At 42.4% G+C, this 72,089-nt stretch overlaps 2 protein-coding genes across 4 annotated transcripts; both read right to left on the bottom strand.

The window, feature by feature from the left end:
- Positions 1 to 8,251: 8,251 nt before the first annotated feature.
- ADGRF4 (adhesion G protein-coupled receptor F4) lies at positions 8,252 to 26,237 on the bottom strand. The gene is made up of 9 exons (XM_027525334.1): positions 26,135 to 26,237; positions 24,859 to 24,913; positions 21,898 to 22,049; positions 20,698 to 20,949; positions 17,844 to 19,223; positions 15,417 to 15,458; positions 14,920 to 14,979; positions 13,415 to 13,471; positions 8,252 to 9,083 (listed from the first exon to the last, which is right to left on the bottom strand). The coding sequence occupies exons 1-8, from the start codon at positions 26,219 to 26,221 to the stop codon at positions 13,424 to 13,426; spliced, it is 2,076 nt and encodes a 691-aa protein (XP_027381135.1). The 5' UTR covers positions 26,222 to 26,237; the 3' UTR covers positions 8,252 to 9,083; positions 13,415 to 13,423.
- A 9,769-nt stretch (positions 26,238 to 36,006) lies between these two features.
- On the bottom strand, positions 36,007 to 71,448 carry ADGRF2 (adhesion G protein-coupled receptor F2). 3 transcript variants are annotated; one of them, XM_027525034.1, is made up of 10 exons: positions 71,193 to 71,448; positions 62,751 to 62,857; positions 59,905 to 59,947; positions 58,319 to 58,470; positions 56,292 to 56,522; positions 53,152 to 54,510; positions 46,854 to 46,895; positions 45,151 to 45,210; positions 40,605 to 40,681; positions 36,007 to 39,424 (listed from the first exon to the last, which is right to left on the bottom strand). In XM_027525034.1, exons 2-9 carry the CDS (start codon positions 62,829 to 62,831, stop codon positions 40,634 to 40,636), a joined length of 2,016 nt encoding a protein of 671 aa, XP_027380835.1. In that variant the 5' UTR covers positions 62,832 to 62,857; positions 71,193 to 71,448; the 3' UTR covers positions 36,007 to 39,424; positions 40,605 to 40,633. The 3 variants fall into 3 exon arrangements, with proteins under 3 accessions (XP_027380835.1, XP_027380836.1, XP_027380837.1); XM_027525035.1 differs by lacking the exon at positions 62,751 to 62,857; XM_027525036.1 differs by lacking the exons at positions 58,319 to 58,470; positions 62,751 to 62,857.
- Between the last annotated feature and the right edge of the window lie 641 nt (positions 71,449 to 72,089).

Raw genomic sequence — 72,089 nt, 5'->3', positions numbered from 1 at the left:
AGTCTGGCAGGTACCAATGGTGCCACTTACTCCCTTCCACAGAGAAGCAGATGCCTGGGCACCCTCCCACCACGGCTTCTGTCCTGCGCTGATATTGCTGACATGAAAATAGACTACTTTTACAACAGTAATGATGTTATAGAATTGACAATTAACTTTTTAAAGCCAGAAACTTGCTATACATTTTGGTATTGATATGGTTAGAGTTTTTTCACCTTTGCTAAGATATAACTGATCCATAATATTGTGTAATTTTAAGGTGTATCACATGATGATTTGATACATATGTCCTTAGTTTTTTTAACTGAAGATAATATAACCAAAAATAAATAAATAAATGAAAAGGTAACGCTGATCTTATAGCAAAAGTAGTTCTAAGAGAAAAGTTTAAAGTGATAAATTTCTACACTAAATATAAAGGAAGATCTCAAATAAACAACATAACTTTGCTAATGAAATGAAAGGAATCAAGGAAAAATAATCTGCACATTAGGAATTGCAACATATTTTTTAAATATAGTGATATCTAATCAGGAGGAAAGATATATTTCACATATAATGTAATGTTTGTGAGTAACTGAAACCGTTCATTTTATATCCTCGTTATTTCAGGGATCTTCAATTTTTTATGGTAGAAATTTGTGGATCATGTATTATATATTTCTACCCATCATTAGATTTGAAGTCAATGGGGATGATTTGTAAGATAATAGACGTTAGGCACATCACTTGAGTCTTTAGTATTTCTGATCCTTACCTATAAACGGGAAATAAAGTTTTATCCTCTGGCTGCACACAAGGAGTTTGTGAGTGTCAAACGAGATAAATATATGATAAAGCATCTTCAGAATTTCAAAGTACTAAACAAAAGTAAGAAATGTTAGCTATGGGGCTTTCTTGATGGCTCAGTGGTAAAGAACCTCCTGCCAATGCAGGAGAAATGTGTTTGATCCCTGATCTGGGAAGATCCCACATGCTGCAGAGCAGCCAAGCCCATGTGCCACAACTGTCAAGCCTGTGCTCTAAACTCCATGTGCTGTGGCTACTGGAGCCCTCATACCCACAGCCTGCGCTTGGCAGGAGAAGCCACCGCAATGAGAAGCCAGCACACCGCAGCTAGAGACAGCCCCCAATCGCCACAACTAGAGAAAGGCCCGTGCAACACTAAAGATCCATAACACCCAAAAATAAATAAATCACTGGTTTTTAAAAAATGTTAGCTATGATATTCTAGATGATTCAGGGCTATTGTTATAAACGTCAATCTTTGTCGTATGCTGGAATAAGTGATATCTTGTGAATTGCCTAGCTCCTCAGCGCTCCATGTTCCTCACTTTGTAGGCCAATATTCAGTGTTTTTGTAAATTCTGAAGTCTTCTTTTTAGAATCTAGGCTGTGATTATTAAATAAATATGAAAGGGGCAAAACACACACACATAGATATACACACACATTCTCTGTTTTTGTTTATTATTAACACTTTAATAATATTAAAAAGGCAGCCACTCTCCTTTTAAAGAATCGGCACTTTTTTTTTGTACAATTAAAACGTAATCATAAACTGTAAAATTGCCTACGCTGTATCCTCTTGTCAGGGAAACTATGTAGGCTCTGATTTATCATCCTGTGAGACTTTTCTTCTTCCCACCCAAATTCAACTCTCTAGTACCTGTGTTTCTTCTATACTTAGGGACTCAGTTCTGAGAAGACAACCTAGGAGAGAACTAAAACGAACATTTTATTTGCACCTCCTGAGTCATTTTGATTCACACAGGTAAGAGTCAGGGTTTAAATTAGGCAATTTCTGGCTGGGCAAGTTATGCTGTTCCTAAAATGGAACAGAGAGGCTGGAGGTGTGACAGTAGTGTAAAACGACTCACCGCCAGCCACAATTAGACTTTCTCAATCACCTGCCAAGTGTTGGACAGGCCTGGACACCGGGCTGCCCAGCCCCTGCTAAAGACTTCCTTGACTTCTGGTAATCTTCCTCAGCTACTGAAAACTATTGATCTCGTTTCCACACATCTCAATGGTAATCGGCTTGTCTTCAAGCGTCCCCATGGATACCACAGACCAACCCGACCTCTTAAATAAGCAGAGTTGATTCCTATTAATATTTTCTCTCCTCTGAGTTAAAGAGTCAGACACCACCAACTGTGGCAACTTTTAATTTGTTCTTAAAATAGGACAGACATTTCCAGATGATCCACTCATATGAGGCCCTATTTCTGAGAGTGATTCAGCAGTATAATTGGTACCCAGAGAGATGGTGATACAGGTTTCATCTAGGTAGTACCTAAATGGAAAAAAAAAAAAAAATCACAGAATAAACTAAATAAGCTGTGTGTGTGTGTGTGTGTGTGTGTGTGTGTGTGTGTGTTAGTTGCTTAGTCGTGTCTGACTCTTTGCAACCCCATAGACTGTAACCCACCAGGCCTCTCTGTCCATGGGATTCTCCAGGCAAGAACAGTGGAGTGGATTGCCATTTCCTTCTCCAAAAGAAACTATAGAAAGAAAGAAAGTGAAGTCGCTCAGTCATGTCCGACTCTTTGTGACCCCATGGACTGTAGCCTACCAGGCTCCTCCATCCATGGAATTTTCCAGGCAGGAGTACTAGAGTGGGTTGCCATTTCCTTCTCCATAAATAAGCCATAGGGGTTTTGAAATCAATTTAAATCCTTAATCTGTCACTTTTTAGCTATTTGTGATTATCTATAAAAATGTTGCTCAGTTGCTCAGTCATGTCTGACTCTTTTCGACCCCATGGACTGCAGCACACCAGGCTTCCATGTCCTTCACAGTCTCCCGGAGTTTGCGCAAATTCATGTCTGTTGAATCAGTGATGCCATCCAATCATTTCATCTTCTGTCGTCCCTTTCTCCTCCTGTTCAGTTCAGCTCAGTTACTCAGTCGTGTCCGACTCTTTGCAACCCCATGGACTGCAGCAAGCCAGGTTTCCCTGTCCATCACCAACTCCCCAAGCTTACTCAAACTCATGCCCATCGAGTCAGTGATGCCATCCAACCATCTCATCTTCTGTCGGCCCCTTCTCCTCCTGCGTTCAATCTTTCCCAGCATCAGGGTCTTTTCCAATGAGTCGGCTCTTCGTATCAGGTGGCCAAAGTGTTGGAGCTTCAGCTTCAGCATCAGTCCTTCCAAAGAATATTCGGGCTTGATTTCCTTTAAGATTGACTGGTTTGATTTTGCCATCCAAGGGATTCTCAAGAATCTTTTCCAGCACCACAGTTCAAAAGCATCGCTTCTTCAATGCTCAGTCTTCTTTATATATATTTATTTTTTTATACATATAAATATTTGTTGTTTAATTGCTAAATCTGACTCTTTCGGGACCCCATGGACTGTAAGCTACCAAGCTCCTCCGTCCATAGAATTTCCCAGGCAAGAATACTGGAGTGAGTTGCCATTTCCTTCTCCAGGGATCTTCCCAACCCAGCATCAAATCTTTATCTCCCGAATTACCACTGAGCCACCAGGAAAGCCTACATATATATGCACACTTTGGTTGTTTCCATGTCTTGGCTATTGTAAAGAGTGCTGCAATGAGCATTAGGGGGCATGTATATTTTTGAATCATGTTTTTCTCCAGATATATGCCCAGGAGAGGGATTATGGAATCATATGATAGCTTTATTTTTAGCTTTTTAAGGAACTTCGTATTGTTCTCCATAATAGCTCTACCAGTTTACATTCCCACCAATAGTGTGTAGTACACCATACCCTCTTCAGCATTTATTATCTTTTGGTGATAATAATAGATAACAAAATATAGATTTTGTGATAAATGGCCATTCTAACCAGTATGAGGTTATACCTCACTGTAGTTTTGATTTGCATTTGTCTGATAATTAGTAATGTTGAGCATCTTTTCATGTGGTGACATTCAGTTGAGAACTCTGACCTCCAGAACTATAATATATAAAATTCTGAGGGGTTTTTTGCTGTTGCTGTTTTATTTCTTTTTGGTTATGTGGGATCTTTTTGCCATGTGGGCTTTTCTCTAGTTGCAGGGAGTGGTGGCTACTCCTTAGCTGAGGTGCTCAGGCTTCTCATTGCTGCGGCTTCCTTGTTATGGAGCACAGTTCTAGGCACACAGGCTTCTGTAGTTGCAGCTCCCTGGGCTCCAGAGCACAGGCTCAGTAGTTACCATGCACCGGCTTAGCTGCCCTGGAGCATGTGGGTTCTTTCCAGATCAGGGATAGAACCCACGTCTCCTGCATTGGCAGACAGATTCTTTACCACTGAGCCACAAGACCAATTCTGTTGTTTTAAGACACTAAATTTGTGGCAACTTGTTATAATAGCTACAGATAACTGGCATTCATGCCTATCAAGTCCAGCCCATCTCTCATCCCTACCCTGGCCTGCTGTTACCCATTATCTCCTGCTTTCTGCTTCTTGTGTACATATATTGTTACAAAAAATACATATATATTTTTCCAAAATTTTCTTTCTTTCTTATACAGAATTTCCATACTATATACAAACTCTTTGCACCTAGGCTGTTGTTTTTTGTTTTTTTTTTTTTACTAAACAACATACATTTATGTTCTTTGTTAGCACCTGCACAGGACTCCATAGTGAGGATGATCTGTAACTCATTCAACCAGTCCTTAAATGATCAACATTTAGGTGGATTCCGATCTCTGCTAATAAAAATGGAACTTTATTAAGAATGACTTTATGAACATGATCTCTAATAATCAGGGAGCTGTGTTCTCACACTAGATTTCTAGACATGTTTCCCTACAGTAAAAGTATATTTTCGTGTGTGTGTGCTTGCTGAAACGCGTCAGTTCTGTTGGATTCTTTGTGACCCCATCGACTCCTCTGTCCATGGATTTCCCAGGCAAGAATACTGGAGTGGGTTGCCATGCCCCCCTCCAGGGGATCTTCCTGACCCAAGGATCGAACCCGGGCCTCCTGCACTGTCAGGCAGGTTCTTTGCCACGAGCACCACTTGGAAAGTCCATGTTCTTTTGTAAATATTGTCAAGTCCCCTCCATAGAAGTCATACTGCAACAAGTTTTCACTGCAACAAGCAATACATGAGAATCCCTACATCTTCACAATCTCTCCAAAAGCACGAGCTGTCAAACATTTGTGTTTTTGCCAATCTGATGGTTGGAAATCGTTTTTAGCGTAGTTTTTAATTTTCATTGTCCTTATGTGTGACAGTAAGACACTCAAATAGGCCATATATGTCCAGGCAGGTTCAGATTTTCTGTACAGAAAAGATCTAAGGGTGCTTTCTAGTTAAACAAGGTTGAGAAGTGTTGATTGTGCATAACTAGTATCGGGAGAGTAGCGGTCTGATAAATTTGATGGCGTTAGTAAGGCTTGAATGGAATGAGAGCTCCCCCAGGCACTGGCCACCACCGTCACTGGCTAATGGTTCGTAGGCAGGTCTTACAAGCTGCCTGTGTTCTATCACGGGTCCTTGTAATAAAATGCTGTATCCTTGAATGCGTGTAAGTTGAGTTTCTTTTCCCACTGTATCGTTAGGTAATCCATCTGAACCATTTCAACCTTATTTCATCATCTGATCACAATTAGCCTCCTGGCCTGCTTGGGGGATAGTATGCCTGCTCTTTGTGGGGAAAAGCTATGGGCAGATGACATTTCAGGTCCTTCACTGTAGGATTTCAGCCACCAGGTGGCACTAAAGTGTTTATGCTATGCTATGCTAAGTCACTTCAGTCGTGTCCGACTCTGTGCGACCCCATAGACGGCAGCCCACCAGGCTCCCCCGTCCCTGGGATTCTCCAGGCAAGAACACTGGAGTGGGTTGCCATTTCCTTCTCCAATGCATGAAAGTGAAGAGTGAAAGTGAAGTCGCTCAGTCGCGTCCGACTCTTAGCGACCCCATGGATTGCAGCCTAACAGGCTCCTCCATCCATGGGATTTTCCAGGCAAGTGTACTGGAGTGGGGTGCCATTGCCAGCCACCAGGTGGCACTAAAGTGTTTAATGTATTCAAATCAATCATTTGCACTGTCCGTTTGTCAAGACTGCGGCTAATTTGCCTGTGAATTATTTATGACAATGTAGTTACAGCTACTCTATTAGCTTCCTATCACTGCTGTAACAAACTGCTACAACGTATTGGCTTAAAACAATACAACGTATTATCTTACAGTTCTGCTGGTCAGAAGTCCAAAGCGGGTCTTGCTGCCTTAAAAGCAAGGTATTGACAGAACTGCGTTCCTTCTAGAAGCTCTAGGAAAGAACTCTATTTTTGGCCTTCCCCAGCTTTTAGAGGCTGCCTGTATCTTTTTACCAGTAATGTCACTTCCCCCATGGAATGCTTTGTACCATCTCAGTTTCACCAGACAGAGGGCCCTGACCACTAGTCCTCCATGAAATGTACATTGGATTGTGGGATTAAGTGACTAAAGTAGTTCAAGAACGGAACTTGTCAAAAAAAAAAAAAGAACGGAACTTATCTTCTGCATACATCATTACTCTGAAAACTCATGTTATCCAGGTAGAGTTCTTTGCTCTCTGGCATCACCTTCCAGATCCAGTTTTAACTTCTATTCCTTGCTCTGAAACCTTGTCCCTTTTCCTATCTTGGGACCTGGCCAATCCACTAGAAGCACACACTGACTCTTGCTCTTGAGTCTAATGAAAATGCTAGGTCCTCAATTTCACTTCTTTATTAGTTAGTCCACACCACCACCCCGCTTGCTGCAGAGTCAAAAGCTCTGCCACAGGAAAAGCAAAGCACACACGCCCCATCCGCAGACAGGTGGAAGGATGGGGAAGGGAACTAACATTTCTCAGGCATCTCCCATGGGTGCAGGGACATTCACAGACATCCTCTTCTTTGCTCTTCACTATACGATAAAGCATGTTTCATAGGACCATTTTATAGATGACCAAAGTAGGAAACTCCTAAGGACTAAATAATAGCCTCCCCAAGTCACTCATTAGAAGATGGAAAGAATGGACTCCCCTGGTGGCTCAGTGGTTAAGAACCCACCTGCCAATGCAGGAGGAATGGGTTCAATCCCTGATCGGAGGAAGATCTCACGTGCTGTGAAGCAACTAAGCCCGTGCACCACAGCTACTGAGCCTGTGCTCTAGAGCCCGTGCTCTGCAACAGGAGAAGCCACTGCAATGAGAAGCCCGTGGGCCACAACCAGCAGAGCAGCCCCCACTCACCACAGCTACAGAGAAGCCCTTGCAGAAGTGAAGACCCAGCACAGCCAAAAGTAAATAAAGAAAATTACAGATTTAAATCTTCTACAATTAAAAAAAAAGAAGGAGGTGGTAAGGTAAAAATTGAAACACATATCTGTCTTCAAACCCTGTTTTCTGGCCCACACAGCTTTATGTATAGAGGGCATCACTGACCCACGTCTGAATCCATGCCGCCCCCTCCCCAAATTCCCCAGGCCCAAAGGCTGAGGTGTTTGTGGTCTTCACCTCCTGAGTTTCACAGCCCATTCTTGTGTCTGAACAAAGATTCTACCCACTGTCTTAAGATGTCTTCTGTCTACACTTGATTGTTTCCTGTTGAATGAGTTTCAGCATTCTTCATTTGTTTTATCAGCTGAGAGCTTCTCTTTGCTGCCTCATCATATCCTGTGCTGAGGGCTCTTAAATCTTAGCAGAAGATTGAAGAGGAAATTGTGGGAAAGCAGGATATGCTTCCTTCTCTGTTGCCTCTTTAAGTGATGTTGCTTTCTCACGGACTGCTTCCCAGAGATCTTGTAACTCTTTGAAAGCCAATTCCCCTCTCCCTGAGCAGTTGTTGGCTCTTGAAGACTTGGGTTGGGAAACCAAACACTAAGTGAAAGCCATGCCTGCTGTTTGCAATGCAAACTTTTAGCCACACCTCTTTAAGCAAGGAATGGGATGTGGGAAGGTGGAAAGAGATGATAAAGCATCACCAAACCACCTAACAAGGGTGAAAAATCTATTTCTCAATGGAGGCATTGAGTTATGCCCAAAGATGAGAATTACCAGGAGGGGAAAAATTCCAAGGAGAAAATTAGTCTTCAAACTGAGTCGCTCAGGTCTAAGATATCTCTGCCTAAGGTCACTCTTGGATGCTGGAGTCAGAAAACAAGATATTAATATTTTCAAGAAGGTGAGTATTTCACTTCTGAAAGCATAGGATTATGCAGGAGATATTGTATGTTCTATTTTGTAATATAATTATCTTAAATAAAGAGACAAAAAAGAAAATAAAAATTTTCATTTTTATTTCTAAAATAACACCCAAAATCATTTTACATATGTACAGTGGTTTAAACAGACACACACACACACACATGCACACACAAATAATAATAACTACAAGAATTTTTTTTTCTGCTTCACAAATGAAGAAAGTAAGGTCCCAGGGGCAAAATTATTTTACTCAAGGTCTAAAACAGAGCAAAATAGCAAGCACATTGAAAAGTCCTCTTGAGAATTGCCTGGTGGTCCTGTGGTTAGGATTCCACAGTTTCACTGCTGAGGGCCCAGGTTCGAATCCTGGTCGGGGAACTAAGATCCCACAAGCTGCACAACCAGCTCCCCAAAAAAGTCCTCTTTATTATTATTATTATTGTCCCCTATCTTTAGGAAACCTAGCATGCTTTAACTGTCTCCAAAGTAAATAAAGTGTGTTTCCTGCCACCTCATTGCCCCCCCCACCCCCATGCCTATCCCAACCTGCCCCAAACCTGGATCCAGATCCTGACCTCCCAAAGGGCCAGGATCCATGCAGAGACATGGGAGGTTGAGCCAAGGAACCGCAGAGCAAGTCCTCGGGGGTGAAAGGGGATTAAGTCTTAATCTTGCCAACGCTGACCAAGAAGCTAGGCTTTTGCAGGTCACGGGTAGATCAAAGAGCTCATAAATCCATGTCCTTAAAGCCTAGTCACCAAATGCTCTCCTCAATTTTTCCTCGGCAAACCTTCTTACTGAGAGTTCAGGCGTCGTTTCTGGCAAGAAGAGAAAGTCTTCCAAAGAAACATGACTGTCCCTCTACATTCCAGCCTGCCTTCCAGCCTCCCGCAGGAGTTCAATTCTCCAGCCAGGACCCAGGACTTCCATGAAGCATGGGGCAGCCTAGGCAAAATGATTGACATGCTGGTTAAGTCAGAATAATAGCTGGCATGTATGGACAACTTGCCTCCCAGGTGGCTCAGTGGTGAAAAAAAAACTCTGCCTGCCAAGTCAGGAAACACAGGTTCGATCCCTGGGTCAGAAAGATTCCCCTGGACAATGAAATGCCACCCACTCCAGTATTCTTGCCTGGGAAATCCCATGGACAGAGGAGCCTGGCAGGCTATTCCATGGGGTCGCAAAAGAGGCGGATACAACAACTAAACAAAAAACAACAAAACCCGATAACTTAATTCGAACCAGGTATTAGTCTATGAATCTTGAGTATTTTGGCTCATTGAGTCCCGAAACCTGAGAGGTATGTACTATTATTAGCTTCATTTTACAGATGAGGAAGTGGAGACACTGAAACATTGAGCAATTTCTTCAAGGTCACACAGTAGGAAGGCTAAACTCCCAGCTTTATTTTTCTGTGCCTTTTGCCTTCTCCATGCCACTCCCACATGCCTAAATTTTCAAGGTCCCCCTCTCGTCCTTCTGCTAAGTAAGCTTGATCTCTAGAATGACTCAGTCCTCTGAATTTGCAACTTCCTAGGAAAACCTTGGTGCTTCTCTCCAGGTATCCTTCTATCCGTCCCGTTTCTCACTTGGAATAAAAAGTTTTTTTAAGTGAAATTTAACCATGAATACGTGGAAGAGATTTCAGAAGAACGGAGGAGCCATCCTAGTGACTCTGAAATCACACTAGGTTAATAACAAGCTCTACTGGGTCTACTGGAGAAGGAAATGGCAACCCACTCCAGTGTTCTTGCCTGGAGAACCCCAGGAACCGGGGAACCTTGTGGGCTGCCGTCTATGGGGTCGCTAGGAGTCGGACACGACTGAGCGACTTCACTTTCACCTTTCACTTTCATGCATTGGAGAAGGAAATGGCAACCCACTCCACTGTTCTTGCCTGGAGAATCCCAGGAACGGGGGAGCCTGGTGGGCTGCCGTCTATGGGGTCGCACAGAGTCAGACACGACTGAAGCGACTTAGCAGCAGCAGCAGCAGTCCGTATGAACAGCAGAGGGCGCTGTGCAGCGTTGGCCGCGTGTTAAAAATGCCCTTCCTTTTCCTCCCCTCAGAGAAGGCAATGGCACCCCACTCCAGTACTCTTGCCAGGAAAATCCCATGGACGGAGGAGCCTGGTGGGCTGCAGTCCATGGGGTCGCTAAGAGTCGGACACGACTGAGCGACTTCACTTTCACGTTCCTCCCCTGCTTCCCAGGACGGGTCCCCCAGTTGGGATGTGGGGAAAACATCCCGGTTTTCACACTGCTGCTGCCCTTCCGCAGTCCCCGGGCCTCTCCGAACACGTGTCCAGACCTTGTTCCTAATAACAGTCCCACCTGAGGTCCCTGGGGTATGTGGTGTTTCCAACAATGGAGGGCCCCGTACCTCACCTCCGGCCGCTTTTCTGACCCAAAACCCCTTTAGTCTAAGATTTTGTGTCCTGGTTTAAGATCTGAAAAACTGCCTTTGCGTTGTGATTAACCCCAGCCTCGACCACGATCCAGCCTTGTGCTCCCCAATTGCCTGTGTCTTGAGCTGTAATTCTGTTCTCAGCCCCCTGACGGGGGACCTGCTTTCTTCTGCTGAAAGACCTTCCCATGGCTGCCAGCCCTCCATTCTAGACTTGGGAGGATCCCTGGTCATGAACTTCCCATCCTATCCTCTGAGCCTGTTTTGGCTCCAGCGTGGTGCCAGCTGCTGCTTCTGAGCGCTTCTAATTCTTCCTGGGTCCAGATGTAAAAAGCAAAGAGACTGCAATTACCGGGAGAATTCAATAGGCCCAGGGTCACCCACAGAAGATGTGCTGAAAAAATGCAATCCTCATCCATCCCCCACTTCACAAGTTTAGAAATAGAGGTTGAAAGCTGAAGAATGAGGTGGTGAGCATTTCTCTGGGGCAAGTTGTTGGTGTGTTTCCACCTCCTTCCTCCATTTCCTCCTGATACTGGCCAAACACTGAGCACCTCTGATTCTCCTAAGTGGTACAGTCCCTGACTTTGTCTTCTACTGGTTGTCTCAGCTATTGATACAGTCAGCCAGATATGCTGAACTAGCTAAAGTGGAGACTTCATCTACACCTCTCTTCTCTAGAATGGTTAGAGATCGTATCCCCAGGTGGCCCAGCCTCCTCCACCCAAGATAGTCTAATACAGGGGTCCTCAACCTCTGACATCTAATGTCTGATGATCTAGGTGGAGCTGATATAATAACAATAGGGTTAGGGTTGAATCATCCTGAAACTATCACCACCCTCTGGTCCATAGAAAAAATGTCTTCCACAAAACCAGCCCCTGGTGCCAAAAAGACTGGGGACTGCTAGTCTAAGAAACTTCCCCAAACAAATCAAATTAGAACCTTGATGGAAAGATTGGGCTTCCCTGGTGGCTCGGTGGTAAAGAATCTGCTGCTAATGCAGGAGACGTGAGTTCAATCCCTGGTCCAGGAAGATTCCCCTGGAGAAGGACATGGCAACCCACCCCAGTATTCTTGCCTGGGACATCCCATGGACAGAGGACCCTGGTGGGCTACAGTCCTTGGGGTTGCAAAAGAGTCAGAAATGACTTACGACAACAATGGAAAGATTGGCTTTACTTGGTCATCTGAACTGCCTCTCCTTACTGACTAATCAAGAAATTCTAAAGCAATGTCCTACCAGGGAAGATTCCTATGGACTAGGAAAAGGACAGAAGTTGGGGGCATTAGCTCTTCAAAGTTCTACTGAATCCTCCCCTTTAAAGTTCTAAAATTAAAATTCAAACATGAAGGCGATTAACTAAGGGTAATACACCAGTGTTTTCCCCTTTGTTTTATAGCACCCGGTACATGCCAGTCAATGTATATGAAAGAGCCCCTTCCCTCTTCTGGGGACCACGTGCCAATGTCCACAGCAGCATGACAGCAGGTTTGCATAATCTCTAATCCAGGAGGGCCCTTAAAGTTTCTTCCAACTCAGAGAGTCTTTCATTCCATGAGATTGTTTCAACCCCTTCCTTTGCCCCATTGCTCAATAGATGGGTCATGATTCAGAAAGGAAAGGAATGTAAAAGAGGTTGTGCCTGCTGCTGGGTGATGTTTAAAAAAAAGTCTGAGACTCCTCGGTATCCATGCAGAAAGGCAAGACACCTCTCCAAGACAAAAGCACAGCAAGTTCCATAACCCTGCCCACATTCCGCTTTTACCTCTCTGGCTTCAGGCTGCCACTGTGTGACTTATCCTCCCCTGCACGACTGACTAATATTTGTTTCCCCCTGATCTCACCTGTGTAGAAATAAGTCTCAGAAAGTGCCTGTGAGTAGGCAGCTGATTTGTGCAACTCCACCCTCATCCCTTTAGGAATGATTCTGAACACCAGCTTCTTTAGGGAGAGACGTGCTTGTAGCTTTGTGATTCCAATCAATTAAGACTTCCTTCTCAACAATGGGGCTACTGCAAGTGTCAACACTCACTGAACAATGAAATTAAGGTGTGTGTAGTCACTGCAGAGGGCAACTGCAGCCAGGAAATTAAAAGACGCTTACCCCTTGGAAGGAAAGTTATGACCAACCTAGACAGCATATTAAAAAGCAGAGACATTACTTTGTCAACAAAAGTCCATCTAGCCAAGGCTATGGTTTTTCCAGTAGTCAAGTATGGATGTGAGACTTGAACTATAAAGAAAGCTGAGCACCAAAGAATTGATGCTTTTGAACTGTGGTGTTGGAGAAGACTCTTAAGAGTCCCTTGGACTGCAAGGAGGTCCAACCAGTCCATCCTAAAGGAGATCAGTCCTGGGTGTTCATTGGAAGGACTGATGTTGAAGCTGAAACTCCAATACTTTGGCCACCTGATGCAAAGAGCTGACTCATTTGAAAAGACCCTGATGCTGGGAAAGATTGAGGGCAGGAGGAGAAGGGGACGACAGAGGATGAGATGGATGGATGGCATCACCGACTCAATGGACATGGGTTTGGGTGGACTCCAGCAGTTGGTGGTGGACAGGAAGGCCTGGTGTGCTGCAGTTCATGGGGTCACAGAGAGTCGGACACAACTGAGCGACTGAACTGAACTGAAACATCAAGATGTATCCTGTATCAGAATGTGGATGATGACTGCATCCTCTCACTGAGGACAGAAAAAAAAAAAGATGTATTCTTAACATTTGATCAAGTAAACTGAGCTGACGTGGGTTTTAAAGATGTGTGTATTTTCATTTATGTGCTCGGCAATAAAGACATTTCCATTCTCTGAAAGATATCCCCAGTTCCCTTCCCGAAGCTTCTCCTTGATTTTTTAATACTCACGTCTTATCTTCAACGATTCATTAATTTAGATCCATAGGTTGGGCTTAACGATGCATTCTAAATAGGGGAAAAAATAACACTAATGTCAGTGAAGAATGGCATTGACTGGAATGCACATAGATTTATGTCTATACCTGACTGAAGATAAACATGTAACAATGGAAGCATGAAGTACCAGAGTTGACACAGCTACCCTGAATTAAATGATCATATTTCACTGAATCTCACATTGTAAGCAACATCATTATATTTTATGTCTGTGGAGGAAGGACATGAAAAAATAACTTGCCAATTAAGTCATGACATGTTGCTGATTGCCCAATGTGTTCCAATTTCAGAAATATTCAAAGGTGGATAAAAAATGCCTATCTTGGAATTGATGGTCTTTGGCACTAAAAGTCACTCTAAGTACTGCTGCTGCTGCTAAGTCACTTCAGTCATGTCCGACTCTGTGTGACCCCATAGACGGCAGCCCACCAGACTTCCCCGTCCCTGGGATTCTCCAGGCAAGAACACTGGAGTGGGTTGCCATTTACTTCTCCAATGCATGAAAATGAAAAGTGAAAGTGAAGTCGCTCAGTCGTGTCCGACTCCTAGCGACCTCGTGGACTACAGCCTACCAGGCTCCTCCATCCATGGGATTTTCCAGGCAAGAGTATTGGAGTGGGGTGCCATTGCCTTCTCTGCACTCTAAGTACTAGCTGATTGTAAATTCTGATTCTGTGTGTCTCCAGAGAGTTTTTTATTTGTTTGTTTTAAAAGCAGCTCTTATTGAGAAACTGTTGATTGAGTAAATGACTTCTTTCTCATTAATATAACAATGGTGGCAATTTCAGCTGGTAGTTGATGAGACAGATAACTAGGTCAAAAGTCATCTTCAAGATCTTTAGATACACAGACACTGCAGTTCAAGGGAGTGTGGTTCACTGCAGAAGCCTGTGGCAGGAAGAATGCTAATTCTCATAAATTACTGGGTTGCTCTGGTCAAATCTCATAAGTACTCTGGGCCTTGGTTTCCTTACCTATGAAATGAAAAGAGGGTCTAGTATCTCATTTCTAACTCATGTCTTATTTCCAGCTGTGGCATTTTATGAATCTATGGTCTACGCGTTCACATCGTCTCTCTCTCAATGGTCCAAATGTATGTAATTGAAATACAACCAGTATGGAAACTTTGCTTTTTATCTTTTCTCGCCATGCCGCAGGGCTTGCAAGATCTTAATTCCCCAACCAGGGATCAAACCCAGGCCCGAGTGTGAAAGCATGGAGTCCCAACTACTGGGCCATCAGGGAATTCCCTGGAAACTTTTCTTGAGGGGTATGTTCCAGTGACCCTAAGCTCTAGCAGGATACTCCAAATTTGTTGATTGAAGAAATGAATGAATAAAGGTATGCCCTCATGATTCTGTTTGCTAACAAATCCCCAATATTGAGTATTTGTCTCTGCATGACTCTGCATGAGAACACCGACCTTCCAGTATTGAGACTGAAAGGGAGAGGCTTACCTCTGCTACCCTCGACTGCCCCTTCAGTGAAGACATCCTCATCCTCAAAGCATCTCGTATCTACAGAAGCAATGAGAGTGAAGAAATGACAACATCCTCAAGGTCTAGACCTGGGTCCTGAAACTTTGAGGCCAGCAACTCTGGCAGAAGCATCATCAGATGGTTCAACACCGTGCTTGGAAAATAATGAAACTTGGATAAAACTTGAGGTGTAATCATAACTAGATTTAGGATTAAGATTAAAATTCTGGTCATGGTTTCTATTTTTTTTCACCAGCTATGTTCAAATATAACCTCCAGTTGACTTGAGAAGGAGCAGGACAAAACAGAGTATGGTTCTTCCCTTTCCACCCCCCACCCCCTGCAGCTGATGCCTTGAATCACCCCACAAACTCAACTTTTCTCCACATTCTCTCTGATCAAGGCTGCTTCATCCTCCTGCTCCCCCCAACCACATGGAAAAAACATTTACAGTGAGTGACACAAATTCAAGTTACCTTGTGGTCCATAATGGTTCCAAACAGCAAGATGAAGAACCCCTGTGACAGAATTCAACAAAAGTATGAGGGACAGTTCTGCAGACCATAACCCAGAAGTTATTTTAACACTACTCTTCTAGATTCCTTCAAAGATAGTTATCATATATTAGAAACCTCAGTGTCTACGGATTCTCTTGCACTAATGAGTGTTTTCTTTGAATGGACCTCAAAAACAGAGGACAACCTTCAAGCTTGTGCATGAGAGTGATTGATATTTCTTGAATGGCTTCAAATGTAGGATAGTTTTCAAACTTATTAAATCTGTTTACATTTCTTCCCAGGTATTAAGGTGGTTGTTCTTACTCATGATGATAGTAACACATACATAAAATTTTGTCATTCAAAGTCACAATCAAGGAAGGTGTCATGGGAAAATGAAATGTATTCTAGTCTACTTTCAATGGAAAAGTCAAGAAACAGGCAGCTAGAGTCTCTAAAACTGGTGAAAGAAGTTACTGCAAAAAAAAAAAAGAGAGAGAGAAGTCTAAAGAAACCCATAAGACCAGGGTCTCTAAGTTTAAATTATCTGGTCACCTACAAAGTCAGAATAATTGCCAGTCAATCCTTTTAAGGAATGGGAGTTAGGAGTCTTGCAAGGAAAATCTGAATCCTGCCACAAGAGTGAAGGGAAGCCTGGTTTCTAAGGACAGTTTCATGGAGAAGAAACACTGATCAGAAAACTGAAAATGCTGAATTGTGAGTCACAGAGAACGCTTGTTTTAGAAAAATGGAATGTGTGTAACTAAAGGGAGTCTAGAAATTGTCTTTCCATCAAGAAAATAGAAAGAGAAATGATCTGAAAGAGAAATGCAGAACAAAATTTTCTGGGGTTTAATTAAATTGCAAAGTAAAAGTAGGATGAGATCAGTGGTAATGAGTATAACTTCAAGAGCAGGGGAGATTTATGTGAGTCCAAGAGCTTTTGATCCCCACTCCCAAAGAAAACCTTAAAAGGTTTCTCTTTAAAGCAATACAGAGGAAAGAATGAAATAAATGTTCTCCATAGTTATTAAGAAATTATGAGTAAGATGTATAATTGTACTGAGTTGGCATTACTTTGAAGTTGGCTTTATTATTTCACATTAGGTTTAGAAATAGACTAATAGTGATATGGAATACTTTGTTGCTTTGTTAAACAGTTATATTTAATTTAAAGCATTGGTCAAAATTTTTTTGAAGATATTTTTCTGAAAAGAAGCAGATAATAAATATTTCAGGCTTGCAGGCTTTACAGCCTCTGTTCCGACTATCTCACCTTTGCCCTGTAGCACTAAAGCCACCATAGGCAAAATGTGTGTGTGTGAGGTGTATTTCAATAAAACTTTTTCAATAAAAAGATGTGTATATAAGCCCATGTGTAAGGTGTATTTCAATAAAACTATTTACAAACACAGGCAGCAGGCCACAGTTTGCCAGCTCCTGATTTAAAATATATTAAAAATATAAACCTTCTGAGATTTCCCTGGTGGCCCAGTGGCTAAGACTCCATACCATTAATGCAAGGGATCTGGGTTTGATCCCTGGTCTGGGAACTAGATCCTACTCGCTGCGAGTAAGACCCAGAACTGCCAAATAAATAGATATATTTAAATAAATAAATAAATAAATATATATATATATATATATATAAACTTCCTAAATTTTCTATTACTCATGGGTGCAGAAAGCAGCCTAATGACAGCTTCCTAAAAGTGGCTTAGTAGCCAAGATGAAGTGGAACGACTTTTAGATGGATAATCTTATCAAAGCAAGCATGTTAAGCAAGAAAAGACGTTAGAGATCATTTTAGATCCATCTTTATTTTACAGAGGAGAAGTCTGAGGACCAGAGAAAGTGACATTGCTGGGATCCATTTCTGTGAATAACAAATGACATTTATTTTACAGAGAATAGCAGGGAAGGAGTATGAGAATCCCTGACCGATTAACATCCAAAGTGAGTGGCATGGACCATCTCTGCATGCTGTGAAAAATGACTATTATTTCATAGATTGCCTAGACTACTTGAGAAAGCATAAAAATTGTGCTTGTTTTGAGGCATAATATGTGCCTCACACATCCCTAACCAAAGACTAGTCCTCCATAAGTGAAGGTCAATGTCTTTTCACATTGAAACTTTAGAAAAGACAAAAGGAGATGCCTACCCAATCAGCCTGATCATCGAAATCCAACTGGACAATCAATAGACAGAGAGATGTCACAGATAAATGTCTCTAAGATATGAAAGGAAATGGAAGGAATATGTGGTGTTCTGTATTTTTAAACCATAGCCATATTTTGTTGTATAGCCAGAATACCAAATTATAAGGTAATAATATTTTGTAAATAAAAAGTAGCTAATAGTATCAATAGTATCAGTAAAATAAGTGTCTCTCCCAGAACTTACCTGGAAAGCATTGAGCAAGGCAAAGATTATGTGGAATATCAAGGAAGTGCCTTCTATGAGCGTAGCTATTCCAAAACCCCAGGTCAGTCCCAACAGTGGGGTGAGGATGGCGACATTTTTGCTGATCCTCAGGATTATGGCCACATCTTGAGACTTGGAACTGCCAATAGAGGGCCTCTGAGTGTTGATAGCCACAACCAATACCACAATAAGATTCACAGCCACAATGACCAAGGCTGGGACGGCAAAGGCTAAAAGGGCTTTGGTGTCATCCCAGTTAAGCCAACAGGCACCACGTCTCACATAGCCTTTCCCTGGCACTGTGATAGCCACAGTGGTGGCAGCAATAACTAATGGGCACCCATAGCCAATGGCAAAGCCAATGGCCATCATGCGGGACTTCATCATCCTCCGGAAAACAACCAGCAGTCCATAGATGATGAGCAGGGCTTTGAAGAGCATCCAGAAAAACAGACAGAGGTAGAAAAAGTGGCTAAAAAATGTCACCGCAACACACCAGTTGTAGTCCTGGGCCTTTTTGTTGAAGTTGGAGCCTAAGATGAACCACACATTGGCAGTCAAGAGCGACACAGCTATATTGACAATGCATACATGCCGCATGTATGATATGTCCGTCATGACCACCCGGGACCAGACGGTGGCTTCAATCATCAGGCAAAGAATCAAGCTAAGGATGGAGACGCTGAGCCCAATGCAGGTGATGTAGTCCAGGACTTTGTTGTCCACAGATATGGGGGACATGAGGATGGAAAAAGACACCATCACGTTGGTGTAGTTACACCGGCATTGCACTCTATTCTTGGTGTCCAACTTTGTTTCACAGACATTCTCATCCCACCTCCTTTTCCTGGAGTGCCAGCCAACACACTTGGCTCTGGCATTCTGGGATTTGTTGATCTTCTCAAAGGTGAATAAGATTTGCTCCAATTTTTCTGGTAAAATCACTGAAAGGACCAGTCCATTTACCAGCCTGGGAAGACGGGTGTTTTCCAAGTGGGCTTCTTTCAGGACAGCCCCCAAGGTGGGAAAAGCTATGCCAACAGCTTGGGATGCATCTGGGGGCAGCTTCCACAGCTCTTGCCTGGGGATTTCTATGATTCCTAGGATACCCTCCACTGTGTTGTTCAAGCTCATGGAGAAACGGAGACTTCTCTCTGAGGTATTGTTGTTGATGGGGAACCCTTTCGTCTGAATGAAGAATTCATCCACAATGTGCTCAGGTTCATTTTGGATGTGGAGTTGCCTCGCAAACCAATTCACTGACTGCAACAAATCGGAGCTGACATTTTTGTCTGGAATGAAAGCCCAGTTTGGAATGACCGCTGGGTCGAGGATGTGGTTGGCCACCTTGCTGTAGCTCTGCAGTGGAGAAAAGTGGATACAATACTGGGGATGTACACGCTGTGGTACAAAGTTGATTTCTAAAACCTCAAGTTTCTAAAGATCAGACGATTTGATATTATTTGACATGTTTCTCTTCAAATTCACTGTTTATTAGAATCTCATACTAGTAGGACTTCGGAGAGAGGAAAAAAATTAGAAATGCTAAAAACGAAATATGGTAAAAAGCAATGAAATAAAATAAGATTGAGGGTTGACATATATACACTAATATGGATAAAATAGATAACTGATGATATTGATAACCTGCTGTATAGCACGAGAAACTCTACTTAATGTTCTGTGGTGACCTAAATAGGAAGGAAATCCAAAACAGAGGGGATATATGTATACTTGAAGCTGGTTCACTTTGCTGTACAGCAGAAATTAACACAGCACTGTCAAGCAACTATACCCCAATTTTTAAAAATCAATAAATATAAACTAAAAAAAATATATAAGATAAAATAAAATGAAATAAGCAAATAAGATGAAATGAAATGAGATGAACTACAGAGAAGGGTTGCCTGCTTTATTATACACCCCAGGCAGCATTTCCAACTTCAATTTGTATAACCCAGGTTTTCCATGAGATATTAATGACTGTTTAAGGAGGAAACAGTCCTATGGAAATCCAAGTACAGCACACCATATCCTTATCCTCCACCCCACCCTTGTGAAGAATGCCAAAGTTTATTAACACATTTAAAGCTCTAGAAAGTCCTGCTATAAGACCTACTTGGCTTCATTTACCCCAGAATTCCTGTATCTGCTGTACTACAGATCTCTCTTTTAAGAAATGAAACCTCTGCTAACATTTCTCAGTACAATTACATTTTACAAAAATAAAATTTGGGAAACTTTACAGTAGTCAAAGTCTTCCTCACAGGATCATTATGTGATAAGTTCCTTGAAAATATTCAGTCTGTACAAAAACCTGTATTAAAAATGTTCTTATTTCTTGAAAGCGGTTTCCCTGATAGCTCAGTTGATAAAGAATCTACCTGCAATGCTGGGGACCTCGGTTCGATTCCTGGGTCAAGAAGATCTGCTGGAGAAGGGATAGGCTCCCCACTCCAATATTCTTGGGCTTCCTTTGTGGCTCAACTGGTAAAGAATCCGCTTGCAATGTGGGAGACCTGGGTTTGATCCCTGGGTTGGGAAGATCCCCTGGAGAAGGGAAAGGCTATACCCACTCCAGTATTCTGGCCTAGAGAATTCCATGGACTGTATAGTCTATCGGGGTCACAAAGAGTTGGATGCGACTGAGTGACTTTCTTTCACTATTTCTTGAAAATGTCCATAAACTAGGATGAATCCACTCCCAAAACTGAAATGAGTTGTTATTCTGGTTATGATAGTTTTTACCCTGAAAACTATTTTGAAACTATTAAAGTACAAGATTTTGAAACAAAAAATTGTCAGATTTTTGAATGAAATTAACACAGAATACCTTCATTTTCTCTCGGGTGACATTATCAGACAAATCTGTTGAAATGTTTTTTAGTAACTCCACTATAAATGCAATGTTTCCGGATGTTGCTTCTGATGATTTCACAGCATTAATTATGCAGGCATAATCCAATGGGCAATTCTTTTGGATTCCTTGAGCTACACTCCTGATGGGCTCTGGGGTTTGGTAGTCAAGAATGTGCAGAGTTATAGACGGTGCTGCCACAGAGAGGCGTGATGCACTGTTTGAGTCCTGTTTGTAAAAAGATGGTTATTTCACTCAAAAATGATTAAGCACCCAACATGTCAAGGAGATCCAACCAGCCCATCCTAAAGGAAATCAGTCCTGAATATTCATTGGAAGGATTGATGCTGAAGCTGAAACTCCAATACTTTGGGCCACCTGATGTGAAGAACTGACTCATTTGAAAAGACCCTGATGCTAGGAAAGATTGAAGGCAGAAGAAGGAGATAACAGAGGATAAAGTTGTTGGATGGCATCACTGGCTCAATGAGCATGAGTTTGAGTGAACTCCAGGAGTTGGTGATGGACAGGGAGGCCTGGAGTGCTCCAGTCCTTGGGGTCGCAAAGAGTCAGACATGATTGAGCAACTGAACTGAACTGAAGTGACAGAGACTGTATTGATACTCCTATTCTAAAAACACTTGACATTTTAGGAGATGCAGAGATAAATGTGCTTCTACAGGGATGAAGGAGAGGCAGAAGGAAACAGTGGCTAAGTGAAAGGACACAACATAAAATATTTTAATTGAGAATTGTTTTATTCATTAGATTTTTATTCTTTCTGGGACACACACCTTGTCTTCCTTTGGTCAAGTGATTGAAAGTATGAGAAAAAGATATCAAAATGAATTTAACTGTAGACAAATTCAGTTGCTTAATTGATTAGCATAAGAGGTATGAAAATCCATTTTTAAAGCTAAAACTTTAATCTCTAAGTGTTTATCACTGTCTGAATGAATCTCAGATCTTTTTTTTTTTTTTGAGTAAAGATTTTGAGAAGGCAAAATAAAGTGGTTGAGAGTTTGGGTGAGGAAGGGATGATAAGAAACAAATTTGAACCCACTCTGCAGAATTCCTCAAGTCCAGATCTGAGACTTACTGTCATGCTGAACAGAAAACATTTAAAATGTTTCTTGTAGAATATGCAAATAAGATGCAAATATGCAAATACATCACCATAAAGAGTGTTTCCACAGAAAGGCTTGTACATGTTTCAGTTGATTTCTGCCACTTGTTTCCATTACAAATAAATCCTATTTCTCCATGAAAGTGCTGAGCACAGGGCTGGCTGCAGTTAGAAGAAGTGCTGCAAGGTCCATGGCATTTTTCTTAGAAGAGAGAGAGAGGCCTGATTAGCATTTCCACACTTTGACAAGGACACCTAACTCCTTCCTGGGGCTTGGGGGTTGCTTCCCAGAGGAGGCGACGGGTTCTCAGCCACCAACCACTAAGACCTGCCAGGCAGACTGTGATATCCAGCTGATATCCAAACAGAGTGAAGAACATGTGAAAAGGAGGGTCATTCATAAAAACTGATTCAGAGTGTTTGAGGGGAGAGTGGCAAGAGATGAGGGTGGGGAGGAAAGCAGGGTCAAGTCCTGAAAGACCCTGGATTCTGTGTTTATATGAGGGTTACCAGGAAACATGATTAGATTTGTGAAAGATAATTAATGATACATGGAGCAGGAGTTAGTAAACTTTTCTGTAAAGGACCAGGTAAATAGAGTTGCCAGATAAAATACAGGTTAAATGCCAGTTAAATGTTGGTTTTGTTTTCAGATACACTCAATTCTCATTATTTGCAGCAGTTACAATCTATAAAGTCACTGCCACAAACACTGAATTAGTGAATACGTAACCATCACTTCTAGGAGAAATACAAGATTAGGTTCCTATAAGCTTCTGCTCACAACATTTTCACCAACCAATCAATATATCACTATATAAGCTTGTTTTGTGTGTTTCCATTTAAAGACATCTTATTTAATATATGCTTTTGATTCACTGACATTGAACTCACAGCCAAGGGCACTGTAACTTGTGACAACACATTAACAAAGCTTATCTAGCACATATATTTTCCCCATCAGGCACATCACAACCCTCTTAGGCACACCATACATCACTTCGGAACTATATTTGGGAGCAATTTTAAACAGCAAAATCACCAACTAAAAACAAAACCACAAAACACGTGACACTACATAGACCACAAAAAACACTTGTTTATAGTAGGAAGGTCAAGTGCCACCTCGTTCAACTGAGAACATGCACCTTGGCTGGCCATTTTTCTGTTATTCTGTGCATGTCTGTTAATAATTCAGAGAGCACTGTGAGTGCTGATTTGGAGAAGATGCAAACACAGAATCCACGAATAAAGAGAACTGACTAAAAATGTTCAGTAAAACAGTGGATAATTTTTCATTTATGTATAACCCATGAAATATCACTCATGGCTTATCTGAAATTTAAATTTCACCAGACATTCTATGTTTTTGCTAAATACAACAAAGCTGGCCAGAGAGTAAACATTTCAGCTTTGAGGGCCATATGGTCTCTGTCACAAATACTCAGCTCTGCTTAGTAGCATAAAAGCAATCAAAGACCATGTGTGAATGAGTGAGCATGGCTGGGTTTCAATAAAACTTTATTCAAAAAAACTGGCAGCAGCCTAATTTGGCCCATGAGGAGAGTGGATTGACTTGATAAAGCTGCTGAAGTATTCCCAGGAAGAATTGCCTTCAGATAGCAGCAGGGCAGTAGGAAGAAGTAGATGATACTGAGAACTCTCAAGGTATTGAAATAAATACAAACTGAAGTGCCCTATTGGCTGTGAGCCAAAGAATATTGATGACAAATATTTATTACTCAGACAGGAGAATAGAAGCAGGTTGTTTTGCATCTTTCTTTGACATCCACCCAAGTGTATCTATTGTTGCAATTTATTTAAGCCAAGTGCATTTCAATTCCCTCATTCATATAGTTTGGAGGTAATGCCATATCCTTGTTACAAACATTGAATGAGACAGCATCTTGTACAGCACTTGGATCAGTGTTGTCGTAAATGTTCAATGCATATTAGATACATTTCTCTCCTCTTTCCTTTCTTAGCTCCAAATCTGTATAGATTTGTATTTGCCCCCAGAAATATACTTGGCCATGACGGTGCAGATCCCAGTAATCTATGTGGATGAGAACCACAGGATTTCACTATCTTACTTCTCATGATGATTCCACAGTTTGTCTCTCACTTCTCCAGAGTAACCAGTCTTGCCAGTTCCATTCAGTTCAGTCACTCAGTCATGTCCAACTCTTTGCAACCCCATGGACTGCAGCACGCCAGGCTTCCCTGTCCATCACCAACCCCTGGAGCTTGCTCAAATTCATGTCCATTGAGTTGATGATGCCATCCAACCATCTCATCCTCTGTCAATCTCACCAACATGATACCTATTACATCACTGAATAGATCGCTCAGCCTCAGAGTGCTACATGCTTTTAAGAACCTTGAAAGTATCTCTGAATGAAGGAATGAATGATCCTGTCCTCTTCACTCTTCTGCCTCTTGTTAGCTCATTAGTTCAGATTTCCCTTTTGAGTTTTAAAAGGGATTCTCGTCTACTATTCTTGGAAAAGGTAATGGCACCCCACTCCAGTACTCTTGCCTGGAAAATCCCATGGATGGAGGAGCCTTGTAGTCTGCAGTCCATGGGGTCGCTAAGAGTCGGACATGACTGAGCGACTTCACTTTCACTTTTCACTTTCATGCATTGGAGAAGGTAATGGCAACCGACTCCAGTGTTCTTGCCTGGAGAATCCCAGGGACGGGAAGCCTGGTGGGCTGCCGTCTACGGGGTCACACAGAGTCAGACACGACTGAAGCAGTTTAGCAGCAGCAGCAGCTCATCTACTATTCTAGAACATGTATGAATATCTGCCAACTTGCTTCATTGATTATGCCGTGGGTAATAGTATAATTGCAAGAAAATCTACTGATGGTGTTTAACATTTAGAACTTATTTGAGATTGTTATTCTGTGTGAAAACTTGTGGTCTGGGGATTGATCCGCAATATCCATGCCCTTCCTTTATTCTGCCCAGTCTTCAAATGGAAGAAGACTGTTCTGTAGCTACATACCTTGAGTTCTTCCAGTCTTGGGTTTTCTTTCAGGACCCTGAAGTTTATCTCCATCCTGTAAAACATAAATTCTCAAAGGTTTTCTTTACAGTGGGACTCTTCTCTCTCATCTCAACTTAGAGACTCCATGTGAATATGAAGAGAAAATGTGTTCAGGACTAGAAAGAAAATGGCATCTGATATTGCAGGAATTTGCTGAAGGGATGTGAGCCCTGGCAGAGAACATGCTGCCCCGAGTGAAGGCTAGAAACTGGGTGTGGTCACATAGGCTCTGAAGGTCAGGGGATTGGGTACATCTGTTGGAAAGCTTAAGGACCCATGGAGAGCACAGTGGCGACAATTAGAGCACTAAACTGTTCTCTGCTTATATTAACTGTAGCTATGATAGGGAACTAATATGGTCCACACGATACACAGATAAAGAAGTGAGAAGATACTAGGAATGAGTGCTAGGTTGCAATAATAGAATCTTTTTGTAGCTATGTTGCTGTTGTTAGTTGCTAAGGGTATCCGACTCCTTTGCAACCCCATGAACTGTAACCTGCCAGGCTCCTCTGTCCATGGGATCTCCTAGGCAAGAATACTGGAATGGGTTGCTGTTTCTTTCTCCAAGGGGACCTTCTTGACCCAGGGATCAAACCCGTAGTTCAGTGGTTAAGAATCCACCTGCCAATGCAGAAGATATGGGTTCAATCCCTGGGTTGAGAAGATACCCTGGAGAAGGAAATGGCAACCCACTCTAGTATTCTTGCCTTGGAAATCCCACGAACAGAGGAGCCTGGGGGGTTACAACCCATGGGGTCACAAAAGGGTCAGACACAACTTCCTGACTAAGCATCTTGTAGCTATAAAGGACTGTAAAAATCTAAAAGAGGAAAAGACACTCTTCGTGTTATGGTAAGGAAATTAAGACCCAGAGAACTGAAGCAACTTGTGCGGCTAACAGATAAACTTAAGGTTTGAACCTAAATGGCTTGACTGCCAAGTTAGTGCTTCTGCCTCTCAAGAGTTGCCTGTCTACATACTCCATGGCTTGCAAAGTGGTTTTTCTACTAGACTGTCGCACCCTGTGACAACAATACTGTACTGTCACAAGCTCCAGCCAACTCTCAACTTTTCATTGTCCCTTCCTTTCTTTAGAAAGTTGCCATCAGAAAGGGTAACATTGTAATCATTTGAAAATTTCTTTGAAATGACATGTTATTTATTATAAATTAATCGTCTCAGAGACCTGATTGATTTCTCTTGGGACCACATAAGAATTAATCAAACTTACTTTTGCACGGATATGGAATCTACTCTGAGAATATTCTGTGGCCAAAATTAATATTAAACAGCAAATCGTGGTTGCCTGGGACTTCATTTTCACACACGAAGATCTTCACCTGCAATAGACAAGGGTGGATCAAGCTGAAGATGACAATACCACATAACTAAACTAATATTTAGTCAGCTAACCAACCACTGAGTTCGCAGCAAATGTAAATTTCCTTATGCTCCAATGGAGATACACTCACTCTGATCCATTTAGGCTCCCGAGGCAAACTGTGACCAGGAAGCAGACAAAACTCAAGGATCTTGGATCAAAGCCTTCCTAGTTGGAGTCAAGACTAAGAGGGACTTTCATGACGCCACTGTGCCCTCTGCCGAGATGACGATCCACAGGCACTTACAGGAAGGCTTCCAAGTTGTCTTCTAGTTTAAAATTGTCTTTGAGCTCCTAACCAATGAACACAGGGAAAGTATGTTTTGACTTATACCATCATCTTGTAGAACAAGTCTGAGCAGGGGAAAGGGAACGTGGCAGAATGACAGGCAAAGTCAGTAATGGATTTGCATAGGTGTTGAAACAGAACTGTGGAATTCACAGTCTTATAGTGTGGGCAGAAAGAAGTTTTCACGTATGCAACCAATCGGTGGATGGGCACAGAAGGCAGTTTTCAGTATCAATATTGTTTAGGATAGATTTTTAACTGATCCTCACAAAGAGAAGTAACAGAAGTACCAGTATGAGTTGTCTTAAAATAACTGTTTTACATATAATTCTCCTGTAGCTTTCAAGATGATGCTTTTGAACTGTGGTGCTGGAGAAGACTCTTAAGAGTCCCTTGGACTGCAAGGAGATCAAGCAGTCAATCCTAAAGGAAATCAGTCCTGAATATTCGTTGGAAGGACTAATGTTGAAGCTGAAACTCCAATACTTTGGCCACCTGATGCGAAGAACTGACTCATTAGAAAAGACTCCAATGCTGGGAAAGATTGAAGGCAGGAGGCGAAGGGGGACAACAGAGATGGTTGGATGACATCACCAACTTGATGGACATGAATTTGAGCAAACTCTGTGAGTTGGTGATGGACAGGGAAGCCTGGTGTGCTGCAGTCCACGGGGTCACAAAGAGTCTGACATGACTGAGCGACTGAACTGAACTGAACTGAACTGAGCTTTCAAGAATTTTTTACCATAACGCAATAATAAACAGATCTCACATTGTGACTCAGTGTGTACTGACAAAAATATGTGTGTATAAAGCTATCTCTATATAAACATTTGAAAATAAATGATTTTTAGATTTTAAAAACTTTTATGTTAAAATACAATTCTTCCTATCTGCAAGCAAGACATTCTGATAGTCACAATTTTTGTCTTGTATCCCACTTTATTCTATCTGACATTCTCTCAAAAATTGGTTGCTACCCACTTAATTGAATTCACAAACCTCTAATGGATGGAAACTGCAATCTGCAAAACAGAAATATAGACTATAAGATTCATTTTCCTTGTCAAGTCAGATTGGTCATGTTGATCCTTTCTCTTTGCTATTCCTCACAATCTGATCACAATCTCCTTCCCCAGGTACACTTCTCAGGGAGAAAAGATATCTACATTCAGAACCAAAGAATAGGACTGATGGGTGAGTGTGATTTTCCTCTATCTGGAGAGCATTGTTTGAAATGCACAGTTAAATGATCAAAGTCAAGCCAAAGGGAGGCATTTATAAATAGTAATGCCTGCTATCTAAGGCTTCAGGTGAGAGGCCACTCTTATTCTTCATTATTTTCATTATAGGAATCCTGCTTAAAGTTAATCTTGCTGGAAGAAAGTCAAGGGTTTGGCATAGTGATGTGATGTGATTTATGGAACCCAAAAATATTCCCCAACCAATGCTAGGGCCTCCAAGGCCACAGTTCCAAAAAATGTTCAAGGAATAGACAGCCCAAAAGCCATGGCATTTTCTGTAGATCATTATGCTCTTTGTGGAAGACTATGAAATGATACATTTTATGTATTCATATAAACTAAGAAAAATTTTACTGGCATAAATATTTATGCAATATGAAATCATAAGCATACACATAAGGAGCACAAATTTTGAACTAAGCATTCTTGGTTAGTTTGAGGTTAATTTACTACATAATCATTCATGTTATCATTGTCTGGTATGTGCAACCCAGATACCACTTGGTAGGATAATTATATGGTAAATTTCCTTCAGTTACTACACATGCTAGGAGATACTGTTTAATGATATTACTCAAGAGAAGTCCTAGCATTCTCACTTGTGTCCAGTTTGACAATGGGGATGAGTCAGATGGATAGATGTTTTTAGGTTAGTTCCAACTGGGTTGTTTCTCTTCTCACCAGAAGGAGTTAGATGGAATCCCTCCCATCAGAATTCAGATGTTGGCTGACGCCAAAAGCCAGAGTGCTCTGCAGAGCAGTGGGGAAAGCTTAAGACCCCTGAGAATGAGGAATTAAAAAATAATAAGCACTGCCAGCATAATCCATAATCAGAGGTTGATATTGTACAGAAAAGAATGGAAGAAACACGTTCTCTTAATCGTTGGTAAAGACTTGATGGGGGCGTCTCTGCTGGCTCAGACAGTGAATAATCTGCCTGCAACACAGGAGACCTGGGTTTGATCCCTGGGTTGGGAAGATCCCCTGGAGAAGGGACTAGCAACCCACTGCAGTACTCTTGCCTGGAGAATTCCATGGACAGAGGAAGCAGGCGGGCTACATTTGTCCATGGGGTTGCAAAAAGTCAGATATGACTGAGCGACTAACACACGCAAAACCTTGATAACTAGAACAAACTTTGAGTTTGTGTAATACCAAGCTGAAAAATTTCTGGAAGTACAAATAAAATGCCTCTCCAAGGCCTAGCTCAATGTCTACATATAGTAAGATTCTCTTTGAGGTTTTAACACTCATATCTTATCCTCAGTGATTCATTAATTTAAATCCATTGGTTGGGCTTAATGATGCCTTCTAAAAGGGAAAAAAAAACAGTGAAGACAATATGAGAAATGACATGGACCAAAATGCACATATATTTATATTCATGTCCATGCCTGACTAGAGATAAACATGTAAAGATGGAAACAAGAAAGTACCCAAATTGACATTGCTACACTGAATTAAATTATCGTGTTTCATTGACTCCAACATTGTAAGCAACATCATTATTTTCATGTCCACTAAGACAGGAAAAGAAAAAAAGCTTGCCTATTAAACTATGACATGCCACTGACTGTACAATATATTCCAACTTCAGAAATGTTGAAAGGTTAGAAAAAAAATGCCTATCTTAGAACTGATGAATTATGGCACTATAAGAGGGGCTTCCCAGATGGTTCAGGGGCAAAAAAAAAAAAAAAAAAAATGCCTGCAGGAGCTGCAGGAGACTTGGGTTCAACTCTTGCGTCAGGAAGATTCCCTGAAGTAGGAAACAGTAACCCACTCAGATATTCTTGTCAATATAATCCCATGGACAGAGGAGCCTGGCGGGCTACAGTCCATGAGGTCTCAAAGAGTCAGATATGACTGAGCTCTCACATACGCAGCAATAAAAGTCTCACTCAGTACTAGCTGACCATAAATTCTGATGCTGTGTGTGTCCAGAAAGCTTTTTATTTGTTTCTAAGGAAGCAGCTCTTCTTGAGAAACTTGGTTGAGTAAATGATTTCTTTCTAATGAATATAATAATGATGGCAATTTCAGTTTTTACTTAAAAAGATAGACAGCTAGGTCAAAACTCATCCTCAAGCTCTGTAAATACCCAGACACTTCAATTCAAGGGAGTGTGATTTTCACTGAAAAAGCCCGAAGCTAGGAGACTCCTAATTCTCATGAATTGCTGGATGGCTTTGGGCAAATCTCACAAATGTTCCATGCCTTGGTTTCCTTACCTTTGAAACGACACGGTTGGACTAGAATCTCATTTCTAACTCATGTCTTATTAGAAAAATCTAGCATTTTTTTTTTAATTTAAGGTTCTTGGGTTCACGTTTTTTCATCTCAATGGTCCAAATCTCAAGTTGAAATGCAACCAATATGGAAAATTCTTTTGAGGGGTATATTTATATAATTTAATTCCTGAAAACATAACAGTCAACTCTCTTGAGGCAGCACAAGCCAGCTCCAGCCCAGTAGTAGACTGGCACTGCAATCATGTATATTTATCATGGGATGGATGCATATTATCCACCATCAGTTGGGCAACAATTTGTCCCAGGCATCAAAAGGTAAAGAGAAAAAGGATGGAAGAAAAACAACACTGAGGACTTTTATATACGTAAGCTGATGCTAAGTCACTTCAGTCGTGTCTGACTCTGTGCGACCCCATAGACAGCAGCCCACCAGGCTCCCCTGTCCCTGGGATTCTCCAGGCAAGAACACTGGAGTGGGGTGCCATTTCCTTCTCCAATGCATGAAAGTGAAAAGTGAAAGGGAAGTCGCTCAGTCGTGTCCGACTCTTAGCGACCCCAAGGACTGCAGCCTACCAGCCTCCTCTGCCCATGAGATTTTCCAGGCAAGAATACTTAAATGTTCTACAAATTCAGGAAATCTCTCTGCTTTGCTCTTAGTAGGCAAACAATACAGAATTTGGTGTCTAATGGATTTTGCCAAAGCATTCTGGTCTCATAGAAGAGCAGGGGGGTCCATGGTCAAGTCCATTTGGGAAACACTGCATTCCACCACCACCACCACCCACCCCACACACACACAGGCTTTCATATAGCAAAGTCCCAAGAGTTCTTGAAGTGATAAGACTGTCACCCAGCTTTTACCAAATTTACTCCATCATCAAAAGTGCCTTGGGTGCATGGAAAGCTGCTATCCAAAGACAGTATGCTATTTGGGAACACATTAATCTCCCCAGATTTGGGCTTCCCATGCCTTTGTCAGACCCCTACCCCATGCTACCCCCAGGGACTTCCCTGGTGGCTCAGATGTTAAGGGGGCTGCCTGTAACGCGGGAGACCCTGGTTCAATCCCTGGGTCAGGAAGATCCCGTGGAGAAGGAAATGGCAACCCACTCCAGTATTCTTGCCTGGAAAATCCAATGGATGGAGGAGCGTGGCAAGCTACAGTCTGTGGGGTCACAAAGAATCTGACAGGACTGAATTACTTCACTTCACCCCATGCTAGTCCTGTGCTAATTCCTTTAATTCACTCAAATTGTGATGCAGAGTAGCCCAGCAGAGGGTGATAGTCCTGGTGTTAGCACATCCTGAAAGAAGGAGGCAGTGTAGTGGTCATCTTTAGTCCATGAAATAAGCCAGAATTATCCTGAAACTAGAGATGATGCTTGGCGTAGAGAGGGAAGGGAGGCAGGCACACATACATGGCGGTCAGAAGTTTGGGATGACCACAAGGGAGGGCAAGAGAGCCTCAGAAATGGAGAATAAAAAAGAGGAAAAGAAAGATGCAAAAGAACTCTCACCAGAGGCCATCTGCGGTAATTAGGTAAATAAATAGCTATCTGATTTACAAAGAAACTCCCTCCAGCTTCTATACTAGTCACCCAATAAAGGCAACTCCACACTTTGTCCCAAAGTATCCAGAAGGAGATTTATCTCAGAGATAAAAGCAACGATCAGGGGACCCTGGTGGGCCAGTGTTAGAACCTCACCTTCCAGGGCAGGGTGTGCTGGTTTGATCCCTAACCGGGGATCTAAAATCCCACAAGCCTCTCAGGCAAAAAAACAAACAAAAAACGGAAACGGCATTGTAACAAATTCAGTAAAGACTTTAAAAATGGTCCACATCAAAAAAACTCTTGAAAAAATAAAATTAAAAAAAATAAAAGCAACAAGCAATCTGGAATGGCAGCTTCTCAGGAACTAGAAAATTTCCAATTACTCCTCCTTATTCCCGCAACCCAACTCTCTGTGCATCCTCATAGAGGTGTGAATCACCTCCTTTTGCTTTTCACTTAATAAGAAGCAGCAGTTCTAGGCGGCTGAATGGAAGCCAGGCTCCCTGCTCTGACATGGTGATTACTTCGGAGAGAGAGAGAATATAGTGTTTGCAGCCTTCAGAGGCTTAAAGGAAAATGCAGCTGCACTCAAAAGTCCCAGAGGGACTGCATCTCAGGATTTAACTTGCTAGAGAATTCACAGCCATAGGCACCTCGCACACCATTCACTGCCTGTGCTCTGAGCCCTAAGGACATGGGATCAGCACAGCACTGGGCTTAATGCCTTTAGCCCCAGAACCCTAGAGAAAGTAGACTGCACCTTGTGGGAAACTCAGGTTATCATTACTTAGGAGGTAAACATAGAAGGGCATTTCTCCGTCCCCAGCATCCAGCAGAGCATAAGGTGTATAATAACCTCAGTAAATATTTGTTGGAGAAATGAATAAAGGAGTGAATAATGCCAGCTTCTGATGTTTTTGTTTTAAAGTCACAAGATCATTCTCCCCAGGTGGAAGGGAGGTCCAAGAAGGAGGGGATATATGCATGCATATGGCCGATTCAATTCATTGTACAGCAGAAACTAGCACAACACTGTCAAGCAATTATATACATTCAGTTGCTCAGTCATGCCTGGCTCTTTTCGACCCATTGGACTGTATCTCTCCAGGCTCCTCTGTCCATGGGACTTTCCAGGCAAGAATACTGGAGTAGGTTGCCATTTCCCTCTCCACAGGATCTTCCTGACCCAAGGGTAGAACCCTCGTGTCCTGAGTCTCCTGCGTTGCAGGCAAATTCTTTACCTGTTGAGCCATTGTTCAAGCCTGCTAAAGCAATTACACTCCAATAAAAATAAAGCAACTCAATGATTAATTAAAAAATAAAATCACAAGATAACTTTCCTATCTTAGGGGAACAGATGAGCATATTTGCAGTGCTAGATAAACTTCAGTTCAGTCGCTCAGTCGTGTCTGACTCTTTGCGACCTCGTGGACTGCAGCATGCCAAGCTTCCCTTGGATAAACTTGGAACCTGGTAATGTAAGTTGAAATGCACCCAGTCTAATGGACCTCCTCTTTGCTATACTACGTGGAGCCTTATGTAAAAAAAGGTTTTGAGGTCTCATCTAGTTTCAGTAGGAAACTATGGGCTGCCAGATTAGTGATGTCTTCCACAAGCATGACAGTGCAAGTGTCTCCACACTGTTGCCACAAAGTCGGGAATCACAAAATACTGTTTCCCTGGACGGACCTAGAAGATGCTGGCTAGGTTTAAACACCATCTTCTAACTGTCCCATCTTCCCTGAACCTGGAACTGAGTTTCTGAATGCGTTGGAATTCAAAAATACAGTCAGCCTTCGTGGGTCCTGGAACTGTTTCTGATACTCGATGTTAGATGGTGTTGGAGCAGGTGACTCACACAGGCTCAGGCGCTCCCCGCCTGTCTGAACATGCTGAGCTAGGGCTGGCATCAGGACTTGCCAAGAAAATAATAGGAAGTGCAACCTGGGAACTGTAAGCACAGTCAGGCGGGGAGGAATGCAAGGAAATGTGTGATCTCTCAAACCTCTTCATACAAAACGCTCGGAGGTGAGCTGCCTGAGAATGTTTGTAAACTCCCTGGAAACTTTCCCAAAGCGTTGCGCTCCACTGAACTTCACCCCAAGGTGAGAGGAACAGAAAATTCATTTTCAAACCTTCTAGATGGCACCTCACTGCATACTCAGCCAATCCCACTGGTGGGAAGGATCAATTCAGAAAGGTTAACTGGAGGGTGAGTTCAGTGACCCACATTTTGTTGTGTGTGTGTGTGTGTGTTGCTCCCCTCAGCTTAATCTCCTGTCTATCCCACTAGTGTAATTAAGACTCTGATTATTTAGCCAGATGGCAAGTTGTTTGTGTGTTTCTTGGCCTCGATAATAGAATATATTCAGTCTCTCTTACGGGTTCTCCCTTGCCATGGATGAGTTGATTCATACAGAGCCTTGAGGGAAGAAAAATATATGAAAGATTTGCTAGTAGAAACATCTCATCCGATATTTGGCAAAACTAATACAATATTGTAAAGTTTAAAAATAAAATAAAATTTAAAAAATAAATAAATAAAAGACAAAAAAAAAAAAGAAAGAAACATCTCATCCTAGATTATTTTAGATGGTGTCCAGCCCAGGCCTTTGTAGTTTAGCATCTTCTCTGAAAATTGCAGTCTGGATTCAAATTCTGATAAGTCTGAGTAATCACATCATCTCAGAATTGGAAAGCTTCCAGCATCTCACCAACTATCTTGATACTTACATGATGTTAAAGAAATTGATAAGACAGGCAATTTCCCTGCTTCATGAAGAAAGTTCCCTGGAGGGTTGACACTTAAGGGAAAAAAAATAGCATCTTAAGATGCACACTTTAGAGGTTCCAGAATTGTCCTCAAAGTATAAGGTATACCGTCAAATGACATAGTATTGGCCACAAAATGAGGGTGAGATGCCTTTGCAAAAAGGTTTCAGCAGTTCAGTGGAGGAAATGTTTCCCGTTTAAGGGCAGCTTTGTCAGTCCCACTAAAAGAAGAAGCTACTAAAGCATGCTTCATTTAAAAAAAAAAAAAAAGAAGAAAGAAAGAAAACATCTAGCTTTACACTCAGCCTAAATAAGGGAATTGAAAGCTAGTTTTCTCATCCAATTATCAAGCAAGGGAGACTATTGGAAAACAGAGGATTTAATTGCCATTTTCAGCCCTAGGAGTGAGCAATTTAGAGCAAATGACAAATGACTTTTTAAAAAGAAACCAATGCAAAAGAGACTGAGGAAATACTCCAGACCTGAGTTAGCCAATCTCTAAGTAATGAGAGGGAAGTTTCCTGCAGAGTCAAGCATTCCAGAAAATACCATCATAAATCACACATCTTCCCCACACTGGGATACGTCTAACGACAATCCTGTCTTCAGCAGGAAAAGGTGCTAGTGTGGCGTGTGTACTCACGGCATCCAGGAAATCCCGCAGCCCAGCAGGGGGTCGGCGCTAGGCTTCCCCCCAGGGTGCCCCACCATCACTGTGTCCGCCCTGGCACCCCCCACGATGTCAGCGGCTGTGATCTGCCTTCTCCATGTTTGAAAGGAGGCCGAGGAGGCCCTGGTGCTCACTAGCCTCGGTGAGAAGCCGATGTGAGAACTGTGAACCTGCCCTGGGTTTCGAGGCTTGTGTAAGTCTGTGATTCACTCCTCAGTGGGTCGGTCAAACACGCCTAAGAGAAATTACAGGTTCCTCTCGTCTGAAACAAATCCATTAAAATGAGTCAGTTGTTTGTCCTTTCTTTCCTCCTCTTTAGCTCAGATAATCACATGAGACTGTTGCATCTACTGCACTGGGGTGATGAGAACTCAGACAGGCGGGTGGTAAACGCAGGATTGTGCCCCTGTTGTTGTTGATGTTAAATTGTTAAAAGGAGATCCCATTTTTGCCTGTACTGACCTTAAACTTGGAGAACACTGGTTAAGACATGATCCAATCCCTGCCTTAACACCAAAAATATCTTTGGTTTATTTTTTAATGACTCGTCCAAGGAGTTCTTACTGAACCTCTTCCTTGGTGCACAGCCATGGGGAATTCAGATGGAGAATTTCGCCTGTGGGAAACTTCCCTTGGTCTGACTTGGGACAGGTGGCCAGGTGGATTGTCCTTGTCACCCCCAAATGGTCCCACACCTCCCAATTCTAGCCCCTCCCATTAATCTACCTTCCTGGCTCCTCCATATGACTGCTGCAAACTTTCATTTGACTATTACCAGGGGAGATGTAGACATGAAGAAGAAATAAGTGAGAGGAGTTTTGTTATGTCTGTTGTACTCAAGAGGCTCAGGGAGACGATGCATGTAGAAATAGGTCATCCCATTTAGGTCATTAGTTAAGTACTGTGTCATTTGGAGATTTTGAAAAATCAGTATCATCAAACTTTTGGTTGTGTAATCAGAGGACTTTATTAAACATTCTATGTACAAAGCACTTCATTCTGCTCTTTGGACATACAGAACAAGTGACTTATCGAGTAACAAGGGTAAATCTGTCTCCAAAGGTTTATGGTCTTATCTGGGAAAGAAAATACATGCACACAAGAAAGCTAAAAGTAAATAATACTATACAATAAATACTGACTCAACAGTGAATGGCCCAGATATACATATTGCAAGAAATCAGTGGAGAGAATCAGCACTTCTGGTTGACTGATTAGGGAAGGCTTTACAGGGAAGGCAAAAAGTGATGCACAGTTCAGACACAGAAAGCCCTGGATATGTGTATAGTCTCTGAAATATACTCTTTCCAGGGCAGGATACCAAGTATCACAATTCTGTAAACACTGAATGAAAAGATCCTTCAGTAGATTTTGCTGGCTGGTCACCCTGATGAAAGAAACTGAATCCCATGCTCAACACTTTCATTTAGATGCCAGTTAACCAAGACTTCCCTGGTGGTCCACATTTCTGAAGCAGCGGGCACAGGTTTGATTCTTGATCAGAGAACTGAGATCCCACATGCTTCACGGCCAAAAAATTTTCTTTAAAAAGAGAAGAAATTAGATGCCAATGAACCAACTCCTATGAGAGTGTCTCATCCATACTCATGCAAAAGATCATGGCTGTTTGCTGTTTGTGCGTGTGTTGCACATACATGAATTCATAGGGACTCTAATACAAACAGCTTATATTTTAATGCCAATTATAATTTGCCAAGTACTATTCTCAGTATTTTATCTACATTTGTTCATTTAATCTTTCCAATAGCCCTAGAGGGTAAGCTCCATTATTCTCAATTTCTGGTTGGGAAAATCAAAGTTCCAGGAATTTAAATAACTGTCCCAAGGATTATCAAGTACTAAGTGCTTTGCCCAAGAATCTGGGCCAGTTTCTCCTTGAGCCACCTGGCCAAGTCACTTCCTTGGTGAGGTGAGAACGGGGCGTGCCACGTATCTCCACCCTGGGTCTTCCACGGTCAGCCTGATCCATGCAGTTCTTTGTCACCTTTCAGGATGGGACAGACTGAAGACTTGTGTGGGCCACAAGAGGGAGGGTGGACTTCTCCAAGAGATCGTCAAATGATGGTGGGGCTTCTCTGTTAGCATCCACGAGCCTTTATTTAATTATTTTTTATCTTTAGGTCACACCACGCAGCAGGCGGGACCTTAGTTTCCCTACCAGGGGTCTGACCTTCACCCCCTGCGCTGGCAGCGCTGAGTCTTAACCACTGGACCACCAGGGAAGTCCTCCATGAGGCTTTCTTAATGAACAATAACCCCAAGATAGAGTCTTTCGCACCTCCTCCTTAGGGAGTGAGTACATCGGAGCAGAGTGTGCTTTCACATGAGATGTGGTTGCCAAACGCACAATACAGATGAAAGGCCAGCCTCTCCCTCTCTCTGTCTCTCAACCCTTCTCTCTTATGTTCAGACTTTCCATCTGCAAATGGAGGCAATTGGACTCAATCTTTTCTAAAGTTTTTTCCAGAATTATAAATCTTAAAACCATCTAGCTCCATGACATTGCATCCTTCCTTCAATATGTTGATTTGGGGTAAGTGACCTTTCTTCATACGGAAATCTCTGCATTGGGAAAACCAGGACTGTGTCTGCTCCATTCTCCTCCCTTGAAGAGACCCTACAGAGACACTGGGAAATGCCAAATTAAAGCTTCTTTCTGACCTCATTTGCAAAGGGTGCAATTGTTGTCCTAAGATGAACAACACCACTTAGAAGATGACTCATTCTCCCGGTTGGTATATTTTTCTACCTTCTGATTATTATATTTTTGCTTTCTTAAACATTCCTATTTACAGGAAATTTTCTATAGTAAAAAAAAAGAGAGAGAGAGAGAGAATAAAAAAGTTTTACTACAGTTTCTGTGGTTAAAAAAAAAATGACACCCCTCATTCACAAAGTGAGTCGCCCTTTTCCATTTGTAATGTAACATCATTAATACTGGCTTCTTTTGTCTATAACTTTAAAAACTTATTTATTTATTTGGCTGTTCAGGGTCTTAGTTTCAGGATGTGGGCTCTTAGTTGCAGCATGTGGGATCTAGTTCCCTGACCAGGGATCAAACCTCAGCCCCCCTGCATCAGGAGCTTGGACTCTTAACCACTGGACCACCAGCAAAGTCCCACTACTGACTTCCTGGGGAGATAAGTAAGGGCTACTCATTGCCCCTTGCCCTTTATCCACTAATTTTTTTTTCCTGCTGTGTCTGACTGTGTGCTTGCTTTAAAAAGGACTTTTTTTTTTTTTTCCAGAAGGATTTTTATCTGTAATACTGTTCTATTATCAGGTGGCTCCTGATTTGAATGTTGAATTTGTTTACATACAAGGTAAGAAAATCAGTAGCTCTCTACTTGAAATACAATATTTCTCCTTTCTCATCCCAGGTTTCAAAACACCAGATTGTTTGTGGGGGTTCATCTTACATGGGCTTCCCAGGTGGCGCTAGTAGTGAAGAACCCACCTGCCAACGCAGGAGACATAGGAGACGTGCGTTCAATTCCTGGGTCTTGAAGATCCCCTGGAGAAGGGCATGGAAACTCACTCCAGTATTCTTGCCTGGAGAAGCCCATGGACAGAGGAGCCTGGCAGGCTACAGTCCACAGGGTGACAAAGAGTCAGACACCACTGAAGCAACTTAGCACGCAAGCACCTCTTACATAGTCAGAGTAGACAGAGAGACCCTCGGTGGCTCCGTGCTCTTGAGGACAAAGTCCAGGGCTAGGAATCAACAGACTTGGGTTTTTACCTCTGGCTCAAATCTCTATTAGCTGTTACTTATCACTCCAGCCTTCAGTCTCCTTAACTTAAACACCTTTCTGGTTCAAAAGCTCTATGCTTTTTGCTTGGTTCACGGCCAAAGAAGTTGTGTCTAAGCCCACGCTAGGCTGACCATGCAATCAATTTAAATGTGGAGGGGTGGAACATATTGGCCCTTGAATTCCTTTTGTCCAAAGAACAGTGACCTAGTTAGAGTTGGCCCAATGTTGGTGACTATGCATGAAAGCCCTCCCTCAGCCACCTATAGAATCTAGCTGGGTGACATCCCTGGCCACCACTGCCAAGACAAGCCAGAGCTCTCTTCCTGATGAGGCTGTTGACCCTGGCAAGACCAGGATTCTGCTGTCCACTGTTGGATACCCAGCATGGTATATATATGTAGACAGTGGATGGGGAAAACGTCAGCAACACAGAACGGCTTAGACAGAGGGGCTTTCCATCCTCTCTTCACGCCCTCCTCTGTCAGCACCACCAAGAGGGAGGCTTCCTTCATACTCTTCGGAGACAAGAAGACACGAATGAGGACATTTCTCCTGGGGTCTCTACTACTCCTGAAATGCATGACCTGGTCAAGAACAGACAATCACATCTTTAACATACAAGCAGCAATATCTAAAAGCATCATGACAACTGCATCATGGATCGACTCTTTCTTGAACAAGAAGCCCCTTTGGGTAGAGCCCCCTTGGCAAATGAAGAGTCGCTTCCCTTTAAGTCCCTTGGGAATCCAAGAATCAGCTTTGTTCTCTTGTCTGCAAAAGCTATTACAGAACTTGTTTGTCTCCAAGTTGGACCACGCCCTTTCCTCTTGGAAAAGACCTCTCTTTTGACCGAGGCCCTGGGTTGCTGCAGGAGGTCTCAGCCACATTGGCTACTAGAGCCCTGATGTACTAGGATCAGGGAGGCAGGCTCTTTCTATAATTCTTTTTCTGGCACTCTACATGTGTCTGTGTGAGTCTGTGTGTGTGTTGCTCTCTCTGTTTCTTTCTGTATTTCTCCATGTCTCTCTCTGTATCCCTCAGCCTCTCTCTGTACCTCTTTGTCTCACGGTGAAAGTAGGGGTCCTGCTGTAGACGTCTCCATCTCCCTGCCTGGTCTTCTCTCTCTCGCTCTAGAGGGACACGGAGACAGAGGATTGGAAGTCCTGACTGCACATGTCTGATTGCTCTTCCATCTCTGAGTTGCCACCCCATGTCACTAAGCGTCCCTGTCTGTCTGTCTCCCCCTGTGCCTCCCTTCCCTTTCTTTCTCTCTGTCTCTGACCCTCCTGCAAATGAAAACTAACTTCTGCATTATCTCCAAGGCCTCCTGCAGACAGTGTGTATCATAATTCCCTGATCTTTTAAAACTAGGGAAGAGAGAGGGTGACAGGAAGAACTGTGGGGATGTTGTTGATATCATGGAGGATATCCTGGGGATGGAGTATAAAAAGGAGGGAGAGAGGGAGCAGCTGGGACCACGGATCCCTCGGCTCACTCCCCTCTCAAAGACTCAGGCTGATTTACAGGCACCCCCCCAGACAAGCCTGACTGTTTTAAAAGGACAATAACAATTTCAGACATCCAAGAATTAGAAGTGTGACTATATCTCCAGCCAGAGCTAGGTGAGAGTAGATTGCCTGAGAAGAATCATTTCAATCAAGAAAACATCATTTCTGATTAGAATGAATCAAACTGAGATTTTTTTTCCCCAAGAAATGTCACATACAGGCCATGTATATGGGGTCCCCTTCATTGTGTACTCACCTCCCAAGTTAGGAGTATAGCCTGGCTTACTAGCTTGGGCCTTTGGTGGGGTGACGAGAGAAATCAGAAGAAACATTCTGAGGAAGACAAAGGATAGTGGACTTGTCACCAGCAGTCTGTTCAATTATTCAGTCGTTAATAAGATCACAATTATTCAAAGCACGTGGAGAATTATTTCGTTAAGCACAGTATCGTGCTTAGTGAAACATGTCAGACAAAGACAAACACTGAATCTTATCACTTATATGTGGAATCTAAAAAAAATAAAACAAACCAGCAAACAGAAAAAGAAGCCGACTCACAGATATCGAGAACACACTAGTAGTTACCAGTGGGGAGAGGGGTGGAACAGGAGCAGAGGATTAAGAGGTGCAAACTACTACGTATAAAATAAATAGGCTGCCAAGATATACTGTACCGCATGGGGAATAGAGCCATCATTTTTGCAATAACTTTAAATGGAGTATAATCTATAAAAACATCAAATTACTATGTTGTACACCTGAAACTAACATAATACTGTAAATTGATTCCATCTCAGTTTTCTAAAAAAGCACATGTAGAATTGTGACCTACAGCAGTTTCTTTCTTGCCTTCACCTCATCCCTGTCCTTTTTTATTTTAGAACCACTGACAACATGCGAATAGGCTGGTATGAGAGATTCTCTTCCTCCCTGGCTTAGATGTTTCTCCGGAAGCCTCTAGTTTGAGACGGAGGTGGGGAGAAGGCAGTTGACTGGTGTGGAGAGAGTGAAACAGGTAATCCCTAGTCTTCAGACAGCTCCACTTTTTAAATTAACTTTTATTGAAGTATAGTTGCTTTACAATATTATATTAGCTTCTACTGTAGAGGACAGTGAAGCAACTGCACATATACATCTATCCCCTCTTTTTCGGATTTCCTTCGTATTTCGGTCACCAGAGAGCACTGAGTAGAGAGCTCCCTGAGCTACATCCCTAGAGACTGTCATACAGAGTGAAGTAAGTCAGAAAGAGAAAAACAAATGTCAGATATGAACACACATATGTGGAATCTAAAAAATGGTACAGATGATCTTATTTTCAAACAGCTCCTTCTAGCTACTGAAATTCTCAACAATACAATCACCACCTTGCGATGCACCTGGTCTAAATTATCCTTGTGCTTCAGGTACATGTTGTGGATTGGAAATATCATCTCGCTGGTGGAATTATCACCACGTGAACATAGATTAATCCATCACATAGGATATAAAATGAATGCAAACAAGTATGTTTATTATTTTAGTTTAGGGGAGCTGGGACTGACACTCCCCAGGCAGGTAGCCCAAGGAGAAAGACTTAAATCTGGACTGTAGGATATGGTGACCTAGAAGTCAGAGACCTACAGATAGGAGAGGAGGAGACAGTTGATAGGCTACTTCCTCTGCTGCTGCTGCTGCTAAGATGCTTCAGTCGTGTCCGACTCTGTGCAACCCCATAGACGGCAGCCCACCAGGCTCCCCCGTCCCTGGGATTCTCCAGGCAAGAGCACTGGAGTGGGTTGCCATTTCCTTCTCCAATGCATGAAAGTGAAAGGTGAAAGTGAAGTTGCTGAGTCATGTCTGACTCTTAGTGACCCCATGGACTGCAGCCTACCAGGCTCCTCTGTCCATGGGATTTTCCAGGCAAGAGTACTTCCTCTGAATAGGGCTAAAACACCAACTTACAGTGGCTACAGCTGGAGGCAGAGTGAAGGAAGGACATAAAAAGGTAAGAACAAATTTGCCTAGGACCCAGAAAAGTGATTCTCTTTTTAACACTTATTTTTATTTTATTTAGCTGTGCCAGGTCTTAGATGCCGCACGTGGGATCTAGTTCCCTAACCAGGCATCAAACACAGGCCCCTTTCATTGGAAATGTGGAGTCTTAGCCACTGGGCCACCAGGGAAGTTCAACAGACCAGTAATTCTTAACCCTAAGAGTACATTAGAATCACTGGGGAGCTTAAAAATAATAATAGTAACTCGGCTCTACTCTAAGACTTTCTAGTTTAATTTCTTCAGTGGAACCTGGACAGTGGTATTATTTACAAGCTGTCCAGGTGTTTCTGAGGTGCAGCCACCCTGGAAAACCACAGATTCAGACAATCAACAAGCTAATAATGAAATTCTGGGTATTATCCTGACTTACCTTGCATACAAAGACACAAAGAGAAGGAGGGGGGGAAATAACTATTTTCTATAACACCAAAGAGCAGAGCTTCCCTGTGGTAGCTGAATGGATAAATAACAGACACACGTAAAGGAGTGAAACTAAGCTGAAAGAGATTGGAAGAGTCAGATCTCTCTCCTGAGAGCATCCAGGAAGACCCCAGGGAAGAGGTGGGAATACATCAGATAGGCTGCTGCTGCTGCTAAGTCGCTTCAGTCGTGTCTGACTCTTAGTGACCCCATGGACTGCAGCCTACCAGGCTCCTCCGTCCATGGGATTCTTCAGGCAAGAGTACTGGAGTGGATTACCATTGCCTTCTCCAATCAGATAGGGTAGCTGGAGGCAAACATTTACATTGCTGAGATACTTCAAGAAGGCTTAGATGAGTATGTCTCAACCCTGACTACACTAGAACCACCTAGGGAGCTTATGCATCTTCCCAAATCCAAGTCACAGTGCAGACCAATCCAATTAAAACCTCGGGGGATGGCAACGGTAGAGCAACATTTTTTTGTAAGCTTCCCAGTTGCTTCTGATATCCAGCCAACATTGAGAATCATTGCTTTAGATAATCATTAATGTTTCTTCTCAGTAAAAATTGGCTTTTTTTTTTTCTTTTCCCCAGCTGGAAAGCATGTAAAGGTTATCAACCATCTTCCAGGTATGCAGACCAAGGACTGGGAAGGAGACCAAAGTTTCGGGAAGAGTAAGGCGAAAGGTATTTGCACCAATGTGGATGGACCTGGAGATTAGCATACTACATGAAGTAAGTTAGGCAGAGAAAGACAAATGTCATATGATATCACTTATATGCAGAATCTTAAAATGATACAAATGAACGTATTTACAAAACAGACTCACAGACATAGAACACAGCTATGATTACCAAAGGGGAAATGTGGGAGGGAGGGATAAATTGGAAGCTTAAAATTGACAGATACACACTACTATATTTAAAATAGATAACCAACAAGGACATACTGTATAGTAGAAGGAACTCTGCTCAATAGTCTGTAATAACCTAAATGGGAAAACAATTTGAAAAAAGAATAAATACATCTATAACTTTTCATACTGTTCATGGGGTTCTCAAGGCAAGAGTACTGAAGTGGTTTGCCATTCCCTTCTCCAGTGGACCACATTTTGTCAGAACCCTCCACCATGACCCATCCGTCTTGCATGTCCCTACACGGCATGGCTCATAGTTTCATTGAGTTAGACAAGGCAGAGACATTACTTTGCCAACAAAGGTCTGTCTAGTCAAGGCTATGGTTTTTCCAGTAGTCATGTATGGATGTGAGAGTTGGACTATAAAGAAAGCTGAGCGCCGAAGAATTGACGTTTTTGAACTGTGGTGTTGGAGAAGACTCTTGAGAGTCCCTTGGATTTCAGTCATCCTAAAGGAAATTGACTTCATTGGAAGGACTGACGTTGAAGCTGAAACTCCAATACTTTGGCCACCGGATGCCAAGAGGTGACTCATTTGTAAAGACCCTGATGCTGGGAAGGATCAAAGGTGGGAGGAGAAGGGGACAACAGAGGATGAGATGGTTGGATGGCATCACTGACTCAATGGGCAGGAGTTTGAGTGAACTCTGGGAGTTGATGATGGACAGGGAGGCCTGGCGTACTGCAGTCCATGGGGTCGCCAAGAGTCAGACATGACTGAGCGACTCAACTGGAACTGATATCTGTAACTGATTAACTTCGCTGCCCACCCGAAACTAACATGACATTGTTAATCAGCTCTATTGTTGTTTCATTTCTAAGTCATGTCCAACTCTTTTTGGGACCCCATGGACCGTAGCCCACCAGGTTCCTCTGTCCACAGGATTTCTAAGGCAAGAATACTGGAGAGGGTTGCCACGCCCTCCTCCAGGTCCCTAACCTTTTACAACTCCAGTAACCATGGAAACAAGCCCTCCTGAACATCAAGCTATTGATATTAGGAAAATTTTTGTGTCGGGTCAGAATTTGTTCCTCTGGAATTATCACACCTTGAATATGGTTCAACTGGTGAGAGTCACAATGAATGAGTGAGCTGTCATGGGGACCCAAGACTTTGCATCCACTCTCATTTCTCTGTTTCATCACCTGCTCTCCTGCTCCATAGTTTGAGGGTCACCCCTCCAGGCCCTGCTGCCTTGTCACTCTCCTCTAAATGCATTGAAGTCTACTTTCTCTCTGTGGCTGTGGTCCCAGTGCTCCACCTAGATTCTGAACAGCTCAAAGAGGCACTCACAAAGCTCTTCTGAAAAATCCATACCGCAAAAGTGTTAGGTGATGGTTTGAGCAACACTCCAGGTGCCAGAAACTCCAATGTGTCTGTTACCTCGTCAAATTTTAAATACAAAAATGAACGTGAAGGCTTTACCTCTGATATCCTGGAGATCCATTGTGCAGAGTTTATTCGATCCTTTAAGGCATCTCTTATCTGGGGGGGTTAACAAAAGGAATTAAGGATTAGAAGACTATGAAGAACTAACGCATATGCTTGAGACCGGCAAACACTATGCTGAGAGTGTGTTTCCAGCAAGTACTGTTGGCGGGACCAACAGGAATAATGCTCTTGTTGGTACTTTGCCTACAAATACTAGCTGTGGTATTCGATTCATTTAAAAAGTAATCATATGGTCTATAACTACATAAAACCTTAAGTGTTTTTTATGCAGTTTCACTTGCAAAACTGCATTTGTTCTTTATCCTAATCTAGCAGAGAAGGCAGGGCATCCCAGGTGGCTCAGTAGCTAAAGAATGCCCCTGCAATGCAATCGCAATGAGAAGATGTGGGTTCAATCCCTGGGTCGGGAAGAGCCCCTGGAGGAGGGCACAGCAACTCACTCCAGTATTCTTGCCTGGATAATTCCAAGGACAGAGGAGTCTGGTGGGCTGCAGTCCATAATATCACAGAGTCAGACACAACTGAAGTGACTGAGGAGCACAGAAGGCAGGAAAACCATTATTATGTCTGTGATCCATTGGAAGATTCTAAGGCTCATGGGTTAAGGACTCTCCAGCAGCACACAGCTATTCCATAGAAATATCAGGATTAAAGAGCTCATTTCTTAACCCTTACCTCTTTTGCTTTTAGGTTGGTATTGTATCCCCATGGGAAAACAAAAGAACCTCTGTGAAATGTCTTTTACAAACCTTGCATATTAACTTAGTAGTAAAACAGCATTGATAGTACAATAAATAAATACATAAAATTTACAAAATAAGCCCTGCAGTGTGAGTGTTTGCATCTATGATTTAGAAGGTTTGCTTTTCTCAATTCAAGAGGCAATGTAATAAAATAGAAACAGGGTGATCTTAAAAGTCTGAATAAACATCTGATGTTTTGTTGCTTTTTTTCACTTATTTTCATCATACCACCTACACACACTCATCTGTATTTGGAGAATTTCCTTCCTTAAGTCCACTGCTCTTTAAGGTAGAAGCCAGGAACTCACTTTCTCAGCCTCTCTTGCAGCTAAGATGTAGCCATGTGACCTGGGCTCAGCCAATCAGACACGATAATGTAAGAAGCATGTATCAGTGATCCTCCCCAGGCAGCATGAAGGGGCTGCAGTAGCAGGAACTGTAGCTCAGCACACACTGTCTCATGTTGCCCTGCCGAGCTGTGCTCTCTGTGCCCAGCAAAGTAGGAAGGGGCAGAAGAGCCTCCTGTGGAGTCATCTGCGCTGTGAATCAGAAACTATTCTTTATGCATAGCCTCCATGCCTCCCAGCCACAAAGAGACCTTCCCAAAGATGTTATCGTGAGATGTAATAACTTTTTCTGCTTTCAGCTAGCTAGAGTGGGTTTCTGAGCTACTTCATCACTCTGAGTTTCAATTTCCTCATCTGTAGAACTAAAAATAGGAATAACCAGGATTGCTTTCAGGGTAAGAGCTAATGAATATAAGAGCTTAGCCCCATAAAAGCTTGAAAGCTTGCATCATTGAGACCTCGATGTCCTGTTCAAGTGTCTGCACAAATGATTGAGGTGAAAGACCCCCAATAAGTGGTATTTACAAGTGAGCATTTCAGGGCCAAATACTGATAATGCATAAAGCAGCAGAAGACTTTATTGTACCTTCGGATCCAGGATTGTTCCAAACACCAGGATGAAGAAGCCCTGAGAAAGGTGGAAGAGGGAGGAAGAGCCATTAAACAAAATAAAATGATAATAATAAATACCAGTACTTATTATCAGTTCCTATTCTGGTAGAAGGTAAAAATAACTTTCCTAAATCCTTAAATAGAAAGACAAAAACCATTTTATTAAATCTTTGACTCTCTCATTTTAAAGTTGCAACACCTAGATTGATCCTTTCAACAAATATGGATACAGAATTTTTCATGCACCAGCCGCTGCTCTCGACACTTAGAATACTCAGTAAACTAAGCAGACTGCGGTCCCTGAGGCATGCAAGAATACTATAGGAATTTTTTATTTGGGCAAAATAAAGTGTTTTGTGTTTATCAGGAGTTGTGCATCTCATCAGAATATAATGGCCCAAGAAAGTCCAAGGAGACAGGCTATGCACAGCCACCTCACAGTTCTTGAACAATCAGTAATGAAAGAAACTTCCACAGAAAATAACAAAAGCAGCTGTGTTCAGCTTTTATGAACACCCCCAACCTCCTTCCCCCATCCACAACTAAAAACTGTTATAAAACTTGTGAAGAAAAATTAAGTCCACGGATACTCATAAAAACTCTAGAGTTTCTAAGTATACTAACAGGTGCTCAGAAATGGGTGCTCCAGATATTATACTAAAAACTCTAGAGTTTCTCAGTACACTAACAGGTGCTCAGATATGGGTGCTTCAGATATTATAGTATAGAGAGAATTTATTAGTTCTCATATCTCTTATCTCATATCAGTATTTTGGCTATCTGATGTGAAGAACCAATTCATTGGAAAAGACCCTGATGCTTGGAAAGATTGAGGGCAGGAGAAGAAGGAAGTGACAGAGGATGAGATGGTTGGATGGCATCACCGACTCAATGAATATGAGTTTGAGAAAACTGTGGGAGATAATGGAGGACAGGGGACCCTGGAGTGCTGTAGTCCAAGGGGTTGCAAAGAGTTGGACATGCTTTAGAGACTGAACAACAACATCTCTTATGATTCATACAAAGATAGACCCCATTAAAGTCACACAGTAGCTGTTCTTCTATCATTATAGTCCATTTGAGTTTTCAACTTTTTTTTCATGGAATTGGCACAAAACCACTCTGGAAGAAGGAAGGAAATGTATATGTCCCATTTTTCACCTAAGGAAGCTCAGAGATTTAACTTTCAAAATGTGAAAGGCAACAACAAAATACATTAGACAAAATTTCTCCTGGAGATGAGGTTACTCAGGTCTTGACTCACCAGACAAGAGACGTAAGATAATGACCTTCAATTTAGGCATCCTTGTTAAGCTGCTTCTATTTCATAATCAAATGTGATCCTTACCCAGGCTAAGGCCTGCTAAGGTACATAATTTAAGACAAACGGCACCCTAAAGATGTTGCAACCAAGTGACCATCAGCAGAAACAATATAAAACCCCCTGCAATCATGATCTGTAAAAACCTGGCTGAAGGATAGAGGATTTCACAGGGACCAGTGCATGGCTACCCAGCTCAGCTACTCCCCCAGACAGGCTAAAATACACCTCTCTGTTCACCCAGTCTGTCGAGCGCTCCAAAGCATGGAATGATTCTTTCACATTACTCTTTCTAGTGTTTCTCTTAACCTACAAGAAAACCATTGAAATCTGTCATTGTGTCTATTAAGAAAATGTCATTGATTTTGTGAACCATTCAGTTATAAAGTACCACTTGTATAAAGATGCTTGGGCCAAATACATCCCAGTCGGGTTTTGGTACTAGGAATACATTTTAAACCAAAATCTTCACGAATTTTACCCAGGAAGTAATTTTCAAAGATCAGGGAACCACAATTCTAGCCTGTTTCCTGAAGGCTAAAGGACTCAGCTCTCTCTTTGAAAGATCTTTAATTTCTTGAGTTTGGATTAATTATATTCATATCTGAACATTTACCATAATGCTCAGCACAAAAGAAATAATAAACGTCATGGATCTGTGTATTTCTGTATGTGCATGTGTGCATTTAATTGCTTTATTATACAACCTGCATCTATAGCAATAAATATGTAACAGGAAAACATTCCACAAGGATCACTTGTCACTGGTCCATGCCACCTTGGGAAAAGTTACAAAAATATCCTTCAAAAAATTCAGATAAGATTTTAGTCACAGTTTTATCTCTAAGTGAGAAGAATTCACTGGTAGCAGCTTCTTTGAATTTCCTTTAGTAGATAAAGCACAATTTGAGCAGGTAAATCTCAAGATGTTCTCCCGGGTTTTAAAGTATGTGCTTTAACTGCTGTAGACTGAATGTTTGTGTCCTCCAAAAATTCATATGTTAAATCCTAGTGCTGGATGTGAAGATATTTGGAGGTGGGGCCTTTGAGAGGTGATTAGTCATGATAGCAGAATCTCCTGAAAAGGATTTAGGGTCCAAATAAAAGAGGCCCCAGGGAGCTCCTGGCCCCTTTCAACAGGCAGGGTTACGGCGAGAAAACTGTCCATCTGTAAACCAGGAAGTGGGCTGTCACCAGATAACTCAATCTATCTGTGTGTGCCTCGATCTTGGACTTCCCAGCCTCCAGAACTATAAGAAATAAATACCTGTTGTTTATAAGCCACCCAGTCTATGGTATTTTTTGTCACAGCAGCCCAAATGGACTGAAACATTTACTTTTCTCCCATCAAAACAGCTAGAGGGGGTCCTCAAACCTCCCACCCAGACAGTTATTCTGGGTAAATATGAAGGAAGACACGGGTCAAAAGTTACAGATTGACAAATGAACAGTCAAGGTAGCTCTTGACTACATAATAACACTTCCCTAGCTAAAGGGTGGGGCTTCCCCAGTGGCTCAGAGGTAAAGAATTCGCTTGCAGTGCAGGAGCCACAGGAGATGCGGGTTCAATCCCTGGGTTGGGAAGATCCCCTGGAGGAGGAAATGGCAACCCACCCCAGTATCCTTGCCTTGAGAATCCCATTGACAGAGGAGCCTGGCAGACCACAGTGCGTGGAGTCACAGAGAGTTGGACTTAGCACACACACAGCTTGAGCTTTAAAACCTGTGGAGATGCTCCCACAGGGAAGGAACCATGAAATCTTTAAGAAGGTCTTTCTCCTACATCCTGTTGACCTCCTGCATGTTTAGGAGTCTCTCTTCTCCATCTGCCCCATCAGCCTCAGCTGCCCCACATCTCAGTTCCTCCTTAGTCGCTGCATGTCCTGCTTCTTCTTGCTCCGTTGATTCTGTCTCCTCCATCAGTGAGGGCTGATGACTGTCCTTTCTCTCCTCCGGCACTGGGCATCCTCAGGATACTCTGATCCACAGACTTGCTGGTAAACAGCAATAACCAACTCACCAACTTTGTAGCTCTTGCCATTCTCCATGGTTAAATACTTCCACCACAGCTGATTTAAATCTAGCAACACTACCATGTGTAAAATAGATGGCTAGTGGAATAGACAGCTGCTGTATTGCACAAGGAGCTCAGCTCAGTGCTCTGAAACGATGGGTGGGGGATGATGAGGGAAGGTGGGAGGCAGGCCCAAGAGGGACGGGATATATGTATACACACAGCTGATTCACTTCCTTATACAGCAGAAATTAACACATGTTGTAAAGCAATTATACTTCAATAAAAAAAGATAAAAAATGAAAATAATATCAATCAATCAATCAATCCAGCAAGATGGCATCACTGAACATGGAGTCAGGAAGAGATGGACACATCATTACACAGTGTTCCCACCACCCAGACAAAAATAGTTGCCAATAACCTCAAAAGTACAGTGAAAAATAGACACAATTACAAAGTGATGCATTTTGAGGATGTATGACCTTTGTTTTCAATCTAACTTATTTAATTTGTAAGGATGTCTATGTTTACAATCAGCTCCCCAAATTCCTGAAAGGTAACAGTCAGCTCTCCTGAGCCAGTACAAGCCAGTTCCAGCCCATCACTGCCTCATGCCTGCACTAGTGTCTGACCTTCACCCTGACTCTGCTCTCAGCTCCTCACTGTCCCAAGGATCCTGGCATTTAGCTGGATGGCCCCACCCTCCTCCTTGTCAGGAGTCAAGGCAGAAACAGCTGAAATTACAGGTTGACCCTGTAATAATAGGTAAAGGAGTTCATGGTATCAAAAAGAAATGCTCACAGCCTGGTTTAAAACAAAAGTCACAGTACAGTGGCCCCAAGGGAGACAAGGGAAAAAAAAATGCTTAAAAGTGAAACATGAATTCATTAAGCATTCATGATGAATGGCCATGGGGTACCCAGAAGAGAAGTTTTAGGAACATTACAATTTTTAAAATATTTTTTATTTTGGGGGTCTTGCTGCAAAGCATGTGGGATCTTAGTTTCCAACCCACGCCCCCAGCAGTGGAAGCATGGGGTCTGAATCACTGGGGTTCCAGGGAAGTCCCTAGGAACGCTACATTTTGAACCCAGTTCTACCAGTGACTAGCTGCATAAATGTGGATAAGGCAATTGATAATTACCAAGAGCTATACAAAAAATGTATGGCACAATTAATATTTTTCATACAAATTAAAAAAAAAATTTGAAAGGTGAAACACCTTTATTTTTGTGTTTTTTTTAAACTGGAGTATAATTGCTTTATAGTGTTGTGTGGGTTTCTGCTGTACAACGTGAATCAGCCATAAATATATGTATATCCCCTCCTTCTCGAGTCTCCCTCCCACACTCCCCATCTCACCCCGCAAGGTTGTCCCCAAGATATCAAAACACTCGCTGTAGAATGAAATCATGTACACTTAAATTCTACAAGAGCAAAATGAGAAAACATTTGACTTAAAATTTCTATTATAAATAAAACATTTATTTGAAATAGTCTCATTTTCTAATAAGTACACAATTAGGAACAAAAGCAATATTTTAGAGGGCTTTAGAAAAATAAAAGCTCTCTTTTCAGTTAGTTACTATCTACATTTAACATTCAGTATAAGAAACTTCGGCTCTTTGGTATACCATAACTGAAAAAACGAAAAAAAATTTTCAGTCAGGTAAGGAATCATTAAAGATACATACATAGTCACCTGGTAAAATGCTCGGATGTATTTTTAAGTAAAAACACACATTGTTTTTTAACCCCAATCCTATGTGAAAACATATTTGTATATAAGCATAGAAAACTTGGTAAAGATACGTATAAAACTGGGAATATCGCTTAATCCACAAGAAGAGAGACTGTCTTTAATACCACTCTGGATGGCTTGCCTCATTAAAATAAGATGGTTTCCAATGGTCACTAAAAATTCTAAAATGGTGAGGAGGGTGGGAGGGAGATCCCAGAGGGAGGGAACATATATGTACTCATGGCTGATTCACATTGTTGTACAGCAGAAACCAACACGACATTGTGAAGCAGTTATCCTCCAAGAAAACAATTTTATGAAAAAAGTAAAAATAAATTAAATTTTTTTGAAATTTTAAATAGAAAGAAATATGTGGGCACATTTTAGTACCTCCATTTACATGCCTAGATTTTTGGGGAAGCAGTATTATTTAGTTTCTAAACAGCAACAGCAACAGCTCAGCTTTTAATATTTTATTTATTTATTTGGCTGTTATAAGTCTTAGTTGCAGTACGCACGATCTTTAAGTTGGGACGTGAGGAATCTTTGTTTACAGCTAGTGGGATCTAGTTCCCTGACCAGAGAACGAACCTAGCTCTCTGCACTGGGAGTGCAGAGTCTTAGCCACTGGACCACCAGGCAAGTCCTCCATTCACTGTTATCTTTCCTTTTTAAACAGTCCTATAAAATGGGAATTCTTCTACCCATTTTGTAAGTGAAGAAAACATGGCTTGGCAAAGTTAAGCAAATATCCCAATAGAGTGTTACACAGGCATAAATCAGAGAATCCAGATTTTAATCCAGACCTTTCTGGAACAAAAGCTTACTTCCTGCCTCAATTTCCCTTCCACGAGCACGCTCAGTCATGTCCTACTCTTTGCCACCCGTGGATTGTAACCCGCCAGGTTCCTTTGCCCGTGGGATTCTCCAGGCAAGCATACTGGAGTGGTTGCCATTTCCTCCTGTAGAGGATCTTCCTGACCCAAGGCTCAAACCTGAATCTCCTGTGCCTCCTGCACTAGCAGGCAGATTCTTTACCACTAGCACCACCTGGGAAGCTCTCCTGACTCAATATGCTATTTCAAATCCTTTGTCTTTTACAAAGAAATACGATGCTACGAGCTCCTGATCACAAAACTTTCTCCTGAATTCTCTCACTGTGGACTCAGTCAGAAGGCTCTGTCTGGACTTACCTGGAAGGCGTTGAGCAGGGAGAAGATGATGTGGAAAGCCAGCGAGCTGTCATTGAGAACTGTGGCTATGCCAAATCCCCACGTCAGTCCCAGCAGTGGTGTGAGGATGGCAATGTTTTTACTGATCCTCACGATGGCCCTCACCTCCTGGAACATGGAACTGCCGATGGCCGCTCGCCGGGTCTTGACAATCACCAGTGTGACTGTGACCAGGTTGACAACCACGATGGCCAGAGCCGGAACCACAAAAGCCAGAAGGGCCTTGGTCATGTCCCAGTTGAGCCAACAGGCCTCAGGCCGGAGATAACCTTTGCCAGGCTCAGTGGCAGCGACCGTGATAGAAGCGATGAGCAAAGGGCACCCGTAGCCCACCGCAAAGAGAGCTGCCACCAGGACGGACTTGGGCAATGTATGGAAGACTATCAGGATTCCGTAGAGAATGAGGAGTGCCTTGGCGAGCATCCAGAAAAACACAGAAAGGTAAAAGAAGTGAACAAAAAAGGTTGCTGCCACGCATGCGCTGTGGTGCCTCGTTGGGCCACTGAGAAAGGACGCCACAATGAACCACACATCAGCCATCAGTAAGGTGGTCGCAATGTTAGCAATGCACACGTGGCGTAAGTATGAGATCTCTGTCTTCGTCACCTGGCCCCAGACCAAGGCCTCGATGGACAAGCAGAGGATCAAGCTGCAGATAGAAGCACCCAAGCCTATGTATGTGATGTAAATCAGGATGGGGCTCTGCAAGACATGGGGTGCCATCAGAATCGAGAAAGAGGTAAACGTCTTGCTCGGGCTACATTTGCAGACCACCTGCTGGGAGTTCTCCTGAATCTTTTGGCAGACCCTGTGGTCCCATCTGCTCTCCACGGAGTGCCAGCCTGCACACTGTGCCCTCCTGTCCTCCGACTTGCTGATCTTTTCAAAAATCAGCGAGATTCTTTCAAGTTCCTTGGGCAGAATGACAGACAGGACAAGCCCATTCACGGTGATGCTTTCCAAAACACTGGCTTCTAAGATGGCCCCGAGAGTTGGAAATGCGATGCTGACAGCCCGAGAAGGAGAAGGCACCTCCTGAAGTTCCTCTCTACTGATTGACACCTTCCCTGTGACTTCTCGGGTGTCGTTAACTCTCATTGAAAAGGTGAAATTCTTTCCAGCGTTGTCTCTAGAGAGGATGGTGCCCACTGTGTGGATGAAAATATCTGCTATTTCAATGGGATGCTTATTGACAAATAGCTTTCTTGCGAAGGAATTGACTGAATGTAGCAGGACACAGCTGCTGTTTCTTTCGGGGATGAAGGTCCAGTTTGAGATGCTTTTGCTATTTAGAATGTGGTTGGCCATGATGCTGTAACTCTGTCAATGAAGAACCGGGATTAGTACTGAGCCACTCTCTGAATCTGCCAGAACAATCAACATTTACTTTTAAAATGTGTGGTCCTGGGACTTCCCTGGTGGCTCAGTGGTAAAGAATCCCCCTGCCAGTGCAGGAGACACGGGTTGGATCCCTGAACCAAGAAGATCCCACATGCCATGGAGCATCTAAGCCCGTGCGCTACAACTGTTGAGCCTGTGCTCTAAAGCCTGGGAGCCACAACTGCTGAAGCCCACACACTCTAGAGCCCGGGCTCCGCAATAGGAGAAGTCACCGCAGTAAGAAGCCCTCACACTGTAACGAGAGTAGCCCCTGCTCGCCGCAACGAGAGCAAAGCCTGAGCAGCAACAAAGACCCAGCACAGCCAAGAATACATAAATAGATAAGTAAATAATTAAAATAGTACATAAAAAAGTGGTCCTCCAGCTGGCAGCAAAGGCATCCCCTGGAACTGCCTGGAGATCCAGAATCTCAGGCCCCACCCCAGACCTAGTCAATCAGAATCAGCATCCGTTTCTTAAAACTGAAGTATTGTTGATTTACAGTGTTGTATTAATTACTGTTGTCCAGCAACAGACTCAGTTACACACACACATATATAAATACACATTCTTTTGCATTTCTTTTCCATTATGGTTTATCACAGGATATTGAATACAGTTCCCTGGCTATACAGTAGGACCTTGGTGTTTATCCATTCTCTGTATACTAGTTTGCATCTGCTAATTCCAACCTCCCAATCCATCCCTCTGTCACCACCCTCCCCCTTGGCAAACCACCAGTCTATCTTCTATGTCTATGTAGAACCAGCATCTTAATGAGACTCCCAGGTGAGGTTAGTGCTGCAAGGGAATTGCCTTCCTCGCATTTTGTGCAATGCCTTCCTTCCACATGCCCATTGCCATCATCAATTCCTTTTCATACCTTAGTGAAACTAGCATTTGTTTACCCAGGTCAGAGCACCTATTACGTAATTAGCATCTAATGAATCCCGCTTGTGTGCAGCACCCTGTATAGGAACATTTGTTATTGCTTAGTTGCTAAGTCGTGTCCGACTCTCTTGTGACCCCATGGACAGTAGCCTGCCAGACTCTCTGTCCATGGGATTTCCCAGACAAGAATGCTGGAGTGGGTTGCCATTTCCTTCTCCAGGGAATCTTCCTGACCCAGGGATCAAACCAGTGGCTCCAGCATTGACAGGTGGGTTCTTCATCTCTGAGCCATCAGGGGAGCCCACGTATAGGAACATACCAAATTGGAAGTCGATCCTAGAGGCTAAACTTACTTTTTAATATCCTCTGCTTTGAAGATCAAAGCAAAAAAAAATGGATCTAGTTTCATTTTATATTCCTGAGACAGATATGTATGATTGTTTTCTTTGCACTCAGTTATTTTCCTTTTTTGCAACCAGTTCAGACTCCAGATGAAAGTAAAAAAAAGTCTCTTTCTCTCTGCAGATCTACCATGGTTCTTAGTTTTCAGTAGCCAGATACTGGAATGTACCCTGGGGTTTGATCCACACCCCATAAGTGGTCTCTCTAAATGTTTGTTGATTGAATGTTTTCACTTTTTCATTCTTCTATTCATTAGCTCTTCATTCACCTATCAATGACGATTTACTAAATACTTGCTGTGCTAAGCACTGGAGATATTGAGATGAAAAACACAGTTCTCAGACCCCCAAAAGCTCACAAAGTATCCAGCTCACCTGCATTCCTTTTCTATCAAGATGATTCTCTGCCACACCCTCACCACCACTCACCTTCATCTTTGTCTCATCGACATCCTTCATTGGCACAGTGGAGATGTTGTGTAAGAGTTGCACAATCAAAGCGATGTTACCCGGAATCCGAGGAGACTTCTGAATGTTCCTGATCACACAGGACAGATTCTGTGGACACTTTTCCATTAACAAATCTGTAATAGTCTCAGGCTTATTGGTATATTCATTTATTTTTGATCCTCCAAATGTTTGAACAGAATTTGAATCTGCCTAAGAAATGGCAAAAAACAACAAAAAGTTTTTTAATGTTCCTTTTGTTTTAAATAGAAAAGGAGTTTTACTAAAATTTAGGACAGTCTGATTACACGATTGTATATTGCATAATGTTTTTGTATTTTACATTCTCAAGCTCATACTCGCTGTGAATAACCTGTTTCTGTTATTCTGTTATTTCTGTTATTCTGTGAAACCTTTTCTGTTTCAACAGAAAAGGAAAGCCCTGCCTTGCCAGCCACCTGCTTCCTGCCCAAAATAGCAACTGTGGTCTTTAGTACACCTCTTCTGACTTCTATTTATGTATGCTGCACATTCATTCTGTAGGTAGATTTCTAGTGCCTTCTAAGCTTATTTCTACTATTCTTGAGGGGCAAAGCGCGAGATATGAGCATATTTTTAAAATAGAAATTCTGAGCTGAATTTGGATGAATCCGTTGGAACATCCATAGAGAAGGACTGAAAGTATTGATAGATCTCCCATGGATTCTGGCTTGAGTCTCACCCTTGAGAGCAAGCAGGGCAAACTATGGCCCCAGGATAATCATCTGATTTGGGGAGGGAGAGTGGGCAGGGCATGCTCCATGGCTTATTCCATAGTTACATAGGGCATATTCCATAGTTACATAAGGAATCAAACCCAGGCTCTCAGCAGTAAGAGTACAGAGTCTTAGCCACTGGATCATCAGGTTAATGTGATAGTCAGCAGGTTGCTGCTGCTGCTAAGTCGCTTCAGTCGTGTCCAACTCTGTGAGACCCCATAGACGGCAGCCCACCAGGCTCCTCCGTCCCTGGGATTCTCCAGGCAAGAACACTGGAGTGGGTTGCCATTTCTTTCTTCAATGCATGAAAGTGAAAGTGAAGTCGCTCAGTCGTATCCAACCCTCAGCGACCCCATGGACTGCAGCCTTCCAGGCTCCTCCGCCCATGGGATTTTCCAGGCAAGAGTATTGGAGTGGGGTGCCATTGCCTTCTCCTTATCACCAAAAATGGCCTGATTTTTGGTAAATATAGTTTTATTGGAACTGATAGATTTATTGGACAAGTACAAACACATTTACCAACCACACAGCCTCATGTCCACTTTCCCCTTATTGAGTGCTACGTGCATAATTTCTTATTTTTTAATTGGAGTATAATTGCTTTACAATGTTGTATTAGTTTTTGCTGCACAACAAAATGAATCAGCTATGTATACATATATCCCTACGCTCTTGAGTCTCCTTCCCACCCACCCCCATCCCACCCCTCTAGGTCATCACAGAGCAGTAAGCTGAGCTCCCTGTGCTATATAACAGCTTCCCACTAGCTGTCTATTTTATACATGGTAGTGTATATATGTCAGTATTACTCTCCTAGTTCGTTCCACCCTCCCCTCCCCTGCCATAGCCACATGTCCATTCTCTATGTCTGTGTCTCTTATTCCTGCCCTACTAATAGGTTCATCTGTACCATTTTTCTAGGTTCCATATATGTACATTAATATACAATATTTGCTTTTCTCTTTCGGGCTTACTTCACTCTGTATGACAGTTTCTAGGTCCAACCACATGACTACAAATGATCCAATTTCATTCATTTTTATGGCAGAATATATATATATATATATTTTTTATGGCTGAATATACATATATATATATATATACAATATTCCATTGTATATATGTACCACAACTTCTTTATCCACCTCGCTGTTGATGGATGTTTAGGTTGCTTCCATGCCCTGACTATTGTCAATTGTGCTGCACTGCTAGTCTGGGGCTCCACTTTGCAAGTGAGAGAAAGGATATTACCTCGAAGATGTTGAAGGCAGTGAGAGTGCGGCAGGACTCAATTACTTTGTGCCATTTCTTTTGCCTGCATAAAAACCCCATATCCCCTGGAGTGTCTGGAGGGCAAGGTTGGCTGCAGTAGGAATTGTCCACACAAGTGCCATGGCATTCACCTGAGAAAAGAAAAGGTGTCAGCATCGGATGGAGAGGTCTGGACTCTGGACCACATGGGCCAGTTACCACAGTGTCCACACAGTGAAGGCACATCAGTCCTATGGACATCAGGTGTCTTTTCTTTGTAAAGTGCAGGACAATTGAAATAGATCAGGGATCATCATTTGTTTCAGTGACAACCTCCTATTAATTCCAACAAACTAGTATCCTGAACTCTAAGGTTTAAAATAGATAAAAATGGTACCATCCCAGCTGAAGTGAGTAAGAGAGAAGAGCCCACAGTTCAGTCCACTAGCTCCCTATCTCACCCCATAGGAACCCCCTAAACACACCTCATGCCTGCAGCTCCCCAAGAATACAGTTTGGAAGCCAGTATGCTTGATAGCCTCTAAGAAATTTCTCAGCTCCAATTTCTTAAAAAGCTAGGAATAAAACCACATATGACCCAGCAATCCCACTTCTAGACATATACCCTGAGGAAACCAAAACTGAAAAAGACACATGTTCCCCAGGGTTCATTGCAGCACTATTTACAATAGCTAGAACATGGAAGCAACCTAGATATCCACCGACAGACGAATGGATAAAGAAGCTGTGGTACATATACACAATGGAATATTACACAGCCATAAAAAGGAACACATTTGAGTCAATGCTAATGAGGTGGGAGAACCTAGAGCCTATTATACAGAGGGAAGTAAGTCAGAAAGAGAAATATAAATATCATACACTGACACATATATATGGAATCTAAAAAGATGGTACTGATGAATTTATCTTCAGGGCAGCAATGGAGAAACAGAGAGAGAGAACCAACATATGGACATGGGGGGAGGGGAGGAGGGAGAGGATGAGATGCACAGAGAAGGTAGCATGGAAACTTACAATATCATATGTGAAATAGATAGCCAGTGGGAATTTGCTGTATGACTCAGGGAACTCAAACCAGGGCTCTGTGACAATCTAGAGGGGTAGGATGGGGAGGGAGATTCAGAAGGGAGGGGACATGGGAGTACCTATGGCTGATTCTTGTTGATGTATGACAGAAAACCACAAAATACTGTAACGCAATTATCCTTCAATTTTAAAAAAATAAATTTTAAAAAGTATTATACAAAAAATTTCTTAGCTCCAGAACTTTACAAGGAGTTATGTCATCAGCAGGGTGTCATAGACCCCCCCATAGCCACTGTTCTATTTTGAGTTGGTTCAATCCAAAGGATTTATGGCAAAGAACTCTCAGACCAGGATGCAGCAAGAAGGGAGCAGGGGTCAAAGGTACAATTTAAGATGAGAAGAGTAAAAGAAAATCCAGATACATGCCATCGAGGTGTGCCATCTACCACGCCATGAGACAGAGGGCTGAGAAGAGCTCTGCGTTACAACAGATGGATAGGAACACAGCCAACTGTTAGTAACTGCTGCCAACATACCGTGTGGCCTGGTAGACACCTGCTCCTTGCTCTTGCTGGAAGCCTAGGAAGGAAAATTAAAACTCAGGTCAGAAGCAGTCACTAAAATGTGCAGCCAGTGATTCACTTTCACATCTGACTCAGCTCTGATGCCAGCGTGCCACTAAATCTAAGACCATGAATTTGTCACCACGGTCCCATTTCCCCTCAGCCTGAACAGATGTCTTTCCACGGCTATTCAGCAGGAGAACTCCTTCCACTCCAGGAAGAATGATCTGCTTTCTATCTAGGAAATACACCCTGGGCAGATGTGGGCTCACTGGAAATTAATGAAGGTTGAGGTGCAGAACCCCTTGCTTGCATGGGCCCCTTCTTTGTGCTGAAAAAGAGTGTAGCAATGTGTTCACATGATCACTGTTGTTGTTGTTTAGCTGCTAATTCGTGTCCAACTCTGCGACTCCATGGACTGTAGCCCGCCAGGCTCCTCTGGCCATGGGATTTCCCAGGCAAGCATATTGGAGTGGGTTGCCATTTCCTTCTCCAGGGGATCTTCCTAACCCAGGGATCAAACTCACGTCTCCTTCATTGGCAGGCAGATTATTTACCACCGAGGCACCAGGGAAGCTCCATCATTATCATATGTTTGATTAAATTTTCAGAAGCAAAATAGTTTAGCCATCATCTGTTCAGTCCTTTTTTTTTCTTTTTCCAACTCCCCCTCCTTCTCTCTTATTTTGGAGAGCACTCGAAGGATGTAGCTGTTTGGGGTAGAAGTTGAGTTGGGTATATGTTTAGTTTGGATTCAAAAGCATATATTTATGTAGTTTGCAGTCGTATCTGCATTACAAGGAGGACATCAACATATAAGAGGCATTCGTTCTCAGAGTATTTACAATTTGTCATAGAACAAGAAAATCGTACGTGCTCAAGATACCTTGCAACTAACATATGAAAAAAATTTGGTTTCCCCAAATTTGACAACAGTCTTTCTTACATGTTTACATAACATTATTAACAATGAATTGAGAAGCTGAAAACTATTTTTTTTAACTAGCAATAAGAATGAAAAAAATCTGATCATCAATTTTAGAGGTAAAACTGAAGCATCTTTCTATTTTTCTTACAGAAAAAAACTACAAAATTATTGACATGTAACTATGCAGCCAAAAAATGTAGAGAGGAAATCTTGGCAGTTTATTTATAAAAATATTGTTATTAATTTATTACTGGAGGGACTGCCCTGAGAGTCCAGTGGTGAAGACTCCATGCTTCCAATGTAGGGGACACAGGTTTGACCTCTGGTGAGGGAACTGAGATCTCACATGCCACTCGGTGCCAACCAAATAAATAAATAGATGCATGGACATGCAAACATTTCAAGATGCCCTCAGCCCATCTTGAGTGGATCATGATCTCCAATGCACCATAACAAAGCACTTCAAAATGAACAATTCTGGATAACACTTGGCCCATTAAACAGACTCCAGTGAGGTCACATCCTGCTAGTCAGATAGGAAGGCAGAAGGCAATGGTATGTTATTTACAAGAAATTCTGGAAACTGTCTTCTTAAGTGAAGGAACTGATTCACTTCCAGTTAATCTGCCAAAGTCCATGTATACAACTCCACCTGATCTCTTCATTTCTAGGGTGGTATCCGGTCTGGGCCACTTAAGCTTCAGATAGTAACAATCCATGGACAGAGCAGCTTGGCAGGCTACAGTCCGTGGGATTGAAAAGAGTCAGACACAACTGAGCAACTAACACACACACACACACACACACACACACAGAGCAATAATCCTCAGACTAATACTACGAACAAGACACTTGCAAACCCATCACCTGTTAAACCCACAGAACTGCCTGAGAGAGGTTGGAAGACAGATAGCACCCCAAAAAAGCTCAGCCCCCAGCAACTTGTAAATTGAGAAGAAAAGGATGGAACATTTCTGGTAAGGTGAGTCCGCGATAATCAAGAAAACAAAGGCAGCCTCCCATGCTCAGCCTCCAAGTTCTGTCTTGTGGAAGAGTGTGGATGAGGAAATGAAGAGGAAATAGTACAGAACTGTGGAGTTGGGTGCCTCCTGGAAAAGGCCTTTCTGAGGGAGTCTCTAAGTTTTCCCAGAAACTGGGCTGTAACTCAGTATTAGGGGGAGGGGCGTCATGGAGAAAATTCCCATCCAGGGGCACATTATTTACAGAGTGAATATTATTTGGAAACTTCTAGAAAGAATTCTTTAGCTTTTTATTTTATATCGGATTATAACTGCTAACCATTTTGCGATAGTTTCAGGCGAACAGCAAAGGGGCTCAGTTATACATATACATGTGTCCACTCTCCCCCAAACCCCCTCCCATCCAGGCTGCCACCTGACCAAGGTGCTCACTGCTCCTTCCTGCCCATTGGTGGTGTTCACCATCAGACTTCTCGAAGGAGATGCCATTTTGGGTGGGACAGTGTCTCACGGTGCTGGGACCATTCCTAAATCCTGCTCACTCAATGCCATTAACCATTTCCCAGTCAAGGTTGGAGATTTCCCTACAGTTTGGATGGTAAAGAATCTGCCTGCAATGCAGAAGACCCGGGTTCAATTCCTGGGTCAGGAAGATCCCTTGGAGAAGAGATAGGCTACCCACTCCAGTGTTCTTGGGCTTCCCTTGTGGCTCAGCTGGTAAAGAATCCGCTGGCAATGTGGGAGACCTGGGTTCGATCCCTGGGGTCACAAAGAGTCAGACACAGCTGAGCGACTTTCACTTTCACCCCTTCTTCTACATACCCTTCAGCTCAGATGGGCTGCCTAACTCATGGGTTCTAGTTTCCATTTGGTCTCCCCACCAGTTCATCCTCCCACCTCCCTCTTCTCACCTGGCATAACGTCCTGCAGGACTCTGTGGCCAAAAGAAACACGAAGCCGTACAGCAAGAGCAAAAGCATCTGAGTCATCATCTTCAACACAGTTGCCTTTCTGGCTACTAGAAGAACAAACGAAAAGGCAAAATGTCTCCAATCGGAAGCTTTCAGTGTTCCATGCAGAACCAGTCAGCCTGAGACTGGGTTCTGTCCTTAGCGCTGTCTGCTTGGGCTCCACTGCTTCAGAGGTGGGGTCCCTGTGGTCTCCCTAGACCTTACCAGGATGCCGCAGGTATGCGCACCAGCTGGCCCTGGGAGGTGCAGGCAATCGCTGTGATAACCTTCAGGTTCTGCTGTTGTCTTGCATGTAACACCTAGCATGCGAATCCCTCCAAAGGCATCTGCCTACTGGGGTGTGACATATCCAGCCCATATTTGGGGAGCAGGAAGGATGGCACACTCTCTGGGTTAGGCAGGGCTGAGAAAGCTGTGGGTGGCTAGGGTGGAAGGTGAGCTGGCATTCCCACATGCAAACTCAGATTAGAATCACTTTTGAAGGAGAGTAAGCACCAGGCTTGACCTGTGGTCCCTCATTTCCCCCTAACTCTGGAGCTGTATTTTCATAGGTAGGTAGCAGCTCCTTCAAAATGGATCTTAGACATGCCCTGGTATTGTTATTTCTGCCAAAACTGATGTCAAAACTAAAATGATTTCTTAGCATCTAGAACCGTGCTGGACACATGATGGGGACATAGAAAATTCCATAAGAAAGAAGAAAGGTAGGACCGAGAGAAGGGAGACCGGAAGAACTGAGGATTTGCATCAGAGTCCATGCTATATAGATATAAATTTTAATAACTTCAATATTTTTCATCCCTGAGTAAGATATTCTTTGAGAGGTGTTTCTTTACTTTCAGATAAAGAAGGAGAAGGCTTGGATGTCATCAACAAAGACCAGGAGCTTTTACAATGGTTGATACTATTTGACCATTTTTTGGTGAAAGATAAATAGTCTTTATCCCAACTATGCATAATTCTATAGAAAACAATGCCATTATTTTAAAGACTAGGCAAATTACATTTTAAAATCATGTTTGCTGCATTGAAATGATTGTCTAGCTGAAGTTCCACTGAAATCGAATGATTATTTAAAATATTTTGCAGTGCCTGTTTCAGACCATCATTAACAGTTTTCTGAAGGTCCTATAGTATTTTATTCTCCTTTAATTAAAAAGAATTCTTTTAATTGAACTGTAGTTGGTTTACAATATTGTGTTAGTTTCACATGTACAGCAAAATGAGTCAGTTAAACACACACACACACACACACATATATATATATATATATATATATATATATTCTTTTTTCAAATTCTTTTCCTATTTAATTCCTGGGTCAGGAAGATCCCCTGGAGAAGGAAATGGCAACCCACTCCAGTACCCTATGCCTGGAAATCCCATGGATGGAGAAGCCTGGTAGGCTACAGTCCATGGGGTCTCGAAGAGTTGGACACGACTGAGCGACTTCATTTCACTTCACTTTCCTATTTAAGTTGTTACATAGTAGTTTCCTGTGCTATCCAGTAGGTCCTTGTTGGTTATCCATTTTAAATTCAGCAGTGTATACATGTCAATCCAAACTCCCTAAATATCCCTTCCCCCCAACCCCCACCCCTGCTTTTCTTAGCAAACATAAAATGAGCTTCCCGTCTCCAAGTAATGCCTTAACAGAAATTAAACAATGGTGTCCTAAACAGAAATTAAACAATGACAGCAAGGATGACTACTTTCCGTGTCCCCTCAACATCTCGGGAAGTCGCAGTCCAATGGCACTCCTGAAGCACCACCCATTGGGTGGCAACTTGGCTAGGGTTTGCTCCCTGGAGATCTCCAGACCCTTGAAGTCAAAGCCAGACAAGTAGACATGACAGGAAGTGTCCCCAAGTTTCAGATTCCACAAAGCAATTCCCATATTTGTTAGCAATTCAATTCTGAAATATTTCTTCCTACCTTTATGTCAAATTCCTCCATCCCGAAAGCCATAGGTTGAGTGACAAAGACAAAACAGGCAGAAAGAAAACATACGTGCTGCACCCTGGCTTGTGCTTTGCATATGGCTCCATCGGAAACAAACATCTGTTTAATTTAAACACACTCACACACACAAGTGATAGAGACCAGAGCAGCTCTATAGAATGATTGGGGGTGGGGGGGGACTCTACAACTTTAACCCTTAAATCTTGACTAGGAAAAAAAGAAAGTATTGGAATAGCAATCATGGCAAACACAAACAAGAGTCAAGAAAACTCCAGACATATTTTGATCAGACACCCAGGAGTATTTCAATCACCAGCCTGGTCAGCTGAGTCTGCGGCTCCTACTTGCATAATTAGGTTTCGAGGTGAATTGCTGAGGCTTCTAGTGAGATCCACAAAACACTATGTAATTTCCCAGACAGACTGTGGGAATACACTTCAGATGATCTCAGGAGTGGAAGATTCCATAGCGTCTATCCTGTAGACATTGTACTCTTTCACCCCTAGTCAATGGCCAATCCCTTCCTCCTGCCTAAATGCAGACACTATGAAAGGCAAGAGATTGGTAAAACAAATAGACACTGTCTATTACTGTGTGTCTGACACTATATTTACATTCACTCTTGTAATGCCTTTGGATAGTTCTAAGTAACTGAGTGATTGCCACAATTTTTTTTTTTTTAAATTAAGGGGCTAAAAGTTGACCCTGGCTAACCTCATAGTTACTAAGTGGCATGGCTAAGATTTAAACCCAGATCTGCAATTTTTTTCAGTATATCACATGTCTTTTCTGATATAAGAAAGAGCTGAGCTTTGTATGGAGTTAATTCCTTCAGAACATTTCACATATAACTTTCACCTTGACCTCATAAAATTTTATGCGGTAAACAAAAAAGTTACCATTTTTCCTTTTTTATCAAAGAGGAAATTGTCCAGATAGAAGGTGGCTTTTCCAAGATCATACTCCAAGTTACTAGAAGAACCAGATTCTTTTGACTCCTGATCAAGGGCTTTTTAAACTATATCGATCTGTCCCTGTCCTCCTTCCTGTCCTCACTGGAGACGTAAAAGAACTGATCACTATCTCTATCTCTCAGTAAAAAAAATTATACACATAGAGAGACAGATGGAAATAGTGATGTCAGAGATAGATGATAAATAGAGAGATCTAGGTTTAAATAATCTTTTAGAAACATACAAACTAAGTAGAATTGCCTTCAGAACTCCTTCAGTCTTCATCCTGAGTCATCTCCATGCTGTGCCCAGATGCTCAGGGTCTCATTTTGACTCCAGTCTAAAAATCTCTGTCCTTGGACAAAGCTCCTTCCTTACTCTGAAGCAAACTTTGCCACATCAATGAGCTCCTTTCTCAGATCTTAGCCATTTGGAATTCTTCTGACTGCCAAGAACTACCTTCAGTCAGGCTGACTACCAATAATGCAAAAGTGAATATTAATGGTTTGTGATTTAATCATCCCAGGTACGTGTACATTCTAACAGGAATTTCCCAGAGGCAATCTCTCCAACTTTGGCCACCTGATACGAAGAACTGACTCATTGGAAAAGATCCTGATGCTGGGAAAGATTAAAGGCAGGAGGAAAAGGGAACGACAGAGGATGAGATGGTTGGATAGCATCACCAACTCAATGGACATGAGTTTGATCAAGTTCCAGGAGTTGGTGATGGATAGGGAAGCCTGGAGTGCTTCAGTCCATGGGGTCGCAAAGAGTCGGACACAACTGAGCAACTGAACTGAACTAAACCTCTCCAACAGTAGGAAGTAAAGGCACTGACCTTGGTCAACGGGCCAAATTCCTGGGCACAAGTATGACCCTCTATGATCCCAACCATATCCGCAGAACCACCTCCTCTGATATGTTTATGTAAGTCCTCTGTTTTCTCCAGATGCCCAGTTTTTTGAACTTTCCATCAATTTCATTGGTTCCCCTGAGCCTTGGCAAGCTTCACTAACCTCCTTTTGAATTGGATGTTTTTCTCTTTATGCATGCAGATTTCAAGCCATGATGAGTAATGAATTACTCACACCTGAAAGGTAAACAGCAAACAGGTAGGAACATGGGTTGATGGTGTCTATGCAGGCACTTGGTAAAGGTGTACCCCAAGAACCACCAGCCTCATGAGTCACCACAAAACCAAAGAGAGAATTTACTCTGACAGAGACAGCTGAGATAAATTCAAGAGATCATAAACATATACAAAATTTGGAAAAGAAGATTAAGTAACTAGGTAAACCCAAACTATTGTGGCTTTGAAGCACTTCTGGGACTCCATCATATAGAAGTAACTTGAAGTACAGAAAAAAGCATGATTATGTAAGTTTGCTGATCACGCTTGGATAATATATAGTAGGTGGCACTAATGGTAAAGAATCAGGCTGCCAATGCAGGAGACGCGAGAGACGGGGGTCCATCCCTGGGTCAGGGAGATCCCGTGGAGTAAGAAGTGGCAACCCACTCCAGTATTCTTCCCTGGAAAGTTACATGGACAGGGGAGCCCAGCAGGCTACAGTCCATGGGGTCACAAAGAGTCAGACACGACTGAGCGACTGCACACGTAACTGTCAAATAATAATACAGTGCATAGTAAATTCTGATAAATCTATATAAAGGAATATTACACAAATATTAAAAATGTTTATGAAGAGCTTTGATAATATATTAGTATGAGGTAGCAGTGTTTTATATATATATATATATATATATACATGTATAATTTTGTAATAGTAATGGGACATCAGTCAATAGGATGCAACAGTCTCATGGGTTATCTTTGTGAACTTTAGCTCCATCTTATTTGACATTTGGTATTCTCTCATTTATATTATATATATATGAAAATAGCTGTTCACAACTCATATGTATGGAAATTATGATATTTTCTAATATAAATAGAAAGAGGAGAATGTTTCCAAATAGATCTTCAGAAATTTTTTAAAAACTGTGGAGGGGCTTCCCTGGTGGTTTAGTGGTAAAGAATCCGCCTGCCAATGCAGGAGACACGAGCTTGCTCCCTGATCTGGGAAGATCTCACATGCTGCAGAGCAACTCAGCCTGTGTGCCACAGTATTGAGCCCATGCTCTAGAGCCGGGGGAGCTGCAGCTACTGAGCCCACGAGCTGCCAACGACTGACATCCTCTCGCCCTAGAGCCGGCGCTCCTCAACAAGAGAAGCCACACTGAGAAGCCTGAGCACTGCAACAGAGAGTAGCCCTTGCAGCAACAAAGACCCAGCACAGCCAAAAATTAAATAAAAAAAAAAAATTATTTTTTTTTAAATAGTGAGGAGTTTAAAAAAAAACAAACAACAACCCAATATGGAAACAAGGCATCACCTAACTCCTAAACCTGAAACAATATGTCAGTCCTGTTCAGCTCTGAGTTTCTGAAAAGAGACACTGCTCCTCCTGTGGTCCCTTAGGTGTCACATTCTTTCTTGTTCTCTGTGCCTTTTCTCTATGTTCACTTAGGTCTTGCTGGAATGTATCTTCTCAAACTTCTGCAATGAAGATCTTTGAGTGGTGAATCCTCTTAATCTTTCCTTCCTGAAGATTCCTGAGGTGAGGACTGGTCTACCCAGCTTGGGTCAGCTGCCTTCCCCTAATCCAATCAGCTGTGGCCAGGCCCATCTTTCAGCTCCATGTGCAGTAAACACGGAAGACATAGGCAGTTTCTAGAAAAGTGTGGGTGGGGTGAGGGTTTATCTAGGCAAAATGATTAATAATGCAATAATAATAATAGGTGTCCAATGTATCCCTCCAACAGAAATGCAAATTGAGTCCTAAACTGTTGCATCTGAGAATATCTGTTGATAAGCCAAAGCCATTATTTCCTATTTTAGCTATTTTTCAAATTATGTCATTGTTTTCAAAACACTCACTCTCTTCTAGAGAAGCTGAAAGAGACAGCAGCCCACGCCAGTAGTTTTCAACTTTACACGTTAGGATTCCCAGAGAGCTTTATTTTTAATTGCCAATGTCTGGATCCTACCCCAGAACCACTGAATCGGGATTTCTGACAGTAAGGCTCAAACACTAATATTTTTCCCCAAACTTTTTATTTTGAATAATTTCATTACTACTGAAAAGTTGAAAGAATAGTACAGTGAAAACCTACATATCCTCCACTTAGATTGCACTAATTATTAACATTTAGGGATGAGTAGGGTTTTTTTTTTTTTAACTCCCCAGCTGATGTTAGTGTGATGGGATTGAGAACACCCCTAACTACAAAACAAAAAAGAGCACAAAATTAAGTAGATACGGCAAGAAAGATAAAGATTAAAAATGGCGTCCTGGCGACCCTCAAGATCCTGTATTTCATGCCCTGGGTTCTATGAGCCACCTTAGTATCATCATCATAAAATCACCTTCGGGGCTTAAAGTAGCATGATTTAGGACTTTGTTTATTGCTATCAAAAGGGTCAAGAATAATATTCAGAGGCAATAGAATTCTATAACCTCTTTCCTAATATTCAGAGGCAATAGAATTCTATAACCTCTTTCCTAATTTAGCAACAACAACAGAGGGTTTATTGACTTGAAAGATCAAGATTACATTAAGAGGAATATACTTTTTTCTTACCAACCCAAGAATTGAACCAGGATCTACTGCCCGGCAGGCAGATTCTTTACCATCGGAGACACCAGGGAAAGACCTTTTAAAAACCAGAAGCTGTGTATTCCCAAGAGAGTGGGATTAAAGATAACTAGACCACAGGCTATGGTTTTGTGGAAGCAGCAACCGCTAAAGTAGCCGGTTGGTGAATCAAGTCAAACCTTGCACAAGCCAGGCTCCATCTGAAAGGGGAGGTGTGGGGAGGAGGAGGAGAGGGAGGGGAATGGTGTGTCCCCGAGGTGACAAGTATTGTATCATAACACTGATGTGGTTTAGAATCACCAAAACCTGATAATAAAAGTAGACTGAATCTCAGTTAGTTCTATTATTCTTTTCAGACATATTTAAACATATGATTGTCTACGGATACTGCCTCCCATTATTGGCTGGACCCGGGCAAACCACCTCTACTCCCAACGCCTGTGCCTCTGCACCCATGTCCAATTTTAGCAAGATCAGGCGGTCACCAGGCTTGGAGCTGTCCCCTGATCACCTCATATTCGAATGACAGCCTTGGTTTCTGTTTACAAAATACCATTTATTTTGCAAAAAGACAATGATGCCATAACTCTATATCATGCAAATACTGTTGGAAAGGGGTTTAGGTCTGTATGATCTTAAGATGTCTCTAAAGACAGAAAATAGTTTTTGCTGTCTTTTAAGTTTTGCAGGGGTTTGTGTTTTTTTTGGTCTTTATTGAATTTGTTACATGTTTTATGTTTTGGGTTTTTTGGCCTCAGGCATGTGGGATCTTAGTTCCCTGACCAGGGATAACCTTCACCCCTGCATTGGAAGGCAAAGTTTTAACCACTGAGTCACCAGGGAAGTCCCAGTTTTACAGTTTTTAAAGCTAAACAAAAATCATTCCTGTGAGCTACAAATAAACTGATTTTCCCAAACCGTAAAAATATGAATGAACTTTCTAGGAGAAAATTTAATAAACCCAAATAATGTGAGGTCCAGTCAAGCCTCATTCTTTAATCGGGCAAGTTTACTTTAGAGGGGAAAACTCATTTTGTCAAAATTCAAAGAGAAAAAAGTTTTTAAGCAGAACTAAACTTTCAAAATTCACACTCAACAATACAAAGAATCCTTCTGAAAAAGGAAAGAATCAAATTAAGCACCAATTTCAACAATATTTTAAGGAAGAACATGAAAAGCAATGGACATGGAGATGTTTGGGTGTCTACCATCTCTCCTCGACCCGCCATACAAAGAACACAAGTCAAGAGAAATCTACCCAAACTTTGTATTCCTCCTGAGAAAGTCTGATCTCAGGAAAACAGTGTTTAGGATCAGGAATTCTTAATGCCATAGGTTAGTCATTAGAAATGCAGAATTTGTGTGTGTAAGGGTGTAAAAAGATTCCTCCGTATTCAAGGAGACTTTAAGGCTGGTGATGACTTAATAATAAGCCAAAATTATAGACAAAACATTACAAAGTGTGATGAGGGAAATTATGATTTTTAAAAAGTTAATTAGCTTCTGTATCTGTACTTAATCACTGTCAAGTCATCAAAGAAAAATTCCTTTAAAGATTCTACTTTCCTGGCCTCTGTTTGCATGGGATCAGAGAAGTGGAGAGTAATAAATAAAAACAAAAATATTGTCCTACCAGATTAGTGCTCTTATTGAATTATGCCAAGTGCCCCTAGGTTACCAAATTCCTTTTTAAGACTCTCTGTATATGTTAATGAAAGCCCACACCACACAGCCTCACTGGCTGCTCATCTCTGAAGTTCTCCAAAGGAAGGCCTTGGACTGAGAAGGTCATGGGGCTACTCACCGTGGCTAGCCAACGACACGGGCGACTTTGTCACTGGCAAATTCGACCTGCTCCTGGCAGCTGGAGACGCAGATGTCAAAGACTTCCCTTTGCCATATCTCACAGCAAACCAGCAAGCTGGGCCCCTGTATCTCTGAGCCGTCAATTTAGCCCTGAATGGTGGCTCCCCTGGCTGAGACAGTCAGGCTGGGCTCTGCCTGACAGGCAGCCAGCCCCATATGCCCTGCAGCCTGCCAGGCAAGTCCTGCCTGGGAGTAGCCCCTGCCGTGGGAGGGGCATCGTGGTGGAGAATGGATGAGTCATACACGAGGTGAACACACGCAGACTCTCACAAAAGGCCAAGGCTTCTCTTTCTGGCAAAGGATCCAGGACTATAGAGACGGCACAAGATTTGTGGTATTAGGTCACAGCTACTAACATCCTCACGCATCTGCCTAAGCCTGAAAATGGGATACGGGAAACACAAGTGTCTGTGCTTGGAGCTCTTTGGCTGGCTTTCTGGTCACGAAGATTATGGTCGTATGGTTTGCTAATTGTCTCTGGGTGTCCCTAGTTCAGATACAAGGTGGCACTGCCATTCCCAACCTCCTTGTAGTTGGATGGGGTCATGCAAGTTGTTCTGCCATGGGGACCAGCAATTTAAAATGGTAGCCACTCCATCCTGACTTCCTTGTAACAAGTATGGGGCCTGTTGACCTCTGATGGACATGAGTAAAAGGTGACGATTATTTCTAGTTGCTAAAATTTGTGGGCTATTTGTTACTTCAGCCATAACTTAGCCTCTGCTGATAGATACAAGGACCAAGGCTCTTGGAAGATGACATAGATAGTTATACATCTTTCTAACTTTGAAACCCTCACAAATCGTTTTCAAATTTTTTTAGCATTCATGGACTT

The sequence above is a fragment of the Bos indicus x Bos taurus genome, chromosome 23, assembly GCF_003369695.1.
Source record: "Bos indicus x Bos taurus breed Angus x Brahman F1 hybrid chromosome 23, Bos_hybrid_MaternalHap_v2.0, whole genome shotgun sequence".
NCBI classification, from domain to species: Eukaryota; Metazoa; Chordata; class Mammalia; order Artiodactyla; family Bovidae; genus Bos; species Bos indicus x Bos taurus.
The sequence above is the reverse complement of the archived record's forward strand: the minus strand, read 5'-3'. Positions and strand labels throughout refer to the sequence as shown.

Bases quoted from the DNA above. Each gene is read 5' to 3' on its own strand.
- ADGRF4 (XM_027525334.1), bottom strand. From the start codon at position 26,221: ATGAAGTCCCAGGCAACCACGATTTGCTGTTTAATATTAATTTTGGCC. The intron at 22,050-24,858 runs GTATGTAGCTAC...CTCTCTTCTAAG, and splicing joins CAAGACTGGAAGAACTCAAG to AAAAATGCCATGGACCTTGC. The intron at 19,224-20,697 runs GTATTCTGTGTT...TCTCCACTGCAG, and splicing joins TCACCCGAGAGAAAATGAAG to AGCTACAGCAAGGTGGCCAA.
- ADGRF2 (XM_027525034.1), bottom strand. From the start codon at position 62,831: ATGATGACTCAGATGCTTTTGCTCTTGCTGTACGGCTTCGTGTTTCTT. The intron at 54,511-56,291 runs GTGAGTGGTGGT...CTTCATTGACAG, and splicing joins TCGATGAGACAAAGATGAAG to AGTTACAGCATCATGGCCAA. The intron at 40,682-45,150 runs GTAAAGCCTTCA...TGTCTTCCTCAG, and splicing joins GGATCTCCAGGATATCAGAG to AATGTTTCTTCTGATTTCTC.